Source organism: Ictidomys tridecemlineatus, chromosome 12 (genome assembly GCF_052094955.1).
Source record: "Ictidomys tridecemlineatus isolate mIctTri1 chromosome 12, mIctTri1.hap1, whole genome shotgun sequence".
Taxonomy (NCBI): domain Eukaryota; kingdom Metazoa; phylum Chordata; class Mammalia; order Rodentia; family Sciuridae; genus Ictidomys; species Ictidomys tridecemlineatus.
Window position 1 is genome coordinate 22523735 of NC_135488.1, and position 72089 is coordinate 22595823.

Here is a 72089-nt window from a genome sequence, read left to right on the forward strand (position 1 = left end):
CTTTTTCCCCTTAGGAACATAATTAGATAAGGATTTTTGTATCAACCAACCAATCATGCCAGATCAGTATCTAACTGCTAGCATCGTTCACCTTGTTTAGTGAACTGTTTCTCTCAGAGCAAATGGCAGCTTTTATAGAGAAGAGAAATTATGTTACATTCTCATTCTCACTGTTGTGCTCCCTTTTCTTTCTCTCTTCCTCTCTTCCCACACAGTTTTTGTTTGTTTGTTTGTAATTTTTTTGTGCATGCATTTGTAAGCTAAAGCGTTAAAGCCTGTGGACTGATGAATTTGCCTCAGTGTGTTTCCAGTTGTCAGTTCTAACCTAATGATCCCAGTTTCTCATTTGATACAGTAAGCCAGCTACTGTGGTGCTGAGTTTGTGATGGTTGCAGAAAGAAGGGAATTAAAATTATTCTCCTTTGAGCACTGTGGTAATGAAACTATGACACAGACCCTTGGGATTTGGATGAGGGCCATGTTTCATTCCCTAGGAGTGGTCAAAATGTGATTATACCAAGATTACCCTGGTAATCTCTAATATTTCTATACATGGTGGCATTTCTCAGCTGGCTGATTTTTTGTATACGTTTTGCAAATAAAGTTAAATGTCTGATCCACAAGTCATGTGCGGTGTCTAACTGTAATAATTCTCTTTGACAAAAGTAGAACTTTAGTGCTAAGAGCCACAGCCAAGTAATATGATGCATGGCACTTTTGGTTGTAAGGTGACGCCAGCTAGCCATTGAGATGATATGATTATGTTAAGATTTACATTCATATGGATATTGGACTCCTGTTGTTCACCTCGGCCTGCTAAGGGACTCCTGGAGAGTTCCCATTGGTTGGGGAAGTACAGTAGGAGGGAATTCCGGGGGAGGAACAGGTCCCCGCGTGTGGGGATCGGCTTCTTCCCAGACGTGTACGGGGTATTGGCGGCATTTTCAAAAATAAAGTTTGTTTCTGCTTGAGTGGCTCATGATGCTGTGCCCAGCCAGACTGTGGCACTTTAGGATATAGTGAGTTTCTTGATCATGGAGACAGTTCTATAAAATGGAGATGACAACTGAAATTGTGTAGCAAATATGTATTTATTGTGAAAGTTCAACAAGATTTAATTTTCACAGCCCAAATTTAAGAGTAAACCATGTACTTCAAGAACAAGATGAAAACTCAAATTGACTTCCATGCATATATGAATTTGTTGGGATGAACCCAACTATTATTCATAACTATAAAGCTCTAATAAAAAAGAATACAATGAAGAGTAATGTGAATTGAAACTCTTTTCATTGAGCAGATGTGAGAGAGGAAATTAGTGTGGCACAGTAAAAATTTGATCATAGGGAAATTTTGGTATTAATAACCTTTAAGGTCTCTCTCTTCTATTCCTAACTTTCTATAATTTGAACATGAACTTGTAGATCAAGTCCTGGCACTTGGAATTCCACTGGCAGATTCTAAACTGGATTCTAGTTCAGAACCTCTTCCATCTCTCCCTTCCATTTTATGTTTGGCAAAAATCCTTTAGGATGCAGGTATAAAAATACAAAACAAAACAAAACAAAAAACTAGCTGCTGAGCTAGATCCCATTAGTAAGATCGATGCCAGACAAATCTTGGATCTGTGAAGACTGCTTAAAGAATTGGTAATCAGCTTATTCAGGGCACAGGGAAAGAGGCTGATGTTGAATACAGAAAGTTAAGGCAGGGAATCTGTATCTGCCCATCTGGTGTTCTGATTGAACAGCAGGCAGAGAAGGACAGCACCAAGGACAGCTCTTCAATGATGTGATGTGAATCTGAAAAATCCTGCGAGTTGATGTGGAAAAACTAAGGTTCAGGTCCTGGTTCCACCTCTGCCTAGCTAAAAATGTCTATAACTGGCAAGTAATTTAATTTATGCAATCCTCAGTTTGCATAAGTTTATTCTACATAGTTCTTGGGGAACACATTAAATGGTAAATTACAAATGAAAGTATGTGTCAGTGATACAACTTAAAGATATTAATATTGTTTTCATTAACCTTTCAGTTTGAATCATAGACCTTTACCTAACCTAAGATTGAATTGTGTTGGAGAAGAAACTAGCACTTTTCCTTAAGTGTGAAATGACAGTTAAATAAACTGATAGAAAAACCAAAATACCACAAACAACTACAAGCTTTATTGGTGAGAGACGAGAGCTACGATTTGCTCTATACATTGTGGGTTCAGATATAGGTTCTTTTGGTTATTATGCCACATAATTTTCATAACAACTCCATGTACGTAGCAGAGTAGAGGAGTCAGTTCCCGTGCTCAGCCCCTACACTTTATTCCTTCTGTTATTATTAGGGGTAAGGGAGGGGAAGGGATGGCATCTGATATTCAGAGTGATAGAAATCCAAGTCTCAGCTTTCCCAAAAGTAGTTTATTCTGAAGGTTTTCCTATGGCAGAAAGAAGGTAAGAAGGGTAGAGAGAAAGTGAGGGTAAGAAAGACACCTCCAGCTCCAAAAATCATTTATCAGAGCTTCCTTGGCAGGAGCTGGAGCTAGATATCAGAGGCCTCTTTAGAAAGAGATGAGCCAAGCTTACTAGGATAACCCAAGTTGCTGCTGACATTACTGTTCCTTAGTCATGGTGGGGATCCTCCACAGTGACTCTCAGCCCAACAGCCAGTGAAGGAAATTAAGAACATAATTGGTTATCAGTGTGAGATAGCTATGTAATATAATGACATCTTAGGGAAATACTTCTAACTACCTTTACACTTAGGGTATTTTAAGGGAAAATGAAGTCCTGTGTAATCAGTATTCAACTTTCTTTCCTATCTTCAGTGAAATCAGAGTATTTTTTATTATCCTTAATTTGAATAATTATTTCAGAAAATATCAGCTTATTTTTTGTGAACATAAATTACACGTGGAAAATGATAATGTGCATGTGTTAATTTATAAATATAAAATGTATGATAATAGGAAGTGATTGGTTGCAAAGAAATACCTTTACTATCTTTCCATATAGTTTGCCTTCTGGATGTGTAGAGAGCTACAGGGAGCTGTGAAAGATAGGTATTCAAGTCCTTTTATCTGAAGATCAAGTAGACTGATTTCTTTTTTTTGTTGTTTAATAGTTTGATAAATACTTGTGATTATCTGTTCAATAGCCCACTGAGGAATAAGTTGAAGGAGTAGCAATTTTCTACCTAGATAGCATTTAAGAGCCATTATTGGAGGGAAATGACTATTATACGATACTGCTCCTTAGAACTTCCATAAGGAAAATGTTAGTGATTAGGTATATTTGTATGATGATTTATGTAGCAGAAAGAGCACCAGCATTGAAATAGGAAGATAGAAGTTTAAAAACTTGCTTCAATACCCACAGAAGGTTGTTTTTAAACCCTCTGAACCACAGTTTCTTACTATGAAAATGGGACTATCCACCTAATTCTGAAAATGATTGTGAGAGTGCATTAAATGATGTTTCTTTATTTTTAAAAATTTTTTGAACCTTTGATGACAAAATGATGTTTCTGAAAGTGCTTAATTACATCTTTGTAAAAGAAACTATATTAATTTTCTTGTTTTTTTTCCCCCTGCAGAAAGTAAGTGAGAAGGTTGGAGGAGCTGAAGGAACCAAGCTAGAAGATGACTTCAAAGAGATGGAGAGGGTAAGTCCCCACCACCATGAGTTTCCTTTGCCATAAGTTTTCCACCATTAGATGGCCAGGGGGAGCTTCTCTCTACTGATATCTGAGAACAAATTTCATTGTTTTCAAAGATATTGTCCTTTTGAAGTGTATTCCAAAATAGGAGATTTTAAGTATCCTATCATCCCTCAGTGCTGTGCTCAGTGAAAAGTAGAGTGTCATAATGCTCTACTCCTAGTAGGTCCTATCATCTCTTTTCTACATAAGGATTATGTGGAGCTGATGGTTGAATGAGGGTAAGGTGGGAAGAAAAGTGGAGAAGTTGGAGAAAGATGTCCCAAATGTTTTTGGGAGAAGCTGAAGGCTGAGTCACTTTCTGACTGTAGAGGACTTTCTGACAGGATGGTGCCATCCAGATCCAGCAGGGTAGTATGGACAGAATGCAGTTTTGGAGCATATCTGCCTTGGCTCCAACTCCATTTCCACCGCTTGTTGCAAAGTACATTTATTGCTCAGAGTGTGTAAATATATAACATGAGAATACTTATACCCACTTGGAAAATTTTTATTAAGGATTAAGACTAATATAATTAATTTAAGGTTCTGCCTAAAAGATCACAGGTTCTCAATAAATAAAGGTAGAGGTAATGAATAAAATGTCTCATTTCATTTTTCCTGGGGTATAAGCTGTATTTTCTCTTTCACTTTGAGGCTATTCATAGCAAGTGGTATTTAGGCTTATGATGAAGAGTGTGTATTGAATTGTGCAAATATCTTGGGTTTTCAATTGTTGATGGTGATGGATCTGGGAGTACAAATCCTGTACTTGATAAAGGTTATCCCAAGCCTGTATAATACCTGGAAAATACATTTAAGCATAATTAAGAATTTTGTTTCTGTACATTTTTATAAAAAAGCATTTTTTCTTTATATTCTGATTTGCCTATATCAGAAATATTTTAGAGGCCTGAGAGATAGATTTAACTTTTTTTCATTTTGTCCACATCATTTCCAGTGACTGTCTCAGTTTTGATATTTTTTGTTTGTAAAGTCTTTTTTAATATTTAATTGATTTTATTTTTTAAATACATGACAGTGGAATACATTACAATTCTTATTACACATATAGAACACAATTTTTCATGTCTCTGTTTGTATATAAAGTATATTCACACCAATTCATGTCTCTGTACCTGTACTTTGGATAATGGTGTCCATCACATTCCACCATCATTGCTAACCCCCGCCCCCTCCCTTCCCCTCCCACCCCTCTGCCCTATCTAGATTTTGTCTATTTCTCCCATGCTCCACCTCCCTACCCCAGTATGGGTCAGTCACCTTATATCAGAGAAAACATTTGGCATTTGTTTTTTTGGAATTGGTTAACTTTACTTAGCATTATTTTCTCCAACGCCATCCATTTACCTGCAAATGCCATGATTTTATTCTCTTTTATTGCTGAATAATATTCCATTGTGTATATATACCACATTTTAAAATCTATTCATCTATTGAAGGGCATCTTGGTTGGTTCCACAGTTAAGCTATTGTAAATTGTGCTGCTATAAACGTTGATGTGGCTGTGTCCCTGTAGTATGCTGTTGTTGTTTTTTCAAATTCTATTAAGAGGTTAACTCATTGTTTTTATTTGGTATCAGAAGAACATACAAGTCATTATTCATTACTAGATGCTGGGAGAAAATTTTACATTGAAGGACTATCAGGCTTATTGGTACAATAAAGATTTACAATAAACACATCTTTAAATTTTTTTCTCATTTAATCTCTATTGTAAGAAGCCTCATTTTTTTTATTAGTTGCTCAAGACAATACAATGATCTTGACATATCATACATTTGATTCAAATGGGTTATGCTGTTTTTAAGTCCTTTGGGTATAGACTAAGGAGTGGGTTAGTTGAGTTAAATGGTGGCTCCATTCCCAGTTTTCCAAGGAATACTGGAAAATACTGCTTTCCATATTGGCTATACTAATTTGCAGTCCCACCAGCAATGTATGAGTATGCCTTTTTCCCCACATCCTCACCAACATTTATTGTTTGTTTTCATAATAGCTGCTATTCTGACTTTAGTGATATCTTAGAGTAATTTTGATTTGCATTTCTCTAATTGCTAGAAATGATGAACATTTTTCCATATATTTGTTAATTGATTGTATATCCTCTTTTGAGAAGTGTCTGTTCAGGTCCTTGGTCCCATTTATGGATTGAGTTATTTGTGTTTTTTTTTTTGTTTTGTTTTGTTTTGTTTTGTTTATTAATCAGCAGGGACTAAAATGTCTGTGTTGGTCCCTTTTTTTCATCTTATTAATACCACCTATCTTCAGGCAAAGCTGTCAACCACTGATATTTATAGTTCTGGGAATAGTATTCTGCCCATCCTTCTACAGCATCTAAGTCTCTAAACACTGACACACATTCCCAGAATGTCTTGACTTCTCCACTCCTAATAGTGGAGTTCTTACCCCTTCTAGGAACAGCCACAGGGCTGTGTTAGGCTCAGCCTCACTCTGTGCCCAGTCTTGCTTAGTCCTCCTTTTATCCTTTGATTCTCTTCCTGAGTACCACATGGCCAGGGCTGTGCCATTATGACAGATTAGGCAGGGATTTAGAAGTTTGAAACTAAGTACCAAGTGTTGGAAGTTGGTCTTGATTTCAGCATCTTGCAGGACTAAAGCAAATAAGTCACATAGCTCACTGACTATGTGAAGACAAAATTTTTGTTTCTTCAGTGAGTCTAAAAAGAAAAGCAAATCTGAAGAATAGAGTTTATCAACAAGCAATTCATTAGACCTTTTTGGAGACTTATTTTGCTATGAAACCTATGTGAGTCTTACAAGCTAATTAAAATAAAAGAGAATCTTACAAGTATTTTATTTAGGCAAGTACAGGTGTCCCTAGAGGATGAAGATGAAATGTAGGATTCATTTCTCTTATTAAGGAAGTTGGGGCCTAATCCCACATGATCGATTATATAAAGTTTCTGAAGGTTTTATTTTTAAAATCCAGAGTTCCTGCAACAAAATAAACCTCTAATTATTTAAAGGACCTACTAATGATTTTGCATTTAGGGTTTTATCTAAGTAAATTCAGAGATTTAGATTTCAGTTCAGTGTCGAAATTATTTTATTTCATCTTATTTCATGCATCCTTTGTCTCATCTGTGACTCTTTCAAATTTTGGACTCTACACATAATTGATTTACTTAAGCTATAAGATTTGCACTAATTGAAAAGTACTTGCTTTGGATTTAGAATCTCAAATCTTTTCTTTCCGGTTAATTTGTATATTATAATATTTTAGCTCAACGTTCCCAGGTCTTCAGAAGAATTGTCTACCCTCAATTGGTTTTCTGATCATCAAACAGTTGAGGTAGAGAGCCCTTTGTTCAGCTGTATTCTCAGATGTGCAATTAGACAACAAAACAAAATAAATTAGAGGTCTGCATTAGGCATCGCTGCTACTGGGAGAGAGAGGTAGATATTCCTGGAGGTTGCTTCTTTAATTGCTGCCCCACACTTTCCTGCTAAGATGCAGTCAGATCCCCTCATGTCTCCCAGCCTTCCAGCCTAACCCTCCCTGAGCTAATTTGGGGGAGCCTATGGCTATGTTGCTCTGCAGGAACCCTTTCCATAATGATCTGTCTCCTCCTCTTAAGTACCTTGAATGAAATTGGTTCTGTTTTAGGCTTAAATGTTATCTGTTGCTTACAAGCTTCATTAAACACAGGCAAAATTCATTACTATGGTACAGACACTGGGTGGGTTTGTTCCTTGAAAAGCTATAGATTTTTTAAAAATGAAACTTCTAGAATTTGAGGGCTCTCTGATTCCTTCTCAGATTTTATTAGTTACTGTAATGATTCTGTGTTTTTTTGTTGTGTTATTATGTTTATTAATTCACTTGGAAAATCTGTAAATGATAATGTGTCAGGCATTATACTGGGTACCAAGTACAGAGATAAATGAGGCTCAGTTACTGCTTGAAAGAGGCTGCCAATTTGGAGGGGAAAAAAAGACACATAAATTTGTAGCAAATAGGACATAGTTCTTAGTGCCATGGGGAAAACCTCTGTAGATCTAGGATAGATGCCTAACTCAATTGGATAGATCAGTGGAAGCTTCCTAGAGGAGAGACTACTTGAATTTTTCTCTTGTCTCTGAAAGTATGGATAATGCAGAATTCCTAGCCAAGGGATTTATTGTTATTTATTGTTATTTTTTTGTAATGGAAATTCTCTATGTTTTAACTAGAAGAGGTTCTATGGTTAGAAACATGTTTCTAGGCCCTTTGGTAAACAGAATTCTTCTTAAGGGGCAGCCTCAAGTTTTAATAAAAGCAGGATGTTGAGAAAGAACAAGAAGACTGTCCTTGCAAGTGAGAGTGAGAAGGTGATGATTGCTGGTAGAGTGGGATGAGGGGAAAGGCTGATAGGACAGTGTCTTTGAGTTGGAGAGGGGTTGAACCCCAAGTGGGAAAACTGGGATTAATGGGTAGAAACCATGGGTAGACAGATTCTGGCTCAATATAGAAAGAACTTTTGGCTATCAGAGGTGTTAAAAAAAAAAAAGACCCAGAAACTACTGAATTCCCTATCACGCCCACATTGAAACAGGCTAAACCCATAGTTCCTAGCTGTATTGTGAAGAATGCTAGTCATCTCTTGAGTTTCATAGCAAGTAATGCATTACTAACAAGATCTCTTTTTAATGATGTCACTCTTACTTAGATTCCAGAGATGTCTCTCGAATGGGAGCAAAGGAATAAAAGTGCAGCCAACATGTTTAGAGTAGCACACATCTCTGAGTGGGCAAATGGGTGCCCACCATGCCAATTGTGTATCCTTCATGGAGTGTGGTGACAAAGATGTGGCTCATGGGACTGAGATACTCAACTGCTTGTATAAAGCTGTGAGAGGGATGGGAGTCCCACAGATGATGATCTTCAATGGCATCTTTCTGCCTGGCCTAAAATTTCATGAAGACAAGCTTCCTTTTGACTATGTGTTTATAGTATATTTCCAGACTATTTGTATTAAAGGCAGTGCTCAAGTAGATTAGCAAAATAATGGTAAGAATGATAATGGTCAATGATAGAATAATCTCAACCTAATACTTTCTTTTCTTTTTTTTTCACCATCCTTCTAGTAACCACACCTTTGCTAATATTATATTTTGAAAACACTACCAAACTTTCTGAATACATGGGGTATCTTCCTTTAAGCAAGGAAGTTGGGGGACAGGCACAACTACTTCTTGCCTTGTAGGAAATGATTAAAAGCCTCACTGTTGGATCAGCCTGGATCTTCCTGCCAACCTTTCCCAGGTGCTGTTTTATTCATGTCTCTGTGACCTGCTTATTCAATTATTCTCATTCCATGGTTCTCAAGTAAGTGTGTATACATTCCTAATAGTTGCATTTTCTTAACTTTGGTGATAGAAAACTTAAGAATTTGAAAATATTTTAATGTTCCATGTGACATTTTAACTTCTTTCATGTAACCACCATTCATTACCCCATATCCAAGTGGGTGCTTAATTTACCTATTTATTATCAATTGCCAAACCCACAAACTACCTGTGCTCCATTTAAGATGTCTAACATTCTCTTAAACTCTGATTTGCTTCCCTGTGGCAGCATCTGTCATAACAGATGAAGGTATAGAAGTCCAAGCCAAAGGAATGAGCAATCTATTCAATGAAATAATATGAGAAAACTTCCCAGACTTGAAGAATGAGACAGAATCCCAAATCCTAGAAGCCTACAGGACGCCGAATGTGCAAAATCATAAGAGATCCACACCTAGATGCCCAATGTACAGAATAAGGAGAGAATTTTAAAAGCTACAAGAGAAAGGAAACATATTACATTTAGGGGTAAACCAATCAGGATAACAGCTGATCTTTCAACACAGACTCTGAAAGCTAGAAGATCCTGGAATAACATATTTCAAACACTGAAAAAAAATGGGTTCCAACCAAGAATCGTGTATCCAGCAAAATTAAGCTTCAGGATGAAAGATGAAATTAAAACCTTCCACGATAAACAAAAGTTAAAAGAATTTGCAGCTAGAAAACCATCTGTTCAAAACATCCTCGGCAAAACATTACAGGAAAAGGAAATGGAAAATAACAATGAAAACCAACAGTGGGAGGTAGGACAGTAAAGGGGGGAAAAATAATCAAAGAGAAAAACAAACCATGTTTAGTAACATAAATAAACAAATATGGCTGGAAGAACAACCCATATCTCAATAATAACCCTAAATGTTAATGGCTTAAACTCACCAATTAAGAGACACAGGCTAGTAGAATGGATCACAAAACAAGACCCAACAATATTCTGCCTACAGGAGACGCATTTGATAGGAAAAGACATACACAGACTGAAGGTGAAAGGTTGGGAAAAGTCATATCACTCATATGGACTTCGGAAACAAGCAGTAGTGTCATATCAAATAAAATAGATTTCAAGCCAAAGTTAATCAAAAGGGATAAAGAGGGACACTACATACTGCTAAAGGGAACCATACACCAACAAGACATAACAATCATAAATATATATGCCCCAAACAATGGTGCAGCTATTTTCATCAAGCAAACTCTTCTCAAGTTCAAGAGTCTAATAGACCACCATACAATAATCATGGGAGACTTCAACACACCTCTCTCACCACTGGACATATCTTCCAAACAAAAGTTGAATAAGGAAACTATAGAACTCAATAACACAATTAATAACCTAGACTTAATTGACATATATAGAATATACCACCCAACATCAAGCAGTTACACTTTTTTCTCAGCAGCACATGGATCCTTCTCAAAAACAGATCATATATTATGTCACATGGCAACTCTTAGACAATATAAAGGAGTAGAGATAATACCATGCATCTTATCTGATCATAATGGAATGAAACTGAAAATCAATGATAAAAGAAGGAAGGAAAAATCATGCATCACTTGGAAAATGAACAATAGGTTACTGAATGATCAATAGGTTATAGAAGACATCAAGGAGGAAATTTAAAAATTCTTAGAGATAAATGAAAACACAGACACAACATATCGGAATCTATGGGACACATTGAAAGCAGTTCTAAGGAAAATTCATTGCTTGGAGTTCATTCCTTAAAAAAAGAAAAAACCAACAAATAAATGATCTCATACTTCATCTCAAAATCCTAGAAAAAGAAGAGCAAAACAACATCAAAAGAAGTAGAAGGCAAGAAATAATTAAAATCAGAGCTGAAATTAATGAAATTGAAACAAAAGAAACAGTTGAAAAAATTGACAAAACTAAAAGTTAGTTCTTTGAAAAAATAAATAAAATCAACAGACCCTTAGCCATGCTAACGAAGAGAAGAAGAGAGAGAACTCAAATTACTAGCATACAGGATGAAAAAAGGCAATATCACAACAGACACTTCAGAAATACAGAAAATAATTAGAAATTATTTTGAATCCTTATACTCCAATAAAATAGAAGACAGTGAAGACATCGATAAATTTCTTAAGTCATATGATCTGCCCAGATTGAGTCAGGAGGATATAGACAACCTAAACAGACCAATATCAATTGAGGAAATAGAAGAAACCTTCAAAAGACTGCCAACTAAGAAAATCCCAGGACCGGATGGGTATACAGCAGAGTTTTACAAAACCTTTAGAATTATGAGCAATGTAGTAGTCTTATTTTAATTTCTTTTTCCATTTAAAAAATGTAAGACTAAATAGTGACCAGCCTCATCTGATTCATTGACTACAGTTTGCCAAACTCTGACTTAGCATGAAGACAAAACTATTATAGTAAGTAAAGAAAGTTGACAGCTATTTTTGTCCCTCTCTGAAGTTGTAAATTATAAGACTGGATAGTAGAGAAAGGACCTCCTAACTCTAAAATATTCGAAGTTGCTAAAATCTTGGCATTGAGAAAATTGAAGGAAAATACCCAGAATGTATGCCCATGATTTTACCTTTAGGAAAAAACCTTATTTCACTCAAAGGTTTTTATTTCCTAAAAGCATGCCTATATTTACAGATATTTATGTTTTCACCTCCTTTAAAGAGCCTTACCCTACCATCCTCCTTACTAGTCCCAGGCAAGAATAGTTAGCTCAGGAGCTCACAAAAATGGAAGTTGCTGTAATTTAGGATGATCAAAGCTTATTTTTAAGTAATTGGAAAATTGGGGAATTGAAGAAATAAAGAACTATATGTCATAATTTCAAAGTTACACTGTGTTTTTCTTAAGTGAAAATAAACTCTTGCTTATAATAAATGATGTAAGGGTACATCTTCTTCATGTTCATTTTATCAGTTCTGATAATAAGAGAATATGTTCTTGCCAGTTAAGGTATAGCTTTCCTAGCCAGTACCTTGCAAGGCACGTTTAGGATTGTGATCCATGGCTTGTCTGTGGCCAATACAGTATAACCTAGCAAAAATCCTGAACGTTATTATTGAGGACAGAGATGGAGAGAGATGAGAAGTTAGTCAGCCTCCTCCTGGCAGATGACTCTGGAATAGCAAATGGTCATGAGACAATTCAGCTCTAGTACTCTTTCTTAGAAACCTAATCCATGACCTTGAGTTTGCTTCCCATAATAACACTAGCTATGTGACCCTAGGGAGCTCCTTCCCTTTTCTAGGCCTTAAGACTCTCACTTTTGAAAAATCAAGGCTTTGGACTAATTGTGCTTCTGGTCTCTTCTTCTTATGGTTATTAACTTAATCGAGTGATTATCTGTCAGAGTACATAAAGATCAAGGGCCCATGAATGGATTTGCTAAAAGCTGTTCCCTGTTGGTGTATGTTGTGAAAAGAAAATACACAAATAATTCTACTGGATAAAGTTTTTTTTCCCCAAAGATGGACTTACAAAGAAGCCCATTTTATGCTCAGATCAACAGTGCTTGGATAGAGCTGGTTCTGTATGATGCCTGGATTAGGTAACCAGAGAGGTTGAAGGAGTCAGCCTCAGTGGACAACAGGACCTGTAATGGTCCTGGGAGACTTTGGTCAAGTCATCAGTAACACTGGAATACTTTCTATTCCCAAGTCTTTTAAAGGTTGAATCCACTCTAGGTACCCAAAATGGTACTCTAATATTGATATCTCCAAGATCCCTGTGCCTCTGGGACTACTGGCTTTAACCAAGTGAATGGCCTCTCTGTAGAGAGCCTTAGTAGTTAAGCCCTATATTTACAAAGCTTGGTAGGGCTAGGGGTTCCCCCACTTGAATGACAACTACATTTCACAGCCTTCCTTGCTGAATCTCCTGTGGACAATGTGAGGTGTGTGCTGTTGGCACCAGCTTCTGCAGAGGCACCTTTGGAACTGAGAATTTGTGGCTCAGCAGCTCAGCATGGGAGAGTCCTCCTTCTGTAGGGCTCAGGGTGGAATAATTTTTGTGATTGGAGCTTTATAGAATTTGAGGACGTTCAAAATGAAACAGAAGATGGGATGACAGCTGCTTTCCTCCTGACCTTTTTGGTTGACTGCTGTCAGGTTCTTTGTCCATGTGGGGGAGGGTACAAACTCCTTCTCAACTCTGACTTGGTATCTCTCCTCAGGCTGGGGCCTTCCCCTGCTGCCTGTCCTCTAAGGAAGATATAGGGTAGTGTTTAGGAACACAGTCTCTGAAGCAGGTGTCCTAGGCTCTATTTCCTCATCCATGTAACAATATTTAAATCCCTTAGACTGGTTTTTGACAAATAGAAAACATCTTGTGATAGTAATGGTTATTATTATTATTAAGGACAGAGAAGGAAGAAAGTTAGAAATAATTGGTCTTCTAGCAGCAGAAGACATCAGGGTCATCTGACAGTTCCAGTCTTCTGGCACTCCTTCTTAGAAATCTTGATTTTTGGAACTGTTTTCCTTCCTATCATAGCCAGAGGATTTCTGGATATATCCAACATCTTCTTCCTTAATGCCTGATATATAGTTAGCAGGTGATCTGCATTTGTCTTCCTACCACTCATGTTCTCTGAAGCTTCTGCATGTTTGTTCTGCATATACCCTTTGGATTCATTGTCCTGACCCTAAACCATTCCATGACTTGAGGACATAGATACTGACGTTTTACTAATACTACCAGGACCTCCATGTGTGGTAGCAGAAGGCATGCAGTGCATAACTCCAAGGGCTACTGTTCTTTTTAGAACTAATCTCCGAACTATATGTTCCATTCCAAAACTTCTTAAAAATTTGAGTCAATCACTCAGAATAGCCAAAGAAATCCATAGCAAGAAAAGTAAAGCAAGAGGTATCACAACACCAGACCTTAAATTTTACTGCAGATTGTTCAGGTCCTTGGCCCATTTGTTGATTGGGTGGGAGGGAATGGGAGGGAGAAGGGGAATTGCATGGAAGATGGAAGGAGACCCTCATCGTTATACAAAATACATGTATGATGATGTGAGAGGAAAAAAAAAAGAAATGTGTCACATTAGATTGGGTAGAAAAAAGTGATGGGAGGGGAGGGGTGGGGAAGGGGTGTTAAAAAGGGCAGCAGAATAAAATAAACACTAGTATTGCTGTATGCATATATGTGTCTGTATAACCAAAGTGATTCTGCAACCTGTACACTCTGAAAAATGAGAAATTATACCCCATTTGATTCAAATGTACGATATGTCAAGATCATTGTACTGTCACGTGCAACTAATAAAAAATAAATAAACAAATAAAAAATAAAAATACACGGTAGACTAGTAGAGTGCAACTGAGATGGACCTTAAGTCCTTCTTGTCAATGAATATTCACAATTATCTGTAAAGCCTAATAAGTTATTTTCCCTTTTTTCTACTATATATCTGTATGATGCTGGATTTCCTTGATATATTTCAGCACAAACCAGTACATTGCAACAGACTGAATGTGGAAGCTGCTAGAAGATTCCAGCTGACTCCCATTAAGGAAGACATTTAAAAGATTTGTAAAACTGCCACTTTTTTATTCACAATATCTTTTCTGAAAATATAGATTTTTTTTAAAAAAGTGTTACTTATGCTTACATTCACTGTCTATATTATTGTTATTTCAAAATAAATTAACAAAAAAAATTCAAAGAAAGTAGAGATTATCATGCTAGTGAAATAAGCCAATCGCCCCAAAACAGAGGCTGAATATTCTCTCTGATATGTGGATGATAACTCACAATAGGGGTGGGAGTTAGGGAATAATTGAAATACTTTGGATTAGACAAAGGGGAATTAAGAGAAGAGAGAGGGAATGGGAATAGGAAAGATAGTAGAATGAGTCAGACATTACTTTCCTATATGCGTATGTGATTACATGACCTATGTACTTCTACAAGTACAAACAGAAGAAAGAGAAATTATATTCCATGTATGTATAATATTTCAAAGTACATTCTATTGTCATGTATAACTAATGAGAATAAATTTTAAAGAAGTTGAGTCAATCAAAAGGACTTGGTACAAGACTCATTTGCAAGCCGGTAAATCTGAAATAGTATGCTTTTAAAGATAGTTTTATACCATAATTCCTTGACAAAAGAAATTTATTTCCTCTGTTTATCCCTGTAACAGTGCATACAAAGAGTTATGTTACTGTCATGGAATGGGAGATTATTAAGCATTGAAAACTGAACTGCAAGATGAAATCTTTTAATAGGTAGATTATGGAATACAAGGAGATTTACACCATGCAAGGCTGATTTTATATGTGTATACAATAAACTATGGAAGCTTTTTAGATTTGAGGGAGGAGCCCTTGATCTCCAATAAACAGATGAAAAAATTTTCATGCACTTGATATCCAAATTTCACTATTAAAATTGCCTCCTATGCCTGATACGTATGCCATATAGTACATGCATGTACCTGGAACACATGGATGCATTTATTTCCATCAGTCATTTTCCCTATAGTGTGAATGAATGTACCATACATGTTGACAAGAAAGGATTTGGTGGAGCAAGGTGGAGGGGATCTGGTTGCATTGAGTAGTTTCCATCATCTCTTCCCATGGGAAGATGGGCCTGACAGGGAGGGCTTAGTGAACAGCAAGTGCTGACCACGCAGAATTTTTTTGAGATAGACTCTAACATCACAGTTTTTATTTAGAGTTTACCTTATGTTCAAGGATTGGTCAAATATGTTAACTGAAGATTTTTGTATCCTTAGGATGTTCTCAGAAGTTAAATACAATCTTTCCTTCTCACACTTGAGTAAGCAGAGTCGATACTGCATTCTTTTCTCTTTTTCTGTCATTTATTTATTTATTTAGTTGGTAGCCGCAGTTGAAACCAGGGACACTTAACCATAGAGCCATATCCCAGGCTTTTTAATTTTAATTTTTTATTTTAAAACAGGGTCTTGTTAAGTTGCTTAGGGCCTCACTAAATTGCTAAGGCTGACTTTGAACTTGTGATCCTCCTGCCTCAGCCTCCCAAGCCCCTAGGATTACAGGCAGGCCCCATCACACCTGGCACATTATTTTTTCTTTTGAGCAGTGAAATCTGCCACCATACGTGGCTCTTCATAGACATCCATTAAATGCCTCTGGAAAAAAAGTATGATTCACTGTCTCGATCTTATTTTTGCCAGAAGATAATGAAGCATATTTTGAAACAAATTTTAGGCAATTACTAGCTTCCTCCTTGAATAAATATGTTTTTCAGATCTTGATAGACAGTCATTATTCCTTTTAGCATTTCCCCACAGTCCCTCACCTTCTACTGCTGGACTTGATATTACTCTATTATCCCAATAGTGGTTTTCTATAGACTTAACAAAAACACTAATGATTTCTGTCATTCAGGATGTGTATTTTCTCGTTTCAGAAAGTGGATGTCACCAGCAGGGCTGTGATGGAAATAATGACTAAAACAATTGAATACCTTCAACCTAATCCAGGTAAGGGATTGTCTTACCTGTATTTAGCATGCCTCCCAATTAATCTTTAGCTTCTCTTTGATAAACATTTTCAGTTTGGTGGGCTTCTTCATCAGTCTGCTTTTCTGGAGGTTCAGTGACATCACATATAGCACTTCAACTGGGGGAGGGTGACATTTTTTATTTTTATTTTTATTTTTTAGAGAGAGAGAGAGAGAGAGAATTTTTTAATATTTATTTTTTAGTTTTTGGCAGACACAACATCTTTGTTTGTATGTGGTGCTGAGGATTGAACCCAGGGCCGCGCGCATGACAGGCGAGCGCACTACTGCTTGAGCCACATTCCCAGCCCAGGAGGGTGATTTTTTAAAGCTCACTTTGCAGTAACCAGAGGATCTGTGATATTTTATCCAACCATGGTGTATTTAACAAATGGTGTGCATGGACAGCTTGATTGACATATAATGTCATGTCTCATGCTCTTATCACTTGACCTTTAATTTGCAAGAGATGGTAAGGAATAAAATGTATGTATTTTTAAAATAAGATATAATCCCAGAAGATGTGAAAAAAGTCGGAAGGTGAATACTTTGGTGAAATACAAAGGGTTTTTGTTCTTCTGGCATCAGAGGGTTGTCTTTGATTCTGATTCTTCTAACCTTAGAGGAAAGAATTGTAATAGAAATAATGCAGCTATACTTTGAAAAGAGAACCAGATAGAACTGGCTCTTTAAATAGGCTTAATGTGTAGCAAAGTAGAACAACCTATATCATAAGCCTCCTCATTATACTTTCTCTATATCTGTTCCTGACCACAGGGTGTAAAACTCAAAGCAGGGCTAAATATATGGATATTTGGAAGCATTTGTTTTTGAGACTAGTTTCTTTGGGAGTTTTAGGTTGGACTGCCATGTCCCTGGTGGTTCTTGGAAAGATAGTGCAGGAGACTGTCTCAGCCCTGGTGGGTCTGGATACAGAGCCTAAGTGGGCAAGAAACAAGGAAAGTGGAGTGTTTGAGATCAAATGACGTCGCAGTGCTCCTAGTAGGGCTACTCTCTCCTGCCACCACCCCCCGCCAGCCCCCGTGTTGCAGCTTTCAATCACATTTTGTTTACCTATGGCAGCACAGCTGCTATTTTGAAGATGAACAAACTATGTGGGAATAACATTCTGTTTTCTTTTTTTTTTAAAAAAACATGCTAGAGATGAGATAATGTGAGGGTGGAAAATATAGAAAAAAATATGGGAAAGGATGGGAACCAGGAATTTAATTGATAGCAGACCAAAGAAATTTTCAAATGGTTATTGGCAAGTTACATAAAAAATAACAAAATACAAGCCCCTAATTTTTACCCAAAGCCTTCTTCATAACCTTTTTATTCCACAGAAATACAAAGATACCTTAGCTGTATGCTTAGGCCATAATATTTAGACAACAGTAATTGGTCAGATTTTGAAAAGAGAACTACTTATCCTGGTTCACCCCAGGAAATAATTGTTTTGGGCAAGAAACTTTTCTCTTTATTTTTGCATAGGATATTAAAGTACCCTATGATTTCCTGAGATTCACACATGAATTATGCTAGTAATTCACAGTTTGGGGCTAAATATAGGGGACAGGGAGAGAAATATGTTTATTGAGCAATAATGCATTTTCAGCACAGTGCTAGTTACAGTCACTGTCTCATCTTTTAAAGTGAACATTTTCTTAATATAAAAATGAAATATAACTGAACAATTTATAGTGTAAAGAATGGACTAAAAATTCACTGTGTTAACAAATCCTCTTTGGGAACCTGTCTTTTTCCTGAGTGTAATAGAATTATACTGTGTCATGGGTAGGTGTAGGGAGTTGAATAGTATGTTCTCCTGCAAACACCCCTACCCCATTCAGGTCTACTCAGAACTTCAGAAAGTGACCTAATTTGGAAATAGTATCTTTGAAAATATAATTAGTTAAGAATCTTTATATGAACTTCCTCTGAATTTACAGTGGACCCTAAATCTAAGAACTGGTGCCTTTGTAAGAGAAGGAGAGAGAGGACACACAGACACTCAGAAGACAACTATGGGAGGAATGAGAGCAGAGGTGGGAGTTGTGACACCTTGGCATAAGCCACAGAATGTCAGGAGCCACCACAGGTGGGAAGAGGCAAGGAAGGATTTCTCCCACAGAGCATCTGCAAGAAACCAACCTTGCTGATACTTTAGTTTCAGATTTCCTGACCTGTGAGAGAATAAAGTCTGTTGTCTAAGCCATCCAGATTGTAGTAATATGAAATAGCAGCCTGATAAAGCAAATGCTATGGACAGCTTCATTCTATGCACAGAAATATCAAGGGCCAGAGAAATTAAGAAACTGTTGCAGTCACATATCCAAGAAGGGAGGAAGCTGGGCCTCTTAAGTCCACATGATTTCTGTTAACGCCCTCCTGCCCCTTAGAAGAATGAGTTCCATTTCATTTATATTTAAAGGGTTCTTTACTTTCCGAGTAGATATACTGAAAATTCAGAAGGGAAACATTGTGAGATTGAGGCTTATTTTTTATTTTGATTAAAAATGGTTAAAGGAGGATGTAATTGAGGGAGATATGTATTTTTAGAAATGAACATGCTAATTAATTGCCAATATATTGTTTTATGTCTCTTTGAGAATTGAATGGTTATCTACTGTCCAGAAGAACAATTAAGACCATCACCAAACAGTCTCAGTTTGGTTTCAGAAAAGCATTTATGGGAAAGTCACATATACAAATAAATAAGTGTCACTCCTAAACATTCAGAAGCAAATGAAATTTCATATAGTCATTCCTCAGAATTTGAACAATCTGTGTTTAATGGTTTATGAGATAGAAATAAAGTTTATCCATGTTTGGGGTTTAGATTCTCCTTGAATTCTTGCCTTGGGAGCAGACACAGCATAGAACTCCTGGAAGGTACACTGGCTATTCAGAACCCAGGTGTCCTTTTGGAGCTGGCACAGGAGTCTGGCCAACATTTGGAGGCACTCAGTCTTTGGGTACAGTAGAACATAAATAATATTCCAGATTCATGCCTTGTTCTAAGTATTTTAACTGCCTTGCTCTTAGGTACCAGAGCTGGGTCAGTAAGTCTGGATAGCTGGATTCTGGTTCTGAATAAGCAAGACCGGACTTGGTTCAGGACTGGAGCTGATGCCAAGTGACAAATTGACATGGGTAGCCAGTACAAGCAGTAGAAATTAATGCTTTGAGGGTACTTTGAGAGTGCCCTGAAATAGAGGTACTCTCAAAGGTGCTTTCTGGGTTTCAGATCTTGTGGTTGTGGAGCTTACACAACTTTTATGTTCTCAAAACTTAAGTTCTGTTGAAATGATGACCAAGGAGGTGCTGATTAATTTTTAGGAATTCATGGATATGCTCTGTGAAAGTCCCACATTTGTACTTGCCCACCTCAACAGTGACATTTTAAAAAGGCAAATCTGATCATATGACTATCTTTCATAAAACCCTCAATGGCTTTTCGTGCTTTTAGGATTAAGTTTCAAATTTTCACCATGGCTTAAAGGGTCCTGCCTTCCTCCTCATCAGCCCTTTCCCTTCCACCTTGCTAAGCTAACAGCTCTTTCAGGTCCAGGTATACAAGGCATGCAGAAGCCTTCCTTTGCCGTGTCATTGTTCTGTTCCTCTTGTAAGTTCAGCTGCTTTTCAGCAGTGGCACATGTCATCCTTATTGAAATTATGTAACATGTTTGTTTGTTTTTTCCCTCTCTGTGAGGTCAATATCATGCCTGTCTGATTCACCGCTATATTCCAAGCCCCCAGTCCAGTTCAGGCAGCCAGCAAGCTCATGGCTATTTGAATAAATGAATTAGGAAGCACAGTTAACAGTCAGTAGCTAATACAATACAACTGCTCTACAAAGGAGAGGAGGTAAAAGCTTTTCTCTTCCCAAACCATTGGAACCACACATACAACAGGCATTTATCACATGCATATTCTTCTAATGGGCCAATTCTAGATGTTTCTGGGTTAAAATAAGACCCATATCAGGTCCATCTCTCTGGTACTTGACAGTGTAACAGTGTAGTTGACACACACACTCTGAGGAGGGTGGAACACGGGGGGGCTTCACAGCTAATTCCTTGTGGAAATTCCAGCTGATTAATGAGGCAAGGAAAAGTGGGACACAGGCACTCAATAGGCCAGCAGTTCTTCCCTGTGAAGCAGAGCTTTCAAGGGTGTGAAACAGATCTGTAAGGTCTTCCAGCTGGGTCTGTGACATTCAGACAGGAGTAGCATAACCAGTGCCAATTTCTAAGCTGACTGGATAAGGTATTTTTAGAAAATATTTTTAAAATTTATTTTTGACTGATGCATAGAAATAAAATTTATCCATGTTCGGGGGCACCATGTAATGTTTCTATATATGTATACATTGCATAGTGTTTCATACTTATCTCTTCAAACATTGGCCATTTCTTTATGGCAACAATATTCAAAATCCTCTAGTTTTATGAACTATACAATACTACTTGTTATGTGTAGCCATCCCACTGTGCAGTAGCACTCCAGAACGTCTTACTCCTGTCTCATTGTAGCTTTGCACCCATTGATCCACCGCTCCCCATCCATACTCCACCTGACTGTACCCTTCTTCTGGTAACCACCATTCTATTCTCAACTTCTGTGAGGTCAACTTTTGCAGATTGTACATATGAGTGAGACCATGTGGATCTCCAGTTCCATTCATGTTGTTGCAAATGTCAGGACTTTATTCATTTTATGACTGAGTAGTTCCATTGTGTATCTGTACCACATTTTTTTTATTCATCCATCCCTTGATAGATACTTATTTAGTTGTTCCCATCTCCTGGCTCTTGTGAGTAGTGCTGCAGTGAGCGTGGGAGTGCCAGTGTCTCTCTGACAGGGACTGATTTCATTTCCCTTGAGTATATAGCTATAGTATAATGGGATTGCTGGGTGATAGGGTACTTCTGTTTTTAATTTTTTGAGACTTTGAGAAACCTCTATACTGGTTCACATAATGGTTGTACCAGTTAACTTTATCTTCACCAGTGTGCAAGAGCCCCCTTTGTAGATAAGAAGTAATTTGAACATGAAAAGTACTAGTACAAATTCTTGCTCTAAGAGAAAATATCATTGCATAAAATATAAATCAGTTTTTTATTTAAGTGTTCTGATGCCTTGTGGGGAAGAAAAAGGCACTAAATAGGCATTGTCAGTTTATATAATGCAGACCACGTATGTAATTACAAATTTTCTAAGAGCTACATCAAGAGAGTTAAATGAAAGGTGAAATTAATGACATTTTATTTAACCAAACATGTAAAATACTGATATAGACAATTATAAAGGCATTTTACATTCTTTTTTTTTCCTGTCATACTAAGTCTTTGAAATTCAGTGTGTATTTTATACTTCCTGCACATCTCAGTTTGGACTAGCCACATTTTAAGTGCTCCAAAGCTCTGTGTGGATAGTGGTTTCTGTAACAGATAGCGTAGTGTCAGAGAATTCTATATTCAACCAGTTTAAAATTTGAAATATACACTACATAGTTTCATAAATGTTTAATGTGTACGTAGTTAATAAATGTTTAATGTTTGCCACCTTGGTTTATGCATTAATATATTTTATTTTCAATAGAAAAATGAAGTGTTTAGGATCAAGCTGAAGACCATTAAGTTATTGTACTTTAAACATCCGAAAATTCATTTCATGGTAATGTTGTGGAGATTCTCCCTCAAACAGAATCACAGATTGGAGTATGAATCCTTTCCTGCTGTAGCATAATTTGTTAAGGTAGAGACTTTTTCACTTAACACTGAGAAATTATTCTGACCCTAATGTCATAAACCAATACAGATTTCTAGGCTGCTGAGAAAAAATGTAGTTTGAACATAAAAATATTATGGGTAGTAGAGATTTTCTCTACATAAATTCTAGTCCCTTAAATGCCTTAGAGGTCTTTTTCCAGTGTATCCAAGATTCAAGTATTAAATTTGGGTCATTTGATTTCTATTCAGTATTTTTAAATAATAATTTCAAATCTCATTTGTGGAATGTTGCCTTTGGGGGAAAAAAGTTAGCTGCATTAGATCTAAAACATCTCATTAGTCCCTGGAAAGATATTACATCAAAATTACACTTCTTTCCCACAGGCTGTCCTTTTAATCATCTTCTTCCAAACATGAATAAATATAATGATTATAAGATATTTTGGTGTTGGCGGAACTGAAAGGTAATGCACAGATCACCTGGCTTTTGTTTACTGAATCTTTGTTCCCACAGCACTGTATTTTCTTTATTTCCTGGATGACAGGCCTGACATTTTCATCCAGTGTCTTTAAGAGCTCTTAGGATTGTACTTGACACGTAGTTTGCCCTCGGTATGTCTGCCACATAGGTGTCTGATGAATCTGCAGCATTCACCCCTCATTTGAAGAATGAGGAATGTACTGTCTGGTAGCCAGTACCTTTTACCTTTCCAAATCCTGACACTGAAAAATTTCCAAATGAATAAAGGACTGGTTACAAAAGCAATTGTGAGGAAAATGTTAAACTTCAAAGGAATAGGGTCTCACAAGGATAACATATTAAAGAGGAAAATGTAAGTAAAGCAATAGGCAGTATAATCCATATACTGTATGTATTGAAAAGGCTGGCATGGTTTCCTATTTTTACTACATCTTTGGGAAAAATATGGAAAGTTAGTAGGTTCCTAATATACTTGAGACTTTAAGTAATTCATAATTTTAAGTCGGCTGGAACTGATGGTGGATTAATGATACTCATTCCCTATGTCTCTAAAGAATACTAAAGCCAGACATTATTTAAAATAGGGTTGCTATTGTCATCATTATTACACTGGTGCTGGGATTGAGCCCAGGCCTCAGGAATGCTCAGCATGTGCCCAGCGCTGTGCCACAGCTGAGGAGCCCTGCACCTTCTGCCTCTCCAGGCTCCTTCTCCCTCCTGTTCACCCTGGTTTCTTCATTGCCTCAAGCTCTTTCCTGGACCAGGAATTTGTGGTAGCAGTTCCCGCTTCCTGGAGTGCCCCACATGCTCCTTTTTGACCTCTGTCATCTTACTCATCCTTCCTCAGTTCAAATTATCCTCTCCACTGAGAGGCATCTGCTGCACTTTCATTCTGCACAGCCCCTGCAGCTTTGCCTCCTCACCACACATTTCTATCACATAAGCCCCTTCCACACATCTCTCAAGTGATTTCACATAGAGTAAAACTGAAAGCACTTACTGTTGGTGACAGGGCCTTGGTGGTCCCACCTTGTTTTCTGCATTTCAAACAATCTTCATCATGCTCCCTCTTCGCCACCTTTGCCAGGTTTCTCAAATGCAGGCACATTCTCACTTATGTGGGCCTCGTCAGTCCTTTGGCCTGAGTCCTCCCTCTCCATGTCTTCTCAGACTCTAGACTCATGTCTCTGCTCAAATGTTACCTTGCATGGCTTTCTTGTACAACTCTTTTAAAATATCAATCCTTTCACTCCCTAAGCCCTTTTCTTGTTTTATTTTTCTTTGTAGCACTTATCTTTAGTACATTTACTGTGTGTTTCATTGTTAAAATACTGCAAGTGGTATAGAATCCTGAGAGTAGGATTGTTGTTGTACACTGAAAGGATCCTGATTTTTTTTCATAACTGTACTTGGAATGTTTACTTTGTATGTCATTTTATTTGTTCAATATACTACCATATTCCTTTACTCTCCTAGCCATTTCCATACATTCAAGATGTAAATCATATCTTGTCACTCTTGCTTACAACTCTCAAGTGTTTTCTACCGAAGGAAGAATAGACTGAGAATTGACACCCAATCTTGTACCTGTCTCAGGTATACTCTTGCACAGGGTTAGGGCTAGGGTTAGCTCTCAAGATAGCTTCTGCTTCTCATCACTCAACCTGCAGTCAGATGCCTTCTCCTGGTGTGGTCCTTTCCTGGCCATCCTATTTAAAATAACCTGTTTCTACTTCTTTCATTATTTATCCCTTTTGTTATTTTCTATCACAATTGAATTTATACTCCAGCTTATCTTTTTGTTTATTGTTTGTCCATCACCCCCATTTCCCATCCAGAATATAATCTCCACAAAGGTAGGAACTTGTCTGTCTTGTTTGTTAAAAAGATATATCCCTCATATATACACAATGCCCTCCATAAATATTTTGTGAATGAACCTCTCTTTATGTCATAACTCAACAAAGGACTATGTCTGTTTTGCTTATTTTATATACTGTTTCTAGCACAGTCCTTATTGTTTAGCAATTAGATAATTTGATGAATAGCTGATTCAGATCACATTAAGTCTATTTAAACTCCACCCTGTAGGAGCCGCAAACCTTTCTGGTAAAATCTTGGTCTGCAGGCTTCTGCAGGCCAGAATCAGCTTTTAGTTTGTCTTTATAATATCTCCTTCATGTCACAATTGATATGTTTCACAAGTAATTGCTTTGGGAAAATGCATATGTGCACACTATCATGGGTGAGATTATTGGATCGAAGCTAGTGACAAAACATTTGTTTTTGTAGACCTAGATAATAGTTGTTCTTGTTTGAAATGAAAAAACTAAAGTTGCAAAATAGATTAATTTTCCCAAAATCATTCAATAGAAAAACCAGAATTCTTAGATATAGTTGTCTTTAAATTTCATTTTGTTTTCACTGTCTTTTTTTTAAGAGAGAGTGAGAGAGGAGAAGAGAAAAAATTTTAATATTTATTTTTCAGTGGACACAACATCTTTATTTTTATTTTTATGTGATGCTGAGGATCAAACCCAGCGCCCCGTGCATGCCAGGCATGCGCATTACCGCTTGAGCCACATCTCCAGCCCTTCACTGTCTTTTATGTTGCAAAATATGAAGATAACTTCAGTCTTGGTACGTGGCAGATACACTCTTAGGTTGACCCCTAATACCTCACACCCATGTAACCCATATCCTTTGAGTGGATGGAGCCTGTGATTTGCTTTTAACCCTAAGTATGGCAGAAGTCAAGGGACCAACCATTCATCACTCCCTTGATTAGCTAACATTATATGGCAGAGTAGATGGGCTGTTTCTTCCATGATTATCTTCCATTGTGAGTCTGTTTTAGCCCACTAGAGCGAGAGAGATTCTCCTTTACTGACCTAGAAGAAGCAACCACCATATTATGACTGCCTAAGGAGAGAGAACCAACTGAGGTGGTCCCTTGAACCACAAGATGGCCACTACCTGGCAGCAAATAAGAAGCTAGGGACCTGTCACACAGACACAAGGAAGCATATTCAGGCAACAAGTTGAAGGAGCCCAGACGCAGCTTCTAACCCACTCAGGCTTTCAGATGACAGCCTGGCTGACACCTTATTTGCCCTACTGTGAGAGCTTAAGCAGAAGACTTCCAATTTATAGAAACTGAGATAAACTGTTGTTTGAAGCTAAACCAATACAGTGTGGCTATAGTGCATTTGTTTCCCAAGCAGAGCATGGGAAACCGAGTTGTTTTCCATGTGAGGCATATCTGCTCCTGTTAATTTTGGCTCACTGGATACAATGCAGTGAAGTAGGAGATAGATTGGGAGTGCTTATCATTGTCTCTTCAGCTCAGGAGGAAGTCTCCTGAACATGTTAAGGAGTGGCTGGGTAATCCATTCCATGTTGAAACTAAAGTTATCTTCTTGTTTTGAACTATGATAGTAAACAACACTTCTCATAGTGCCTGTCACTTTGTAGGAACTCAAGAAATGTTACTCTCCTACCCTTCCCAGAGACCTTCAGCTCTACCTGAGAGCGTCTCAGATGTGTCCTTAGCCATTTCTCAGGCAAGACGTCTAGGGAAAAGTCCTCTGTGCACCCTTTCTCATGACAATGTCATAAGTCCTTACTCTAAAAACTTGAAGAATCAAAGGCTCATCATGTTAGTATACTGATGCTTGTGTATTTTTCAAATTACACAAACTTTTTTGTGCTCCTGGGGTGCCGTTGTCTGTTCTCCCAGGGCTTGCTGTGAGATCTGCGCTGGCACCTTGTAATACCCTGTCCTGAGATGGGAGATATTTGCTGTCCAATGTCATGAGTTTTTACAGCTGCTGACTACCACAGCACAGTGTCTTAAAAATACCTCCCTGCTGCTTCCCCCTCAGGGGCATAAAAGAACTCTATCACCTCAAAGAGAGCCCTTACGTAAATGCCATTATTTGGGTTGCAAGCATAATGATCCAGTGCTGGAGTTACCTGTTTGTGAAAGACAACAGCAGATCTTCCTCTTCCCTTTCCTCAATCCCTTAAAATACTTAATTTCAAACACAACTGAATTACCACCTAAATTTTGTGGGTTCTTTAGTAATTGTTAGTGTGCAAGATAGAGAATTACATTGCTCACAGTGCCTGGAGCATCAGAAGGCCACATTTCAGACTTACAGATGTTCTGAGGTTTCATTCAGGAAAATTAGGCTGTTATACACAATCATCACATTGCCAGCATGAAAAGATGCCGAGCTCCTTGCTACATACATTTTACTGCAAATACTAAGCCCACAATTTAATGTAGCATGATTTTGGGATTTATACTCACTCTAATATTATGTTCTCTATTACACTTTACAAATTTACAATAATTGAGAATTAATTTTTAAATTTTTTATTGTAGTAAAATACATAAAATTTATTGTCTTAACCATTTTAAGTGAACAATTCAGTGATAAGAAATACATTCATAATGCCATACAATCATATCACCAACCATATCCTTATCCAAGCTCTTTTCATGTGTAAAAGTGAAATACTATTGTCATTAAATAATATCTCCCTGTTTCCTCCTTTGTCCCAGACCCTAGCACCTGCCATTCCATTTTCTGTCACCAATTTTGACTACTCTAAATATTCAAGTGAAATCATACAGTACTTGTCCTTTTGTGACCAGCTCATTTCACTTGGCACAATATACTTATGGTTTATTCATATCATAGCATATGTCAGATTTCCCTTCCTTTTCTCTTCCTTTCAAAGGCTGAATAATATTCCATCAGATATTTGTACATGCTGCGTTTTGTGTATCTGCTCATCTTTTAGATGAACACTTGGATTTCTTCCCCGTCTTAGCTGTTGTGAACAATGCGGCTGTGAACACATGCACAAGTATCTCTTGAGACCTTGCTTTCCATTCTTTTAGATATATACCAAGAAACAGAATTGCTGGATCATGGCAACTTTATTTTAATGTTTTGAGGAGCATGGCACTGTTTGGCATGGTGGTCCTACCATCTCCTGTCTTAACAGTGTGTAAGGACTGTAGTTACTCTGTATCCTTATGGACACTTTTTCTCTATTTTTGGCAGTAATCATTCAAATGGAGTGTAAGATGGTATGTCACTGAGGTTTGACTAGCAGTATCCCGATGATGTTGAGCAGTTTTTCATATGCTTATTGGCCATTTTAAAGTTTTCTTTGGAAAAATGGCTGTTCAAGTCCTTGACCCATTTTTAAATTGGGTTGTTGGGTTTTTATTGAATTTTAGGAAACATCTGTATATTCTTAATATTAATCCCTATCAGATAATATTTCCAAATGTTATCTCCATTTCCTTGGGTTATTGTTTTAGTGTTTGTAATGGGTTCTGACGCACAAAATTTAAAAAATTTTCATGAAATCCAGTTTTTTTCTTTCTTGTGCCTTTGGTATCATATCCAATAAATCATTGTCAAGTCTAATGTTATAAAGCTTTTGCTATGTTTTTTTCCCTAAAGGTTTTATAATTTTAGGTGTTGCATTTGGGTTTTTGATCCATTTGGATTTAATTTGTTAGTACCTACCTTGCTTAAATACGTCATCTCATTCACAATCACAACATTTTTTCTCCTTTGTTGCTCTTTTTTTAAATTTCTCTTTTACTTTTTATATATATATGACAGTGGAATGCATTACAATTCTTATTACACATATACAGCACAATTTTTCATATCTCCGGTTGTATACACAGTATATTCACACCAATTCATGTCTTCATTCCTGTTCTTTGGATAATAATGATCCTCACATTCCACCATCATTAATAACCCCTTGCCCCCTCCCTTCCCCTCTCACCCTTCTGCCTTATCTAGAGTTCCTCTATTCCTCCCATGCTCCCTCTCCCTATCTCACTATGAATCAGCCTCCTTATATCAAAGAAAACATTCGGCATTTGTTTTTTGGGGGATTGTCTAACTTCAGTTAGCATTATCTTCTCTAACTCTATCCATTTACCTGCAAATGCCATGATTTTATTCTCTTTTATTGATGAGTAATATTACATTGTGTATATATGCCACAATTTTTTAATCCATTCATCTATTGAAGGGCATCTAGGTTGGTTACACAGTTTAGCTATTGTAAATTGTGTTGTGTCCCTGTAGTATGCTGTTTTTAAGTCCTTTGTATATAGACTGAGGAGAGGGATAGCTCGGTCAAATGGTGGTTCCATTCCCAATTTTCCAAGAAATCTCCATACTGCTTTCCATAATGGCTTCACCAATTTGTAATCCTACCAGCAATGAATGAGTGTACCTTTTTTCCCACATCCTCACCAACACTTATTGTTGTTTGTCTTCATAATAGCTGCCATTCTGACTAGAGATCATCATAACATTTGAACCTAGTCCTATATTATTTCCTTGATATAATGTATACTTACATTATTTAGCAGAAAATGATTATAGATTGTGTCACTGGAGAAAGCAGTTCTAATTTTATTTTAATCTTCAAAGGAGGCTCTATTTCAAAATTTATATGTCACTTTTGGTCCTCTACATTTTAACAATGCTTGTTCACAATGCTATTTGTCTTTAGGAATTAATTATCTCTAATGAAATCTGACAGTTTCTAGAAGGAAGAATAAGCTACCTTATTGTTTTCTTTGACATATCCACTGGGGCTTTAAAAAAATTCTTTCTTTTGCTCAGACCTGTACAAAGAAACTATATCATTAGAAAATGGTCTGGCTGTGGTATACATTGATGTGGGGAAAAAAATTAAAGACAGATTTAAAAAAATAGTTCATTGGAGTTTTAAAGTGATAACTGTTTCACTCTAGGTAACGGTTTTATAAAGGATTGTGGTTTTGGGGTTTTGAAATTTTACATTTAAATTCTGTGCATCGAGATAGATACATCTATTCATTTGAAAATAATGTAGTCCACTTGTCCTGGAAGATTTTCATGGAAAGAATCAGAAATTTGGGGATCTGAAAGGCACTGTAATGTGTGGGGTAAGGTAGTCTTGTGTTGAGTGAAGAAACAGAGGTATGAGGTTAGGCAGGTCACCAAAGGTCTGAGGTTAGGCAGGTCACCAGAGGTCATAAAGGTTTCAGAAAGACCTCCAACCTCTTAATGCATGCCCACTTCCTGAATGATCATACTTCCTCACCTCTGTATTTTAAAACATTTAATGCATGTAAGTAGAGCTAAAGCTTTGCATTCTGCTACTGCTCCTTCCTAATTTGACCTAGTTTAGAGAAGGTCTAATAAAGCAGTGAGAGCCAGTGCAGCATTCTGGGAAGACCTAACTATGATTCAAGGTCTGGCTCTGAGGCTTTGTTGCTGCATTTCCTTGGGCAATGACATTATTTTTATGTGCTTCATTTTCCTTTCCTGTAAAAGGGAGAAACAAAACTTGTTGTTTCATTGCTAAAATTAAAGAGATGATGTGGGAACTATAGAGAGTAGATACTTCTGAATTGATAGCTGTAAATGAAATGTGGTCATGATCTTCAGTTTCTTCAAGATATTTGGGGGGATTTTTCCAAGTTTTTAGACCAGATGGTAGCATTTATGAATATTAGAATAAAATCATTCAGCATTTTTCCTGCTAAGGAACTCTGCTCTTGGAGCAATGAAGCTTGGCTTCATTTCTGTAATGTAAATAAAGGTGACAAAAGAATTAAGTCCCTTTAAGCAATAAAAGGCTCCACAAAACTTGTTCCAGGTCTCTGGTGCTTCTGTGGTAAGTGCTAAATCCATCAGGTTTCCTCACAGACCACGAAGATGTGACTCAGTACTGTGGCCACCTGCTCTGCCTGAATGTGTCTGCTGTGTTCATCAACATGAGCCAAAGGTGGGGGTGGATTTTCTTCTCCCTGTTGTGATGCACAGATATCCTTTCAATATATTTTCTTCTTTGAAATTTCACAGTTGAAGAGGGAAGAAAACCGTACTTGAGAGCATAACAGCAGTATAAAGTAGGTTGTATTTTTTTCTTAAATTTATAAATGGTCTCTCTCCAAACACTTCTGTCGTAATCATTTGTGGTGGGAAGGAAGATGGGGTGCAGAAGGGCAGACTCACCCTATTCCCTGCTCCTTCAAGCATTAGCACTCATTTGCACAACCCCGTCCCCTCCCCCCTCCACACTCCACCCTGGCCTTGGATTTGTGCTGGACTTCTCTATTCAGTCTTCTTATTCCATGGAGACTGCTGGTACAGAACTTCCATCCATTATAAACTTTGATTTTGAATTATTTGTAAATGAAACTTAAAATCAAAAAGGTGTCATTAGAACCCCCTATTTTTTCCTTAGGAATAGGAGCAATTCAACTCTGGCATTATTGCCCTTGGGACCAAACCCCCTTAGAAAACATCATTTGTGCTTGGTCCTCTGAGGCTTTTTTAAAAAAAGCAAATATCAATGTGTTTCCAACAAATTATATAAAACTTCAACACTGACTTATTTATGAGTGTGCTGTACCCTATTTTAGAGACACAATAGATAGAACCACTAGCAAGAAGTACCTGTTCAGAGATAATGAGGAACATGGTATTAAACAAAGAACATCTCAATAGTGTATGTATATGAGTGTTATGTTATTTTTGATACTTCTTTCATGTGTTTGAACTATTTCATTTTTTAAGCAAATAGTATAGCCAGCACAGATGAGAATTGGAGAACATTAAAATTCTCCTCTAGCTGGAAGGTTAATCACTGCTCAGTGCTTTAATGGTGCTAATAGTTTAACAATCTCTCTAGAAGAAAAACTTTAGTTTGTGGCAGTTGCCAGTATCTGTGTTGCAAAGTCTCCTATGGCCATTTTTAAATTGCCAACAAGGTATCACTAAAGGTAGACATGGAAAAACACACTGTCATTTGTCTCTCTAAAGCACTGCTGGATGAATCCAGAAATACCATAGCCACAGAAAAGTAGTCCCCACAGGGAAGTAGGCAGCAGATGCCCAGAGAATACCTTGAGATTGAGGCAAGGAGACCTTCAGAGCAGGGAGGATGTTAGGGACTTGTCTCTTTTGTATCTGTGAAAACCTTAGATCACACATTCATTCATTGATCACATTCTTGTGTTTTCTTATGGAAATAAAGCTTCCATAAAAAATTTATTATCCAAGAAATAAATAAATCACTTAGAAATCAATATATTTTTTTATTTTTATAAGGCTTCTTTCAAAGTTAATTTTTTTAGTGGCTGAATCCAAGAATAGCAACCCCAGATGGAATCTTTAAGAGATAGAACTTTAGAAATCCATGTGAAGTGAAAATTATAATAAATGGTTTTATCATAAATGTAGCAATTCAGCAAGTTCATAAAAATTACTTTTATATCAAGTTTGCTAAAATAATCATATAAAGACAGTATAGTAGCTTGAATAGTATTCCTCCTAAATTCATGTCCCAGAACCTCAGACTGTAACCTTTGTTCCCTTGTGTTGTCATAGATGGCTGGCTTAAACAATAGAAAAAAATGTTTTCTCATAGTCTTGAGGCTGAGCAGTCCAAGTTGAAAGTGTGGCCATTTGTTTTTTGATGGGGGCTTTCCTCCTGGCCTGCAGCACATTCACCTTCTCACCAAGCTCCCATGTAGCCTTCTTACAAGTCTTCTTATAAGGAATCTCTTCATAGTTTTCTCATACGTTTTACAAGGAATAAATCCTAAAATCTACTTTATACGTAATTTTCTATATTCTTTTTATTTGAAACACAGAAATTAAAGTTGGTGCATGTTGCTGTTTAAGAACTCATGTGTTTTGATCCTGTTTCTAGAGTTCGTCTTTCTCCTTTGTGTTTACTGAACAAACTCCGTTCTTTAAAATATCCAGAATAGAGTACACATAACTGAATTATAATAGCTATTAGATGAGGATCTCAACCTTATGGCTTCATTTAATCTTAGTTAACTTCTAAAACTCCTGTTTCCAAATACATGAATTTTGAGGGAACACAATCCAACCCTTAGCAGCCTTCTTACCTTTTTTACATTAGTCACTTACCAGCTTCATTCTATTGTCCCAGATTGAGCTCTCTTGTCCCTCTCCTCAGTGTTACACCACAGGCAACATCAGATGTTTACACCTAAAGCCATGTTTATTCTGCTGTGTAAACTTTCCTCTTGTCAATGGAAATCTTGGGGTACCACATCTGTTCATCTCAGTATCCTCATTGTTCACCTAATTCCATACCACACTGACTTTGTTGTGATGGTTGTAACTTGTTTTAATGAGTATTTCTGTTAAGTGCCAAGCTCAGCCAGGACAGACATCATTTCTGGTCTTCACATTAAGGAAGCTTTGACTTTTTCCACTTGGGGATAAATAAAGTCTTCAGATTTTCAATTATTTGCCAAATTTACCTTAAGGCAGTGTTCTAAGCCATGGGCATACATTAGCAAATGAAACAAAGCCCCTTCCCCAGTGGAGTGAGGTTGATACAGAATAAAAATTTAGTGTTAGGTGGTTCTCAGTGCAATGAAGAAAAGTGAAGAGTAAGGAAAATAGAAAGTAACAGTCTAGGAAGATGGTATTCTTGGTGTGTTCAGGAAGTAGTAAAGAGCTATAGCAGGAGGGGATGTCCATGGGGTCAGAGCCCATAGGACTTCAGAATCATTGTTAGGACTGGGCCTTCTACCCTGAATGACCTGAGAACACATTAAAAGGTTTGGGAAAGAGTGACACCTGAATGACATGAGAATACATTAAAGGGTTTGTGGAAGAGTGACATGATTTACACTGAATGGGAGCACCCTGACTCTCATATGGAGGATAGGTTCTAGGGGGCAAGAATAGAAGCAGGGGACATATGTTAATGATCAAGGCTGAAGATGACATGGCTTGGACCAGTGTTAGCAGAGCAGTACACAGATCAAAAGTATGTTACTCAGTTGCATAGTATAAACTGATGATCTGTACAAAGGCAACCAGCTCAGGCTGAATACTCAGGATCCCAGAAGCTCTTCCTGATGCCAGCTTCCCGGCTTCCAACACCAGACACTTTTGTCTGTCTTATAAATTCACTTAAATAGAACCCTAAGCACATCAGGTGCTCCTGTGATTTACCTTTTTCTGTTTGACTTTGTACTTGCTATTGTGTGTAGTTATCATTTCCTTTCTCATCTCTGAATGTTCCCTCATGGGAAAACGGACTGTTTATTGTCCATTTTGTCACCAGCAAAATAAAGGTGTTTTCATCCTCTGGCTACTTTAAATAGTCCCTTTTTTGTACTATGTGTACACACCTCTGGTGGACGTATACCTAGAGGTGGAACTATAGCTTGTAGTTCAGGTCAAATCATGCTGCTAAGTGATTGTCCAAAATATTCTACCAGTTTGTCTTCCTACCTGCTGTTCTTGAGAGTTTTGGTGGCTCTGCACCCTCTGAACACTTGATGTCTTTTTCTGGTGCCTTGTTTCTTTTCTCCAGATGCTGAGAATGGCCTTTCCCAACTCTGCCTGTATAGTGGACTCTTTCAGAAAACACAGATCAGATCAGTGTCACCTGCTTTATTAGCTTTCCCCACCCTTACTCTTCTAGGGGAGCTGGTTATGTCTTCTCTGTGTGAATTTATAACCTCCCCTAAAGCATGGCCCTACCTTTTACCTGGTGCTGGGGAATGAGTTTTCTGGGTCTCCAATGGATGACGGTTCCTTGGGGTCAGAGGCAGGGCCCTTCTTGCAGCAGTCTCCAGAGCAATCTTCTTCACATAGCAGGTGTTATTAAATACTAATTTTATTATATTCCATGAAAAATCCTTTAAAAACATATTTTTGGTAAATAACAATTCAACCAGGCACTGAAGTTTTAGAATTTTCTTTTTTGTATAAAGGGTAGTAATTTAGTTTCCAGTGTAACATACTCCCCCACCCCCCGCCCCGTGGACACAACATCTTTTTTTTTTTAATTTTTATGTGGTGCTGAGGATCAAACCCAGCGCCCCGAGCATGCCAGGCGAGCATGCTACTGCTTGAGGCACATCCCCAGCCCCAACTTATTATTTTTTAATTGGATCTTTTAAAAAATTATTTTAGCTAGAGCCCTTCATTTAGCTTAGGAACCCTCTCTGGTTAGGGGAAACGAGAGTCTGTTCCCTAATTCAAGGAGATTGTGAGATCAATTTTTGTCATTCTCACATAAAGCAGAACTTCATGGTATGATTTAAAGATGAAGTGTTTCAAAAATCCAGGTTGCTCAGGGAAGAGTAGTGTGGTTAATGCCAAGTCGTGGCTCTTAGACCACCTGAGATATAGGACTCCACCCTTCTGTACCAATGGAGAAATGGAGAGGCCTGGCCATCTTGGGACTCATACTGTTTAATGCATGTAAGGGAAGACAGGCAGGCCAGTTTCCCAAAGCCTGACCCATACTCCAGCCAGCCCATCAGACAGAGTTGGAGTGATAAGACTTGACCAGCAGCCACTAGCTCCATTTCAGAGCACAGAGGAAGGTCAGGGTGCTTTTGAATAGGGAGGGAGGCGTTCTTTAATGATTAGAAAAATTGATGTGTACAGAAGAATTTTATGAGAAGATTAATATTTTTAAATGAAATTACTTGGCTCACAATGGGAAACATCATGGACAAATTGTAATCCATTCTCTCCTCTGCATCTGTCTCTGGCTCTTTCTTCCAATGACAGCCTTCAAAGTGTCATAGTTGCCACGTTACTTTTGCCTCCCAGCCCTTGCACAACCTCCCTTTGGTCCATGGAAATAGGAACTCTCAGAAATGAGGTTCCCTGCACGACCAAGATATCCATGGAACATTGCAACACATGCTGCCTGAGGAGAGCCTGGTTCTCTGTTTATTCTTGAGTAGTGGTGACAGCTTTATGAATGAGATAATTTTCAGGGATACATAGCTAACAACAGGATTTATAGGCTGAATTTCTACCTATGTCTGCATGTGTTCAAAACTAATGCTTAATTTAACACACTCTGCTTCTGTCCATGAAAGACAAGACCTAATAGTGATTTATTCCCCTATTCATTAATTTAGATGAAGAAATAAAAATCTTAAAAACTAAGAGTTAGCAGAGATACTGGATGTTCAGCATTTCCGGCTAGTTGCTGCATTGGACAGGTAGCTTTAGTCCACTGACTCACGTGGACACTGCTTTTAGGTCAGAGGAAAATAGCTTAGGCAAGGCATGTGGAGCTGCTGTCTAACTCCCAGAAGAGCCTTGACTTCCCTTTGGCTGTTCCCAGAATTAGAAAGATGGCCAGGGTGCTGCAGATTATGCTTCAGAGTTGGGTGTTAATGAAGATTGAGGCTTAGGTGCCCTCATTTGTCTTCCTTAAAAGATAGCATAGATTTTGAGCATAGTTTCAAAATAGAAACTGTCCTGTTTATCTAAGTAGAGCCCTTTTTGGTTATCCCATTTTCACTTCCTGCTGTTTCAATCCAATCCAAAAATTTCCTTCCAGAATTCACTGTAGACATCAAACCCTCTCTCCTGATGGTGCTTCCTGATAAGATTCTACCTGTCAATCCTTATTAACTTTTCTCTTCCCAGACAATTGTCTTTATACCAGTGAGTATATGTTTTCATCAAACCTTTTGATTGAAAGGTCCCTGAGGTTGGGGCAGTGGCCACAAGGCAGAACACTGTTTATCTACTTCAATCACTAGATGAGGATTTGTTTCATTTGTCTGTCTGACTGTCTATCAATTCAACTATCTGTCAGTACCCAGGGAAACTCATGGACCACTGAGCTGCATCACTAGCCATTTTTATTTTTTATTTTGAGAGAGTATCTTACTGAGTTGCAAGGCTGGCCTCAAAGTTGGAATCTTCCTGCCTCAGCCTCCCAGTTGGCTGGGATTACAGGTGTGTGCTATCATGGCCAACTGAGACTTGACTTTTCTTTTTTTTCTTTTTTTTAGCTTAGTTCTGACAACTATCCCCCCAACCCTCTTTAACTGAGGACTTGTTTTAAACATCCTTTTTCCCTATGGGAAAAATATATGGAAATATTTTAAATTTAGTTCTTTAGAATAGAAGTAATACACAAACATTAAAAAGCAAGTAGTTTACAAACATTTTATAAAACATAGTAGTCCCCCCAGGATTACAGCCCTTCTCCATTTCTGTTTCACAAAGCAACAGTTTGAAGGCTCTTTTGGCCATTTCTTTGTTTGTTTGGGTTTTTTTTGCTTGTTTGTTTGTTTGTTTCCAATCCTAAAACAATATATTTATGTTGATCCTGCTTAGTTTTCCAGTTTTAGATGTTTTCCATTTGATTCCCAATTTGGAAGATTGGAATCACTTGTTTTTTTCCTACCTCCCTATTTTTCACATACCTCTGTTCTCTCATTTTTCTGGTATGTTTGTAGCATAATTTTTGTTACATCAGTATTTAATTTTTTTGTCCTTATAAACTTTATACAAAGCTGAGGCATGTAGAATAATATAATAGTATTTTCTTTCTCATGTATTTTTTTTGGTTTTCATGGAGCTAATCTTTGTCTTATTTTTAAATTTTCAGAACATTTTGTGTACCTTTCACTGATTCTTTCCCAAGCTGTGCCTCACATATGAATTTCCTCACAAAATATGGTGAAACCCATCAGGTGTTCATCATCTTTGAAACATCTGATGCTGTACTCTGGATTGACTACTCCCTCAGTTTGAGTTCCTCAGAAGCAAGCCACAAGACAAAGATTTAGCACAAGTACTGGTTTTCAAGGTGATTTCAGCAAACCCTGTGAGGGGAACAGGGAAGAAGAGGAACCCAGTAAAGGGGACATTATAAATCATGGTATGACGGCAGGCAACTGCAGCATGATGATCCCAGTGGGAGCATAGGAGCAAAGAAAACTTCAGAATTAAGCCTGTGGATCCACAGAGATTGTTGCACCTTCGCAGCTCATGGCTCTCAGGGCTGCACACATTTGGTTATGTTGGTCTAGTTGCCTGTGGTGCCTGAAATATTGGGACTATCTTTTTCTTAATCTTTTTTTTTTTCCCCTGTGGGGATGGGTGTACTGGGGATTGAACTCAATCACTCAGCCACATCCCCAACCCCATTTTGTATTTTATTTAGAAACACAGTCTCACTGAGTTGCTTAGTGCCTCACCGTTGCTGAGGCTGGCTTTGATCTTGTGATCCTCCTGCCTCAGACTCCTGAATGCCTGGAATTACAGCCATGTGCCACCGCACCTGCTCTAGGACTGTCTTTATCTCCCTTTGCAGTCATGTTGGGATTCCCTCTGTCTGCTTCTTTACATTGGGTTCCTGTTTATTTTCTAGGTCTCATACCTATCCCTTTTCATGATTTATAATTTCATTTTAGTGGAACTCTTCCATTAGTCTGGGAAGGGGAAAAATTTGTGACCTTCCTTTTGTGTGTTTGAAAATGTCACTGTTTGATCTTTATTTGTCGTTAATAATTCAAATATAGACTAGTATAATTTTCCTTATTTTCTCTAAGAAATTTGGAGGTATTGTTTCATTGTTTTCTAAGAAAACTTCTGTTGCTCATGCTGGTGTGGTCTCTGGTGAGGGCAGTAGATTAGAGCACATCATCTTGGGAGCATGTGTAGAAAGAAATGGTTACCTCTCAAGTCAGAGCAGGAGACATGTACACATACACTCCCAGTGACCAAGAATCTTCCACTAGACCCCCCTCCCAAAGGTTCCAACACCTCCACATAATGCCAGCCTGGGGACCAAGCCCTTAATATATGGACATTGAGGGATACTACCCACACTCTGAACACATCAATTGGTGAGTCCTACAGTGCACATAGTGACTGCCACAGAATCCTAGCTCACAGGGTCAGGGGTTTTCTTTAAAAAAAAAATCTGTTGAATTGCCGTACCTTTTATTTGTCAACCAAAGAAACAAGGTTCTAATTTCCATTGTTGTGCTTCAGGGGGTGGTCAGCACGTGAGCGGTCCATTTATGCAAACCACTACTCAGCTCTGTCTTTTCTAGGATGGTCTTCTCATTCATTTCTTCATGCCTTCAGCAGATGTGTTGAACATCTCCAGTGTGCACAGCTTTGTGTTGACCCTAACTGGGAGATACACAGACCAATATGCCAGGGTCCTACTCTCATGGCCCAGGGGAGAGATTGCTATTAGGATAGGAAACCACTTTTTCAGTAAACCCAAATGAACTAAGATAGTGATGGTGGGAAAGTAAAGGTTTGGCATATTCAGAGAGAATATAACCATTTGTAAGAAAACCAAGTGATGAAGCAGGGGAAGATATTTTGGAGAATAGTCAGGCCCCTTTGGAGAAAAGGGATTTAGGTCTCCAGGGTCACAATACAACTTGGACAAACAATCCAGGCTGAGGTCCCATTACAGGAATTTTAATGTCTTATATTTGTATTTTCCAGGCTCATACTCAGCTTCCTTTAGAAAATCATTTGAAATGATTGTTAACATATATATATATATATATATATATATATATATATATATACATACATACATATATGGTAATTTCAAGATCTGATGTTATTTTTCAAGAACAGAGAGTTTTTACCAAACCAAGGTTCTTAATAAAAATTTAATGAGTTTGTGAATGAACTTAAAAGCCAACCTCTTCAAATGTGGGCTAATAGTTTTTTTTTTAGATCATTTGAATAAATAGATAAAATAATAAAATATGGCTTTATTCTTCCTTGTTGTAAAGATGTGGAATGTATCAAAGATGTTTTTAAGTAATTAGTAAGAGAACAGGGCTATTCATAATTCAGCAACAGTCAAAATGAGGAATTTTAAAATCAGCTACAATATATTAAACTGTTTAAAATTGCTTACCAAAGACAGTTTTTAACAGAAGAAGGTATAACACTAACCAATACCCAGCTTTCATAAACAGAATATATCTGTGGAATGTAAAATGTTCAAAACAGGATTTGAAGGCTTACCTTACCCACCAGGGGTGGTTTTACTACTCTCTGTCTTTGGTCTGTGTTCCATGTGTTCATTCTGTGTGCCTTATTATCAGGTGTTGGCTTCTTTCTTTTATTTGTACGGATGTTACTACTTCTTCATTTTCCCCATCCCCTTGTGTGTATCAGCCAGTATAATATTTATCCTATCAGACTACTGCCTGTCTGCCCAACTCCTCAGTGTTCAGTGAACACCGTGAGGGCAGGGATTGTGATTTTCCTGGGTCTCAGCCGGGGCTGATTACAGAAACAGCTCTGCAATTCCACTTTAATGACAGTTTCCTCTAGTAAACGGGTGATTATGAGACCGTTTTAATTTTAAAAATTCAATATATCTGATACACTTTTCTTTGGAAAGTGGAGGTAAATAAAAGGTGAATTTTACATTTTTACAGTCACCTCCAGCTTTGCGTGTGTCGTTGGTCAGCCTGTACTCTCTATGGTTCTATGCTCAGTGAGTTGTTGTTTTCAGAATCCTTTGCAGTGTCCCACCCCACAAGTTGGACAGTGCCATGTTCCTATAACTCATAGAAGTCCCCCATCATGGCACTTAGTATGTACATGTCACACTAATTACTTTTAAAATAGACTTTACCCTCAGGTCCTTATAAACTGTGACAGCTGTGGCCTTAATTATCTCACTCATTATAACGTCCCTGGGCAGGGTTGGGAAATCCTCCCCTGATAACTCTCTTATCTCCAGTTTGTATCATTGAGGCCCAGAGTTTAAATAAGAGTCTATTTGAACTAGATCAGCCACTGAATGCCAGAAGTACCTTTAGATGTGGTTCTGACAGGGGTTTCCCTGCAACTGGGATCTTAGGCACAATCCTGGGTTAATGTACAATCCAAGCTCTAACAATGAGCCTAAGGAACCCAGGCATTCTAGAATAAATTAAACCATAGCTTTAATATCTTGGTAATAAAGCCTTTTCTTCTACTAAGATTGAAACTGCTTTCCAGGCATCTTCTTTTATAAAAATAAAAGCCAAATAAATAATTGAAATGCTATCTTTGAGGCATTAAACTAATTTTCAGATGTAACTATGTGCAAAAGAAGTAATTAATTCTTAATGAGCACACTATGTTTCTTCTTCATGAATCTGTTTGTGGTCATAATCTTAATTAAGAGACTATTTTGAACATACTTCTATTTTATAGATGATGTCATTGAAACACGGCATAAAGGCTCACCCTTCAATAATTTACCATTGATTTGGGACTTTATTCCATAGACTTCTAGAATTGAGATATAAAACTGGAATAAAGTTAGAGATCATCACATAATTCAGGATTTTCCAAAATGGTCTCTGTGGAGCCACCAAGTGCCACAGACTCTCAGCTGGAGCCACCAGAATGAAGAGGGGACAGGGACAGATGGGGATAGGATCTGAGCCTCTACTATTGCTTCTTTGAGAATAGCTTTGCCTTTTCTTTATAATTCCTCATAGGACTTTAAGGGAAAAGAGAGAGCTTAGCGATTATATATCAACACAGTCTATATTTATTTGCATATATATGTTATATTGATATCTTTCTATCTCTATTTATCTATGTCTCTATCCATATGTACATCTATGTCTATCTATACATCAACACCCACATATTTCAAGTAAAGCCCAAACCATGAAGGATAAAGGTACGGTTTTTAATCATTAAGCCGATTATAGGCTGGTCTGAGGTCTGCTTCCTCATCTGTCCCTGTTTCTACTGTGCCACATTGCTGACTTCAAAAGCCTGTTCTCTCTTTGCCTTCAGCATCCAGAGCTAAGCTCAGCATGATCAACACCATGTCAAAAATTCGTGGCCAGGAGAAGGGGCCAGGATATCCTCAGGCAGAGGCGCTACTTGCAGAGGCCATGCTCAAGTTTGGAAGGGAACTTGGAGATGATTGCAACTTTGGTAAGGAGTGCCATGCTTTTTCACAGTGTACTTACTCTGGTTAGCCCTGGGGGCTGTATTTCTGGTAAGAAACTCTGTAGGCAGTTAGTCAAGCTATTTTTTGTTTTAGATCTTACATATATGAAACAATTTTTTTTAAATTTTCACCTTTTTTTTAAAGGTGATTTGTCTTTTTTTGGTTAGTTTGTTTTTCTTTTCTATGATTGGATCCAGTGCTTACAACAGACTTCTAGAATTGAATATTTTCCTTTGGTTGACATACCCAGGTGCCTCTGTACTTTCTATTTGGTGTGTCTGGGAGGAACTGAGAATTGAGATAGAGGAAACAGTCACAGCACAAAGCAACATCTTGCCATTTGGGCTTTCTCTTAGATCTTAGCTCCTTTGTATATGTACCTAATCCCACTTCTCCAAGTGAGACAGGGTTTATTCCTTCACTACCCACATTTTCCGGCACTCAGCGATGACACTAAATACCTCTTGTCTTCCTTCACCCCCTTGTGATGTGGGACATGTCCTTCTTGACATGATGATTGTTCTTCCTGATTGAACCTGCTTTTCATTCCTAGTGAATGAGCTTCTTCTAAATACATTGGTCTGAAACTGGTCCTCTATCAACAAGAGCTGGTACTTCCAGCAGAGGGCAGAGAGCCTCACAAATTACTTTTTAAAAGTAAAGTAAAATGTTACATTCTTGATGATAAGGGTTATTCCCCATTGGCATGGGGCTTTGAGTCTGGTTCTCAAAATGAACATCCTAAGTGGAAAAGACATTACACATTCCTTCTGGTCTTCGTCATCTTTAGGATGTGTAATCCTGAATTTTCATCTGTGAATGCCCTATTTTTGCAAGTGTAGCTCATCTTTGTTCTTTGAGTTAGAAGAATTTCCTTCTCTCCTTCCAGGTCCAGCACTTGGTGACGTAGGGGAGGCCATGCGGGAACTTTCAGAAGTGAAAGACTCTTTGGACATGGAAGTGAAGCAGAACTTCATTGACCCCCTTCAGAATCTTCATGACAAAGATTTAAGGGAAATTCAGGTATGTGCAACTAGTCCTGTAGAAGTTGTCCAGATGCTCATTTCCTTTAGAAAACATTTTTGAAGTTAATATTTATGTTGACAGAACTGGGCACATGAAATTTAAAACAACAGGGCAAGACAAGAGAAATTAGAAGTATAATACCTTTCTGCCTACTGTTGTGATGTGCCACTCTTGTGTATTACATGTGACTTCTTTATGTTCAATTTCCACATTCGTTTTTTCAAACATTTTTCCCTCTGGAAGCATAATGGACTCAACCTGAGAAAACATAATTTTATCAGTTGGAATGATTTGCCAGACTGATGTCACTCCCCAAATGTAGTTGGACTATATGTTAGTTTAAGTAAATATTCTTTCACTTTTAAATGTATTTTTTAAAATTTTTATAAAAAATATGATTGGGATTGATCAGGAGTAGCCAATAATCCTCTTTCTGAAACTTACAGAACCATTGAGCTATTTCTAATAAATTCAATGGGCTTTGTCTCTGACTGGATATATGATGTTTGCTCATTCAATCACTGAACCTAAAACTGAACAATTAATATTTGTTGAACCTGATGTAGCTTAAATTTTGTTGACTGTCAAGTGGACTTCAATAGCTTGAACTCGGGTTCTCTGGTTCTCCCTGTTCTAGTGTAAGTCTCCTTCAGCCCTACTACTCATTCAGGGTCACCCAGTAAATGGTGGACTGGCACTCTGCATCCAAACTGTAACTGATCCCATGCTCTACCCCACAGCTGGCTGAAAGTTCAGATGTTTTAAAATAACAGAGGAACAGATATCATTTAGTTTGGATCAGCCATGGACTGGGGGCAGGTTATGAAGTGGGAGGGAAGGATATTTTTCATCCTCCTTTTTTTCTCAGTTCTTTGTCACTCCAAGCTCTGTTTTCTTTTCTTTTCCTTCCACTGCAGACATATCCAGAAAAAAGGGAAAGTCCAGCATTTTCTTCCAGTCATTAGTAATAGAAGACTGCAGCTCTCAGGGTGGGGAAAGTACCTTTTGACTTTGGAAAGCAACTTGCCCACCTGGCCACTAACAGTGCTGGGCAGAGGCTGGGCAGCCTGACTGGGGTAGTACAAGGAAGAATTGAAGCTCATTGTGGAGCATTAGATGAAATCCTTCCGGGTGAGGCTTTCTGATTGAGTTGTATCACCTGTCAGGAGGAGGCTTAGGCTAAATCAGGACATTTCCAAAACCTGCCACAATCAACTGGAACACGGTTAAGATAGAGATTCCCAGGCCCAGCCCTGGATGTTTTGATTTAGGTGATTAGGAATTATTTATTTTATTGATGAACAATTTAGGTGATTCTAACAGACTGAATGATTACAAAATCAAGAATTCCATTCCTTTTCACATTATTTCAGGGAAAGTGTTTTTGCCCTGCCTTTTCCTGAGATACAGTTTCTCTTGAAGATGGAGACTTGTGGGCTGAGTATATCCTTTTAGTATGTGTAGGATATGCACACATATTCCCTTATCATTGTGAGGGAAAGGCAAAGTCCAGCTTGACTTTGGCCTGGCAAAGGCAGAAAATAAAGGACAATGTCATTTCCCACAACGTCTTTCTCATTCTTAATTAGTTTTGAAGATATTTCTCCACATTTGGAAATATTTGCCTCCTTAATGTGTATTTTTTTTTGTTTCTCTGGCAGTGTGCCATTTTGAAATGTAGCCTGTCTTATTTTGGAGGCTGATAGGCATGACGTATAAGTGAGCTGCAAGTGGACCTTTTCTGTAAGTCCTTTCATAGAATATTCATGCCCTTGACTTTTTCAGCATCATTTAAAGAAGTTGGAAGGTCGACGCCTGGACTTTGATTATAAGAAGAAACGACAAGGCAAGATTCCAGATGAAGAGCTCCGTCAAGCTCTGGAGAAATTTGATGAGTCTAAAGAAATTGCTGAGTCAAGCATGTTCAATCTTTTGGAGATGGATGTAAGTGACTCTTCTGTGGTTTTTAATTTAATCTTATCATTGAGGCTGTAGATTAATGTGTTAAAGAGTCTGATATTAAAAATGTTAAGATTGGATTATACTATGTGGTGAGAACACATAGATGCTTATTTCTTTTAAATAATTTTAAGTGATAAAGTATACAGAGAAGTAGTATTTTCCTGCACTGTTATAGTTTGATTTACCTAGATTTTTATTTCTGATGAGGAATCTTAAAACATTACTAGTAGTCAAAGAGAAAAAGAATGTTGGTAATGATTCATGAATAAGTCCAATATTTGAAAAAATACTTTGTTAATACAAAGTATATTGATTTGAGATTATGAAATACATTTATAATTGAGCATCTAACATAGATTAAGACATTCTACATTTTGAAGTAAAGTTGACATTGTCTTTGAAAAGGTAATTTTTATTGAGAATGATGATTGTAGTATAGGTATTACACTTGGGATATAGATGAGATGGTTTAAAAGCATACCCAGGGTGCTAAATTATTGTTTATTGCTATAGACATTCTGTTAAATTCTTTTAGCTTTGAAATTACAACGAAAGATCCTCCTTCCTCATTTCACTTATGCAATAAGACCTGTTATACCAGCTTTCCTGTCCTTGTTCATCTCCACCTCCTACCCTATAAGCTGCTCAGCAACTTTTGCCAAAATGTTCATAGATATTATGTATTTATTACTTAGGTTAGGGTCTCCAGAGAAATAAAACCAATATGATATAGGTAAAGATACAGAAGAGGGAATTTATCAGGGAAATTGGCACATGAAATTATAGTCTCAGAAGTCCCACAATAAGCCATCCAAAAGCTGGAGAACCAGGGAAGCCAGTAACATGGCTCAGTCAAGCCTGAAGTTGTGAGAACCAGTGGAGTTAATGTGTAATTCTCAGTCTGAGGGTAGAGTCCTAGAACCAGACAGAGGTGGAGAGCTAGTGGTGCAAGTCTTGGAAACCAAGTCTGAAGGCTGAAGAACTGGGAGCTCTGATGTCCAAGGGCAGGAACAGATGCCTAGTTTCAGGAGCTAGTAAATATTTTCCTTTCTTATGCAGTGTTACTCTGTTTGGACACTTAGCCAAGTTGATGGTGCCTGTCCACATTGGATAAGGGCACATCTTCCTTACACATTCTTCTGATTCAAATGCTAATCTCTTCTGGAAATACCTTGACAAATATACCCAGAAATAGTGCTTTGCTTGCTATCTGGGTCTCCTTTAATCTAGTTGAGTTGACACTTAAAATTAACCATTACATCACTTAACTGCCTTCCTCCTGTGGCAGGGAAGGCATATTGAACAAATCTGGTCTTTTTCACCATCCGGAAGTGGTATAGGTTTGTGTTCATGTGAAATAACTTTTGTCTACCTAAATACTCAGGAGGAATCACATAGGAAACCTGAATCTCAGGGATCTTTCCCTATACCTCAAATTCAGGGTAACATCACCTCTGTTCACTAGGAGGCTACTGCTCATGTCAGAACACAACAGGAGATTCAAAATGAAGAATAACTAAGGGGCTGGGGATGTGGTTCAAGCTGTAGCGCGCTCGCCTGGCGTGCGTGCAGCCCGGCTTCGATCCTCAGCACCACATACAAACAAAGATGTTGTGTCTGCCGAAAACTAAAATAAATAAATATTAAAAAATTCTCTCTCCCTCCCTCCCTCCCTCCCTCCCTCCCCCCCCTCTCTCTAAAAATATATTTTTTAAAAAAAGAATAACTAAGGATGCTAAGAATATTAGAGCTAGAAAGAACTCAAGATGTCACATAATCAAACCCCTTTGCACTACAAATGAAGCTCTGAGAGGATCAAAGGTTTTCCATCAGACTATATTACCTCCATGGTGCCTATGTGAGCAGTCAATATTCACATTTTTATTACAACACTGATATTAACTTAGCATAAAAAGTATAGGGAACAAAGAGTCCTTTAGTCAGTGGATCTTTTTCCTTTAAGAAATCCATAAAGGAAGCCACATCATCATCAGAAGGTGGTAACTAGACATCAGACTGTTTAATAGAGTGATGTCATCTTCACGGGGTTTCTTACTTATACTGCTCTTCCTGGTACTGATATATGTGGTTCTGAGAACAAGGATGCTTTCTTATCTGTAAGGAATTTGGAGCCTGCAGAACATCTGTCTTAGCCTGGCCTGCCACACAGTCATCAGCATTGCCAGGCACAGTCATATGTGTGGGGCAGTAAGTAGTAGGAGCTTCAGGACAGTAACCTAGTAACTGAGGCATGATTTCCCCTCTATCTGAAGATTGAACAGGTGAGCCAGCTCTCTGCGCTTGTGCAAGCCCAGCTGGAGTACCACAAGCAGGCAGTGCAGATCCTGCAGCAGGTCACAGTCAGACTGGAGGAAAGGTGGGTAACACTTCCTTGCATTTCTCATTCACATTTCCTTGATATAAAATGATGTAAAGAAACCAAAATAATAGAATACATTTGGAGACAAAACTTTTGCCAAAATTTTTGTTGATCCTACATAGACATCTTGTGGATTAGTTGTCTGTGCTTCATTTTACTTTGTTCTTTTGGATCTAGGCTTGGGTTTATGATAGGTTGGATTCTATACTGACTATCACAGATGGACACCTGGATACTGTTGATGATGATGGATGCAGTTTGTGAGCAGATGTTCAGCAAGAGACTTAATGCATATAATTATTCTAAAAACATCCTTGTAGTCTAAGTAACAGTTGATCAAACTGAGGTTTAGGGAGCCCATGGCCACACTCAGTGGTGGATCTGGGGCTCACTGGCAAGTACAAACTATTTGAATACCTGCATCTTTTCATATCAGGTTTCTTTGAATGATAATAAAGTCCTAACAGAATAATAAAGTCCTCTCTCACTAACAGAGAAAGCCATTTTCATATACCTGTTCTACTTCCATAGATACACTTCAAAGAGACGTATAGTAGTTCTCTGTGCAAATGGGCTTTCTGGATTTGGGGACACAGCCTGCAGAGCTACATGCAGTGACTCTACACTATCCTACAGATGCTGCTTATCTGACTTACATTGGGATTATAGTCAATAAACCCAAAGTATAAAAAGCATTTAATATACCTAAGTTATGGAACAACATAGCTTAACGCACAGTGCACTTTAGAATAGGGATTGTTTATATTTGTGATTATATAGCTCACTGGGATTTGTGGCTCCCCTCCCCCGACTCCTGCCCTCAGCATTGTGAGAAAATATTGTATTGCATGTTGCTAACCCAGAAAAGATCAAAATTTGAAGTGTGGTTTCTATTCCATCTGCATCCTTTTGGCACCTTCAAAAATCAAAAAATTATTGAGTCAAACCATTGTAGGCTGGCAACTATATACATGTGTTATTTTACTTAGCCAGATGAAGCAGGATAATCTTGCTTAAAAAAAATATATATATATATATATATATATATATATATATATATATATATATATATATATACCTTAAAAGATCATCCAGCAGCCTTTACTCTCAGATTATGGCCAGATTAGACTCACATAGCTGAACAGATAGATGGCTTAGTGCACAGTAAATACACCATTGGTATTGTGCTGCACTGTTGGAAATGTCACTTGTTTGCATCTGGCTAGGCTCTTCCTCTCCTCAGTATCTTCTTCGGTGCTTTGATCATGCAGCTTCCTTTGGTACACTGTGCCTTGTGGGAATGTATGTATCGCTGAAGCCTCTAGAAAGAGTTAAAACTATACATGTCAGACTAGTAAAGAAGTATGTGCCTTTGTGATACCTGTTGAACATAAAGGGACCAGTTTCCTTTCTTTCCTCTGAAATATGTTGAAAGTCAGTATCATTCTACAGTGACCATACCCTTAGCCCCTTCCATGCTTGCATATCTCTGGTGTTCTTTGCTTATCGAGTATCTAAAGCTGTGGAAAATACTTAGTGGTATGCAGAATGTGTTATCAGCCACACCTTTCCATTTTTCTCCTGCTTTCCCTTATTCCCTTTCCCCCACTATCTTAGACTGCTCACTCCTCTCAGTATTTCCTTCTTCCTTCCCTTTAAACCTGCTCTTGTTCTAGAGTAGCTTTCTTCCACAGTGTTCTTTTGGAAATAACTCCTAGGGATCTTTTGCATCTTTCCTGAAACTTCTCTACCTTTCCCAGGTGAGGAGGACTGCTCCCTACCCCCAGTCTCACCCCAAATTCCACAGCACTTTGTAGATATCTCCTTGACAGCACTATTATAATTTGATAATCTGTTGTGCTGTTCCCTACAGAACATAAATTGCTTGAGGGCAAGAATTGTATCCTAATCACCTCTCTGTTCCTGGCACTTCACACAGTGCATAGTGGAATAAATCACTGAATAAAGGAGGGAGGAAGTGAGGGACTGATAGATGAATAAAGACAGTGAGGATAACACTGAAGGAGGACATCACCAAGAGCACAGGTGCACACACAGAAGGAAACTACGGCTCCTTTGATTTTCCACATTCTGTCATAGTAGACTGGCAAGTGGCCCAACATCTCCTTGATTTTGTTGCTTTCTGTTTTTGCTCCTGAATCAACCCAGCCTTTTTTTTCCTCTCCTCTCTCTCTTCTGTGCAGAATAAGACAAGCTTCATCTCAGCCTAGAAGAGAATATCAGCCTAAACCTCGAATGAGCCTGGAGTTTTCAACTGGAGACAGCACGCAGCCCAATGGAGGCCTCTCCCACACAGGCACTCCTAAGCCTGCAGGTAAGGAGCACACATCACTGACCTCACTACCTAGGCTTTGGACACATGGCTAATATTTTTCCAGGATTTCAATCTGCATGAGAAATGTACGGTAACACAAGTCTCATGGAGTGGCTTGCTGGGTAGAAACTGTTAAAGGAATCTTTTTTCCTTTTCTTTTCCTCCACCACTTTTCTGCAAAACTTCCTTTGCATGACCCTTTTCTCTTACTCAGCAGTACACACAGACTTCCTAGGAGACACATTTGATTGTGGGCCTCGTTTTGTGGTGGTCAAGTACCACAGGAAGGTGCTAGGCATGTCTTCTTTTTTTCCCTGCCTTTTCCCTCCTGTGCATCCAACACATGAAAATGAAGCCCCTGGGCAGTGTGCACCCACATATACCCTACATCACCCAGCGACAGCAGCTCCAGGAACGTGTGGAGCTGGATTTCTTGAGTCACAGGAACATATGGTTCAATATATTTGCAGATGGATGTATTTTGAACCTCAGCACCTGCTAGGTTTTTTTTTCTACTCCCACCCTCTACCAGTTCGTGGTGGGGTGGTAACTGAGGTTGGTCTTACGAAAGCTAAGTTTTGTTTTCTCCAAGTAATATTGATGCACACCCAGTAACACATTCTCTCAGTTATCACGATCACTCTCCACCCCCTATCCATAGGACAGACAAAGCCTGTGCTTGAAGCATTGCTAACTCCATGACACGGCTTGGTTAAAACATGGGAACTGTCTTTTACTAGATACAGAATTTTCGATATATGCAGCTTTATCCTATTTTCTATGAATCTTCATTGCTTGATGTTCTTTAGGAGAAAACTTTGGATAGATGTTCTTAGGGAGCTGAAAAGGAAAGGAGACAGAAACCCGCAGATGAATCTCAGCTCTGTCCTTGCTTTCACCTCTGCAACTCTGAGCTGAGTTCCCTGTGTCAACAGCAGTGGCTTCTGGCTACCAGGACTATTCATATAAATTATCTGTAACAGTGCTTCTATCCAGAAACCAGTAGTATATTTTGCTTTTCATTTGAATTTGGGGCTTTCTCTAAATAAAATATTAATTACCTTGTTTCTCTGCCAAGACAGCTAGTTTGTATGGGAGCTATATGTACTTGGGTCCATATTCATAAGTATATGTGGGCTATATTAAAATATTTGGTCATTTCGTGTATACACACACACACATACAGACATATACACACTGTGTGTGTGTTGCCAGGGCATTGTGCATGTGAAGCAAGCACTCTGCCAACTGACTTATATCCCCAGCCCCAGAGAGATATATTTTAAGATATGATTCCAACCCTTATTATTCTACTTAAAGTGAAATACATTATTTTTATCTACCATCATAGCTCTGAGCTTCAACATTTTACCAAGAATGAATTATATTTCTTTTAACATCATCTCATTTAGTAGACATAATCATATGAAGTAAATTCTATTGTTAATTACAATTTGGAAAAAAATGAAACCAAGGGTGACCTTGTGCAAGGTCACACAGAGTAAGAACTTGAACCCAGTGTATTTTATTATTGTGCTTTCATTACATTACAGCAGTTTTCCAGAGGTGAGGTTTTTTTTTGTTTTTTTGTTTTTTTTTGACGAATGGTAACTTAACTGTTATTCTGAGGATGCAAAGCATTGTACATGGAGTTAATTGTCCTATTTTGAATATGCAGGGATTTTAAAGTGCTAATATAACAGGATTCTGGCCATGCTGTGTTACTAACCTAGATCTCATTATAAGCTCCCCAAGTCATAGGGTCTCCCATCTCTGGGTATTGTCGAGAAGGCAAACCTTAATGAATGCTGCTGTATGTATCACAAGAATAGATGTGGCCATTTTTTCATATTGAGAATAGAAACAGGAATATCCAACAACTTCCAAAGATTGAAGTAAGCGTCTGAAAACTGTTAGGGTCAAGATGGCCCTAGAGCGATGCTGGAGTCTAGTAGCAAGAGGGAGCATTGGCAGGGAGAGGTATATGGGAAGGAAGAAGGGGAACAAGAAGCCAGTTGGATGTAGCAGGCAGTAGATACTGCAAGTTAAATATCCTTTGTGTTCTTCTCTCCTGTTCCTACTCCCAGGTGTCCCAATGGATCAGCCCTGCTGCCGAGCTCTGTATGACTTTGAACCTGAAAATGAAGGGGAATTGGGTTTTAAAGAGGGTGACATCATCACACTCACCAACCAAATTGATGAGAACTGGTATGAGGGGATGCTTCATGGCCAGTCAGGCTTCTTCCCCATCAATTATGTAGAAATTCTGGTTTCCCTGCCCCATTAGAAAGTTATGCTGGCTGGCTCACCTTTTCTTGACCCAGATAGTTAAGTTTAACCACTGCTTTGATAATGCTGCTTTACAACACATCTTGAGTGCAGGCTGCAGTGGACCAAGTCATCATGCCCCACAAGTATTTTGGGTTGACTTGTGTGCTCCCACAGGAGCCTTGGTGACGGATGGTATCTTCCAAGCCTAGTGGGCATGGCATGTGCTTTTAAACACCATCTGAGACTAGCTGGTAGTCACAGAACTACTGTTTACCCAGTTTTCAGGAGGCTGTGGTTTCTTAGAATATGACTATGAGCCACATCACAAAAAAAATCCTATTGAAGATATTGTCTATCACCTAGGGGCCATTCAGGCCTCAACTTCTTCATTCAAAGAGGAGAAAGTTCTTTCTTTTTCACTTTGTCCCTTCCTAAATATGTGAGGCATGGAATTGTCAAAAAAGCCTCCCTCACCAGCAAATTGTCTTCTGGTCTGAATGAATAAGTTTCCTGATGCCAGCAGTAGAAAAGTATTAATGGTGGGCTAAGAGCATTCCTCTGGAAACAGTCACCTTTTTCTTCCCATTGATGCCTATTTCTGAGATACAGCCTGTTTTCTTTACTCCCTGTTATTAAATCCAGTGGGCCAGGGGAGAGAGATACTCATTTATTTTGAAGTGAGACAGCAATCGGCATATTGTAGAAAGGGCTGAAAAGATGAAGTTCTCTATTATGAGGAATTGGGAAAAGGTCTGGTTTTCAAGCTCAAATTTCTTGCTGTACAGAAGCCATGTACATAGTTAGACCATATCTGGAGGGTACAGGGAAGGGGGAACAGTTATCTTCCCTTCAGTTTTATTCATGAAATATATGTTTCATCACATAAATTCATTAGGCACAGAGATACAAGGAGAAAAATACTAGTAACCATTTCCCACAACTTCATAGACCAAGAAACAGTAAATGTCTTTCCTTTACACTTTTACCTTGTGTTCCTTGAACATCATTTGTGTGAATTTGCCCTCAATGAGGACCAAATAAAATGATTTTTGTGCTTAGCGGTTTAAGGTTTGTGACTGCATATGCAAAACCTCTCCCAATTCAGTCATCACATCTACATCTGTCCCTTCTATCCCATCTCCATCTGGTGTGTACAGTGCTGTGTGTAAACTTACCAGTGTTGTTTTTTTTCCCCCTATATCAGTCATGAAAGTCCTGTTAGGTATCCAGAGTTCTATTTATCTAGCTGTACAGACTATTTCAGAGATTTAATGTGTTGCTTCCGATGTGCCACCTGCAGTAGTGGATCATGTGGAGTGAAAGGCAAATCTTACTTACTGCTTAACGTATAAACTCTCACCCGGGAAGCATTGCTGTTTCCAATAAATATTGCTGAAAACAAACACAGAGGCTCTGCTTCTTCATTTTGTGTCCATTTTGAGGGTCTGACGGTGGGTAGAAGAGGACTCACTTCAGTCTCCTTTATCTCCTGTTGCACCCAGACCTGACTCCAGCCACCTTTCTATCTCACTGTAAGTAGGAAGGTTCCGGCAGCAAGAAGCCAGCTGGACATTGGTAACTTCCATTAACTCCAGGAAGGAGAAGAACTTGAGAGATGAGACAAGTGAAGAGGGGAGGTCTCAAGATCCCATAAGATGCACCAGTGGCAACAGCAAGATAATAATACAACAAAGGGCAAATGAAATATATCACATCAACCAGTCTTTTTATTTCCTCTCATACATGAAGAGAAACAAATATATATTGAAAAACAATTGGGTCAAAGTCCAGCATTATAAATTAAATTAAATTAAATTAAATTAAATTAAAAAATCCAGCATTCTTTTTCTCTTGTTGTGTTGTGTGTAGCAGCACTGGGCAGGTGGCAACAGGGGAAGTTGCACACAGAATAGGTATTTCCAAAGCTTCCAAGAAAATAAACATGCTCTTCGTATATTAGGCACCCTTTAAATTATTTTATGCTCAGACTAGTAATCCAGATTTTCGAAACTAATATGAAGAGTTTTAAAAACTTACATATGTGAACTAACCTAACAAAAACAATGTTTTCGGAAGCTACATGAGTTCTAGATTATTAAAGATTAATTCAGTTTTAAAAAACTACTAATGACATTGTTGTGAATGTAGAAATCCAGAAGGATCTCAAGATAAAATGTTAATAAATGATTTTTATAGGATTACTCTGTATAAGATGAAAATTTCAATTAAAAAAATTTACAGAAGCATCAAAAGGTCAAACCTATAGATAGAAATCTAGCAAGATCTCTGCATATGAAATTATGGAATATGTTTTAGGAAAAATAGTGAAGAGGTATTTTTCTGGATTGGAAAAGTCGGTTCAGTAAAGGTAAGATATTTCTCCAAATATACCTGTTGAAATATTCAATGTGGTCTCTACAGAAATCTAAGAATGTTTGTTTCTTTGTATTCAGCTTCAAGCCTTATAAAATTTACATGTAAAAGCAAAGGGATATTTTTTCTTGAAGGACAAACTTGGAGGACTTACCCTATATAAATCTAAAACATCATAAAGTTTTAGTAATTAAGGTAGTATACTGTTAATGCAACAGTAGAAGCATAGTCTATACAGAATAGTGAATCCAGAAAGAGACATTCAATCATATTTGAACCAATAAAGCATTCCATTATCTTTAATGTGATATAGTCATATCAGCTGTATCTGTCTAATGTTATTTTTGTGACCTAAAGGATAACGAACATCAAAACCTGACGAAATAGAGTAATATCATTATGAGTCAATATGAATTGAAATAAAAGTGCCCTGACCATAGATTCCAGGATTCAAAAAACCTTTTTTTTCAGGGAGTCTTCTGGAGATTATTACTAATACACTTAGCAGATTCATAACTGTTTGAATTTCTTATTTTTATTTAACTATGTAGTAAATAGTTTGTAATGAAATCATAAATATAGAAAAGAATAGACAACTCTGTGGACTATCAGTGGAAGTTAAACTTCTCCAAAATTCTTGCCCTTCAAAGTAATCACAGAACAAACTTTCAGAAATGGAAGTGGAACTGAATTAAACTGAACCTAAAATGGTAAACAAGTTCAGTGGGACGATTGTTTCTCTATTTTTCAAATAGGTTTAATAGGTCTTAAAGAGAAAACTCTGGAAACATAGTCCTCCCTCCCACACTCAATTTATCTTCTTTGTAAATAAGTACACAATAAGAATATGACCAGAAATGGAAACTTCTGTGGGACTATGTATATGTGGTATATAACCTGGACCATCACTGCATATATTGCTTAGGAAATCGGTGTTTTCTCAGGCTGTTACTTCCAGGATAGCATCTAACATACTGGATGAAACCATGTGGACACATTTTAAAACCCATTGTTTCACCAGCCAGGTTAACAACTGCTTAACATGCCCACTGCCCTTCATCTTCTGTGGATGGAGTGGAAGGACAGACTTTAAGATGAAGAAAGAGGCGTGACACCTGCGCTAAGAACTCTGGGTGGTGGCTGGGAGAGAAGACATGCAATACAACAAGGCCAATACCAGCTTTTTCTGGGCGCCACTGTTGAGACCTGTTCTGACTCCAGGTTAAAGGAGCTGTCAAATTGACCAGCAAAGCTGTTTTTAAGGGCTCATTGAGTGCTAGCTACTTAAAGTTCAGGCCCTTGAATGTCACTCAGTGCAAATGAGTAGATGATGGTGGCCTTTCACTTAGAGAAGGCTACAATGCTTGACAAGTGAAATTGTCCACATTAAAAGCAAAAGCAAAGAGCTTCTCAAAACCATTTGCTTAGAACAGAAGGTGGATTCGCTGGAGTTTGGAAAACGTGAGAATCTATTTTTAAAAAGCTCTACCAGTGATTCTAATGTATATTTCTTATCCAAGCATCTGCCTTCATCAGAACTCAGGTAGATAAGAGATTAGGAAGGGACCTAGAGTACCTCAACCTTCCTAAAAGTCGCACCTGGGGTTAATTGTACAAACTGAATTTCAAGGTTTTTGTTCCAGATGCTCTGAATCAGAGTTGCCCACAGAGGGGCCTAGGAAATTATATTTACCATCAGAAAGGTTTAGGAAAAATCTGCAGTGCTGATGTGAATCAGTATTCTAAATAAGCAGAATCATGGGTCTTGTTAAAGCAGATGTCTGAGCCCCACCTCCAGAAACCAGTCCTAAGTCTGGAGCCAGAACCTGAGAATTCACATTTCTACCAAGCTCCATAGTGTTATTGCCCATCTCTGGACAACACTTGGAGTATCACTGTTCTACTAGATCAGCTTCTTGTTTCCTGGTTTTTAATCCCTGCCTGTGGTGTTGAACATGATAAGGAAACATTGACACACTATTCACTATTATTATTTTCCCCAAATAATTGTTCATTGTGCTCTCACACACAATAGAATTTTCTATGTAGAATGACGAGTGGGGAAAATCCAGGCATATTCTGCAGACCTGAGAGGTGGCACTTCAGGCATGCTTTGGTGGCTGCTTCAACATGCTCTGGAGAGTCCCAGTCTACTTCCCAAATGACTCAGATTCCCACAAGTTTGGGAAGTACTCCTCTAGATACAAATGTTCTAAATAAGCAGGACACTGCTCACTGACTTTTTCTTGTTAATTTTTTGCTTTAAGGTATTCATGTTTATTGATTCAATAATATTTGATATATGCTTTTCTACCCTTACTCAAGAGTGATTTTGCAAATTCAGGAACTCCAGTGATTTTTCTTTTATTTTTTTTTAAATTGAGGACAAAAGGCATCCTGATCTGAGTCTGTGCTGACTTGGAGTCTCTATCTTCTCTCTTCCCTGCCATTCCTTGATGCCTCACTGCTAACTTCCTGTATCCTGAGGGGTCAGGAGAAAGGGTTGTCTATGGTAGTCTCAAAAGCCCCACATGGGGCCACTGCCAGAGTTCTTGCTTTTCTTGTTTAGATCAGTGGGTCACATGCTTCAGTGCATATCAGAATCACGAAGGACGCATGTTAAAATGCAGATTCTTGGGTCCTGAGCACACCAGGAATAAGGCCAGGGTTCTCATGTTTTACAGCTCCTGTCCCACCCTATGGTTTGTTTGCAGGTCCTGACAAAGCCACACTCTGAGAAACCCTGGTTCATTCTTGGGAATATTGATTTGTGAGTATGTTGGAGAAGGATCAATTAATGGACATGGGCTGGCAATTGAGGAGAAAGAAGGAACCAGCTTCCTCTCACCTTGTAGTGCAAGTGATTTCCATGACAAGACAGTGAAAAGCACTGCAGAATGCACAAGTAAGCTCCGGATGCTGACAGCAACATAGCCTCTTCTCTTGGTTTTTCGGTTTAAGAACATCAAGGACTGTCAAGGTGGCACAGGCCTATAATCCCAGCGGCTTGGGAGGCTGAGGCAGGAGGATCGTGAATTCAAAGCCAGCCTCAGCAAAGGCAAGGCACTAAGTAACTCAGTGAGACCCTGCCAATAAAATTAAAATAGGGCTGGGGATGTGGCTCAGTTCATATTAGGGATATCCCTAATACCGCCCCCACCCCCAAAAAAATCAAGGATTTGAAATTGTTGCGTAGGAAATAGCAATTGGGCGGAGGAAGATAGTTCATGAGTCTGCGGAAACCTGGATTGACTGACATAATGTATCCAAACACCAACATTTTAGTGTCATCTGATGATTATATATTTTATATCCTCCCCGCCTTTCTCTTATTTTTCCTGTAAGTAGTTTCATGGAGCCTAGATTGCCCTCTGCTGGCAAAAAAAAAAAAAAAAAAAAGTAAAAACTGACAAATTCCCCTGGTGGTTTTAAAATCCTCAAATGTAGGCAGTACTTAAGATCTCCCTTTTCCCTGTCATATGCTGCTGAAGCCCTTGATCCTTTAACAAGCCAATTTTATCAGGTCTGCCAATAAATCTTTCCCAGTTCAGCCTTGTATTCCTAACTCCCATCCCCAGTTCACTCTCCAGAAATCCACTCCCACATGTATAACTCGTACCTATTGGTGTGCATCAGTCTCTTCTTTCTTCATGGTGTGGATTATTTCTTGCAGGGAAGACACTGCATCTCTCTGCTGTGGGTGACTAATCTGTGACAATATTGGCCCAGAGGCAGAGAGAGGCAGCAAGGGCTGAGATTTTAAAACAGCAGCCTGAGGGTGGAGGAGGATGGAACCTGAGGGGCTTCAAGCAAGGGGAGGGCTGGTCTTCCCTAGAGAAGTAGAGGGAGAATTTGTCAGGTGGGATAATTCAGAAAAACCCAAGTTCAAGATTCTGGGCCTCATGCACTTAGCCAGTTCCATTGCTGTTTTCTGGGTTCCATGTTCCCTGACTTCAATGTAAGATACTATTAAAATAGCATATTCCATTTTCTTTACAGTTTTATCTCAACAGATTCTGATTTAGATTTCTATTAGAGTCTGCTTTGCTGCAGAAGGTAGAGACCTCCCAAAGGCTTCCTTAGAGATTCTCTGGCTTTTATAGCTCATGGTTGGCTGACCTGTAGCCATCTTTTTTTTTCAGGATATTCAAAGCAATTACCAAAATAGTGCTACAGTCTTTATAATTACAGTTGCCCTATACCCTTCAAGTCCCATGTGTAACTTCACCTTCCCTCTGTACCTAATCCTAACCCCCAAAGGAAAATGTTGATAATTGTGATTATTTGTCCATCAATGACCACTACAAATGGTGTCCTTAATGCCACCTGATTGGTGGGTAATCATCTCCAAAATTCCATTCTGAGTACATGCATTCTGGGACCATTTCTGGTACTGCCTTTCTCAGGTTGGTCCCCCAAGCTGTTCTAGAGGTGTCATGTTTTGGCATCTAGTACTAGATCCCACTGGAAAATGCTGAGGAGGAATATTTTCTTGGGGAGTGAAATGGGAAACAATTGTCTTTTGGCTCCTATCCCTGACACTTCTGGGTATCTCATGGCTGAATACAAGAGTAGGTTTCCAAGAATCAAGTAGGCAGCCCTAATATAGAGCAAGGCACTAGCTGAATCTGTACAAATCAGTGAAACTTGCATGCAAGTGTATGCTGCAGCTTGGCAGGAGTAAGAAGTAGGGCCAAGAGGATTTTGAAGTGATGCACAATATATACCCTACCTCCTACTGCAGGCAGCTCATCCTCAATCCAATTCTACCCTTCTCCACAGATTTTGCAACTCTTGTTATATCAAGGATATTTATCTGTCACATCAAGGGAAGCTGCTTACCTAGAGGAAGTATATTCTTGCTGGCACCTTGTGAGCCCCTGAGACAGCTCACTAAGCATTACCCCTGCAGAACTTCTTCCTATGACATTTTTGCACCTGCTTGGCTACTTTGGACCATCCCTAGATGCCTTTTGAGCCTGAGGATTATATCTCTTTTCTAGCTGTGCTCAAAATGGCATTGCCCCCACCAATTTTATTTCCATTCATCTTGTTGTCCTGGAAGAGGACTAGAAAATTTCTGTTTCACTGCTGTCTTTATACCAGAATTCCTATTCTAATTCTTTAAATCACAAGGAGATGGAAATGTCAGGTCCATGAGTGGGGGATGAATCCTAAGCCTCACTCTCATCTGGGTTACTCTCTATCCAGGGCCAGATACTGTCCCATAGCTAAGTTTGCTGATTTTAACCCCCTGCTGAAGAGAGGATGTTTCAGTCGTCTTCATGGTCCTGACCCAAGCTGGCATGATTCTCTTGGTGGGCTGTGGATAGAAAAGGCTTCTGTCTGCACACACAGCTGAACTTCTGCATTGGCCACTGGTAAGTATTCTCTGAGAGAGAGATACCTGTCTGGACACATTATTTTTCTTCAAGGTAGAAATCATAAGCCTGGGGTGGCATCTAATTTCAACTCTCTTTCTTCATTTGTGGCAGATATTTCCTTGTCCTAAGAAAGTCGCAAATGCCCCTGTATCTTGCCTAAAAATATATAGGGCATAGTTCATTTGCTTCACAGAGGTGGCAGGGGAGGGGATTTTCTTGAGCATTTCCATAGATGCTTGTGTAATTTATGCAACAAACCCAAGAGAAAGGTGTCAATTTTACATATGAAGAAACCGTGGCTGAGCATTATAGCACCAATTTTTTCTGACTCCAAAGTTCAGGCTTTTCTTGTACAACAGCAGTTATCTAGTAACTCATATTTTGTAGATGAGGAACACAAGTCCTCAAATTCAAAACACAGAACCTCTCACTCCTATTCAAGAGCTCTGTTATACTGAGTAAATGAGACTCTCTGAGCCCCAGATTCCTTCATGGTAAAAGAAGGGATATAATAGCACCTTCCTAATGGTTATGGTCATTTGTTGAGGATTCAGTGATTTCATACATGTGAAGTATTTAAAATACTGGAATACACAGTATAGGCATGCCATGTGGTTTAGTGAAACAAAGCCCAAACAAGGCTCACAGATTCTGGGGCTAGAATCAGTTCTTCTAATCTCCACTCTAAAGTCCTCCTTTATGATACATATCTAAAATGGTAATTTAATCTATGGGAAAATGAATTTCACTTTCCAAAATACTCTTTTCAGCCAACATGATATTAAACAGTGACAATTCATGGTTTTGATTATTTGTAGACTGCAACTAGTATAGACTTATTAAAATTCATTCCCTTGGGCTGGGGCTGGGGCTCAGCAGTAGAACGCTTGCCTTGCATGTGCAAGACCCTGGGTTCGATCCTCAGCACCACATAAAAATAAATAAGTGAAATAAAGATATTGTGTCCAATTACAACTAAAAATAAATATTAAAAAAATTCATTCCCTTATTCTTTAGGCAAGGGAAGCAGGAACTCATAAGATTCGAGCCAATCAGACTTTAAAGATGGGAGGTATCAAACTGGAGAGACCAAATAAATGGATGTTGATCAAGCAGGAAAAGTCATGCCTTGTGAATCTTTGGGCTGAATATAGCTCATACCTCTCCTATTCATTACAACAGTGAAGATCTTGATTGCAAGTGACAATTACCAACATACACTAAAACAAAACTGAACAAAAAAGGAATGAGTTGGTAAATGCAATCGGTAGACTTTAGGGTAGAATTCACTTTTGGACAAGACTAGAAGTAGCTGGGTGTGGTGGGTACACACCTATAATCCCAGCTCCTAGTGAGGCTGAGGCAAGAGGATTACAAGTTTAAGGCTAGACTAGGCAAATTAGCAAGATATTTATATCAAAATAAAAAATCAGGACTGGAAATGTAGCTCTGTGGTAGAGCACTCCTGGGTTCAAAGCCCAGTGTCACAAACAAACAAACAAAAGCAATTCTAGGAACTAAGAAATGCCATTGGCGCTTATTGTTCTCTTAAAAAAAAATTGCCAGGGGGCTACGGGGATTGAACCCAGGGGTGCTTAAACACTGAATCATATCCCCAGCCCTTTTTAATATTTTATTTAGAGACAGGGTCTCACTGAGTTGCTTAGGGCCTCGATAAATTGCTGAGGCTCGTTTTGAACTGGAAATCCTCCTGCCTTAGCCTCCCAAGCTGCTGGGATTTCAGATGTGTGCTGCTGCACCTGGAATTTAATTTTTAGGAATTTTTTTTTAAAAAATTTCTCATCTGTGCATGTTTCCACTCTTTTTTAATGTGTTGGCTTAATTCTCATCTGCTGTAGACATCTTTTGCATGTCACGAGAAAGATAATTGCTGACAGGTACAAATCTTCATCCTTATAGGAAGAGAGTCCCTTTTTCTTCCAAATAGAAACATCTCATGGAAGAACTCTGATTGGCCCCACTTGGGTCTGTGTTCATCATTGGGCCAGTTTTCTGGTTCAATCTCTCTTGTTAGGTGGATGTGGCCCTATGGTAGTCCCGTAATTGTCATTGCTCTCCCTTGTGGAATAGGAGGTTTATGGTTTGGGGATGGAGAAGCAGCAGCTCCCAAAGTGAAAGCAAGAAGCCATACAAGCAAAAATCAACTAGTGTCCACCCTGCCACCTCAATCTCAAACATTCTCAATTATTCCCTTCCTCTTTCCCCTCCAGTCTAGGTCCCAACCAATTTCTGGCTCTTGGTTTTTTTGCCATTTGTAATTTCATTTACTTTTAAGTTTAATATTTACATTTGATGCCCTGATGCTTGTCTCCTGGCTGTACCTGTGGGATTATGGTTCAGATGTGCTCCATTACTCTCCCTGCACTGGCCAACCATTACAGACCCAGCTTCTAGCACTAGTTTTACCTTCCCAGCCCCTTGAGCTTCCCAGAACCAGACCTCTTGGTGATATCCGAGTTGCAGCATCTTAGGGCTCATGTGGCTGATAGTAAGCAGTTTATACAGAGCACTAAAGGGAATGGGGGAGGGTTGGTATCTCAATGTTAGGGAAGGATGAGAAATATTAGGGTAGGAGATAGGACTGGAGACTATCAATGTATCGGAGTGGAGCATTGCTTCAGTTCAGATCCTGGGAAAAAGGGAACTCTGAGGGATTACTCCAGGGTCAATGAAAAACATGGATGTCCTACTTTCTTTTATTTGTGGGAGGGTTGATAGTCTCTTAAGACTCAATCTGTTCTCACTTCATATAGTTTTCTTGCCATTTGATAAAGGCATGAAATCATTCACTGCAGAGCACCCCACAGTTTTTAGTTTTCTTTTGCATCCCCGTGGTGGTGGTATGCATGTTCCTGACATCCTCTTTGTTTCTAGTAATTAGGAAGTTAGATCTAGAGAAGGACCTTGAGTTTTTTGCAAGACAGGACAGGCCCTTAGTGAATTCTTTCATTGAGTGACATTTAATCTTTGATAATTTATTTTTCTGTGATTTTGGCAGTCTCTTTGGACACATTACTTCATCAGGAATTGCAAAGTAATATCCTAACTTATTTATTTTTCATTTATTTACTAGAATACTTCTATAAAAAGAAACTTCCTTTTATCTACTACTTGTTTCTCAGTGGTACAGACTATATCAAAAAGTAGCATAAAATCTGGAATTTTTTCCTTCTGTTTTCCTGTTTTGAAAACAGAGTTCATTCACTAGCATCTCTAACAGTGACCAGTAAGTACCACTGTGAACTCATGGATCTAGCATATTTGATATGCTTCAGTTATTCTTACTGATACTCAAATTGCTACTGTTTGGGCCAATGTGAAGTGTGACTCCATTTGAGTTGAATTCTGAGGTTTTTCCATACAACCCTAGGTTTCCCACCTATATCTTCCTTGCTTTCTGGTGAGGTGAAAGGTGACACATCTGGTAGATTTATTGCCCTGGAACTACAATTGAATATTTATTCAAGGAATCCTGTTTCCTTTGAGCAGGAGATAGAGTCTTAAGACCTCAGACTAGGTGCCAGAGGGTCATTTTGTTTTCTGCATTAATGAGAATGCCATATTATTCAATTATAATTTATATAAGCAATATATAAGCTCTGACTGTTGCCAATTCCATGACAAGGCTTTATAGATTTTAGAAAATTTTCAAGTTATGTTTGACAGTATGTTTATGTTTAAATGGTTTTGTGCAATCCGCACCTCCTCCCCCATTATCCTTGGGGGCTTCTCAAAGATATCAGCTGTTATCCTCCCAAGGAGCTGAACTTGAGGCCTGATGAGAGGCCTGTGGGACTGCTGACCACGTGAGATATGCTTAATGAACAGAGAAATCAAGCTGTGCTTTCAAATATAAGTCTAAAATTGAAGTCACTAGGCCAGATGCTTTGAATTTCAGGCACTGATTTGTGTAAGCAAGCTGCTTCTCACATGGGCAGTCCTGTGTAATAGGCCTCAGGAGGACTGGCGGCAAGGATTTATTTATTTAACGATGGTTCAACATTCATTCAAGCAATGTGGGATGCCAGCTGGTGGGGAAATGCTCGCAGAGGCTGGAAAGGCCAGATCATCCGATCCGAGTGTTGTTTGTATAGCTGAGCTGTGCAAAAAGCTAAATTTTAACCTCATTGTGCTTAATCTGATTTCAGATAGTCATTAATCATAAGGTTCAGCTTTTCTGATGGCCTGATGCAATTATTTCCACCTTGGGGGCATTCCTACAGGAGAGCGGGAATGCACCTTTCCATCTACCAAGCTCCCCTTTCCCTGCATATTGCTGGAGACTGTTGTGTAAAAAGCAAGACTCCTCTTTGTACATCAGTTACCACCAATACCTCCCCTTTTCTCTTAAAAATATTGCATTTTATGATGCATCTTAACTAATGGGTTCTGGAATCTTTATTCAGAGAAGTTCTGGGCTTTATAGACAGCACTACTTTGGTCCTTATCCAAATATCTAAAGAGGATTGTTGCCTTTACTTTTCAAAATAAAGTTGCTTTCTTCTTCTGAACTGAAAATGTGTAGTTCAGTCTTCAGAAGGAACATCTGATTCACAGAGCTAGCTGATTTTTAGGTAAGAATGACAAATTACCTTTTTAGGTTTGGGACTATCAGACTAAGGGTAGGGAGTGATTAAATCCTAATCTGTTAGTGAGACCCTGAGATATTATGACATTGTATCATTTGCCAGCCAATATTAAAGCAATACAACTCCTAAGCTGTACCCTTGCCATGTTTTGAAGTCTCTCTAGATCATGACATGAATATTCCTATGATACTTGTATTAGGGAGGCTGGCTGCATGCTTCCCCCCCCCCTCTGGAGAATCACACAACTTTCACTTTCATCTCATCTACTCCTTTCATTTTCTCCCCCTTTATGAGGAGAGGCAGCTTATTTAGGTAAAAACAACAACAACAACAGCAACAACAAAAACCAACACAATGAAGGTACCATATGTAGGAGCGGAATGATTTTCTGAGTACTAGGAGGAGACTGGAGGTGGACAAGACATGGGAATTCCAATCATTAATGGAACCCTCTGGTGGTTCCCTGGGGAATGTGGAGTTGTCTATGTGATAAATCTAATAATGCTGACTTCCCAGTTCTATGGGCTATCAGTATCACCCAAAGAAGATCAGGTCCTGCAGGCTTGAAGAATTAGCATCTTTGTGATAACCACTGTGGTCAGCAATAGGAGTGTCCATCCAGATGTTTTGATGCTGTGCTGGGACCCTTGCACGATCCTAGGGAAATGGGTAGCTCCAGTATAGATTGACTGAACTTTCCTTTAGAGAGTTGGATTTAAGTTTCTTTAGAGGGAACTGCAATCTGAAATTGTTCTCAAGGCTCATGCCTCCAACTCCCCCCTGAATCTTCAGGGACCTCACTCCATCAGTTGCCACCTGTATTCCTCTCAAACCTGCTCCACCCCTTCCAGTGCTTCTTTCTCCTCAATATATAAACACATTCAATCCTCCCAATCTTGAATAGATGCCTTTTCCTGGACCCCATGCACTCCCTGTCTTCAATCTTCCTCCTTCCTTTCATAGAAATCTTCTTAAAAGAAAAACTAGAATGGCAATTATCAAGAATACAAACAACAATAAGTGTTGGCAACGATGTGGGGAAAAAGGTACACTCATAAATTGCTGATGGCACTGCAAATTGGTGCAACCACTGTGAAAACAGTATGGAGATTCCTTAAAAAACTTGGAATGGAACCTCCATTTGACCCAGCTATTCTACTCCTTAGTCTATACTCAAAGGACTTAAAATAGCAAACTATAGTGACATAGACACATCAATGTTTATAGCTGCTCAATTCACAATAGCTAAACTGTGGAAGCAACCTAGATGCCCTTCAATAGATGAATGAATAAGAAAACTGTGGTATATATACACAATGGAATATTACTCAGCATTAAATGAGAATAAAATTATGGCATTTGCAGATAAATGGATGGAGTTAGAGAATATCATGCTAAACAAAGTAAACCAATCCCCCCAAAACAATGCTGAATGTTCTCCCTGATAAGTGGATGCTAATACATAATGTGGAGTGGGAAGAATGGAGGAACTTTGGGCAAATGGGAGAGAGGGGAGGAAGGGGACACAAGAGTAGGAAAGATGGTGGAATGAGACAGACATCATTACCCTGGGTACATGTATGACTGCACATATGGTGCAGTTCTATGTCATATACTACCAGATAAATGAAAACCTGTGCTCCATTTGTGTAAAATGAACAGAAATGCTGCATGTTTAACTAATTAGAACACAAAAAATAAAAAATAATAAACTTAGGTCAGATTCACTTCATCTTTTTTGCTTAACTCACTCTGACTTCTGCACTTAGCACTCCACAGAACCACTCTGGTGAAGGTCACCATGGTGTCCTTTTCTGACCCTATTTCATTTACATCTTCTGAAGTAGACGTTTCCTTGTGGAAACTGTATTTACCATTGGAGGCATTTTTTTCTCTTTGCTTCCTTCCTTTGTGGTTTCATAGTCTGTATGAGACTTTCCTTCTGTCTGAGAATGTTGGTCACCATGAAGTCTCCTTTCCAACTCAGTCCTCTTGTCTCCCTCTCTATACATATGCTCTAAAAAGACTGAACTTTTTTCAGGGATCCATTTACCATGTACATGTTGATAACGTTGAAACTCTTTACCTCAAGTCCAGATTTTCTGAGCTCTAGATATAAGATTAAGCTGCCCACTGGACATTTCTTCTGGGTTCTTCGAACTCAGTATGTCCCAAACAGAATTAATCATTTCTATCCCATCCTTGATCTGGTTCTTCTTCAAAAATCTAAATCACCAGGATATGACTCATCCACCTATGTAATTACCTAACCTCTTAATTCTTTCATTTATCTTACCTACTAGTTCTCCCACCAATGACCACATCTTGTCCATTTTACCTCTAAAATTGTGTGTATGTGTACATCAGTTCAAAAGGCCCTAATTTTTGCCTTCTTCTCTCCATCTCCATGTACACCATCATAAGCATCCTAGTTGGTCTTCTTGCCTTTTGTCCCATTTTGTTTAATAAATTTTTCTGGGTCTGGGGATGTGGCTCAAGCAGTAGTGCGCTTGCCTGGCATGCATGCAGCCTGGGTTCGATCCTCAGCACCACGTACCAACAAAGATGTTGTGTCTGCCAAGAACTAGAAAATAAATGTTAAAAATTCTCTCTCTCTCTCTCTCTCTCTCTCTCTCTCTCTCTCTCTCTTTAAAAAAATAAATAAATTTTTCTGCTTGTTTTAACCTGGACTCTCTGAAATACAAATTTCATTATATTACAACCTTTTAAAATCAATCGTTGGTTCCTCATGTTATGGAATGTGAGCATGGCAATGGATATGTCTTGGCTACAAATAATAGAATATCTGATCAAGAGGCTACTTTATTTTTCCCCTTCATAATAAAATATCCAGAGATAGGTGGTATCAGGGTGATTCAGTATCTCCATGAGGCCACCAAAGATTGCCATCTCCAGAGTGTTGGTAATGTCTCCATTCATGGTCACCAGATGGCAGCAATAGCAACACCTTCATGTAACAGCAATAGCTTCCTGTGACATCAACAAGTAGATTGAAAGTGGAGGGTGCCCCTCATGGGTTTCTCCTGTTTTGATATGGAAGAAATTATATCTCATCCATCCCTCCAGCAATGTCCCCTGATATCTCATTGAGCAGAATTGGGTCAGATGTATATCTTTAATCATAAAAGCAACTAGGAAAATTATTATCTCAGATGCCAAGAAGAAGCAAATCAGCAAGGAAAGATGGGTGGGAGAATGACTGGTAGATAGGCAGCCAAAAGTAATTATCCTAACTTTCTACACCTGGAGTCCCTAACCACATTTCTTTCACCTCCATGCCTCCGCATCTGTGGTTTCATCACTGGAATGTAAATCCCCGTGTGTACAACACTCTCTGCACCTGGCCACCTCCTAGTTTCTTTTGAAACCTCAGCTCAGGCATCATCTCACACTTCTTACACCTCTACCTGCTGGATTAAATGTCTATCTCATTCTAATTCCAAATTTCTGTTCCTTGTAGTAATCTTTAACCTGCTTGATAATACAGACTGAATATCTTCCTCTATTATAGCTATAGCTCATTTTGTTTGAAGGCACTGAAATGTTTTCTAATAATCCCATGAATGGATCTGAATATACAAACAGTGGCTTCCTCTTTGTGGTTGCCCACATCTTTGTTAGCTACCAATGGCCAGTAGAGGGCACTATGGCTTTGGCTAGAGTGCCTTTCAGCCCTCCCTGATTCCTGCAGCAGAAAGCTTGCTTTGTTTTTATTTTCCCTCAAAGAAGTGGCCGTTTCTGAGTTACTCAATAAAAAGATTGAAATCATGCATTGTTTATTTAAAGTTATATCTTGCTTGGGTAATGCATCCCTGGACTCCATTGAGGTCATTTAGAGTTATGGCATACCTCCATTGAGTTTTCTGAGGTTTATTGCTAATATGATGCACACTTTAAATTCCCCTTCGTAGGCAGAATGTGTGCAGCTGTTGAGTTCCTGAGAAGTTATCTGAAGAGCTGAAGTGGCCTGAAGAGCATAGTCTGGTGTCATCTGCTTTAAAGCCTATTCTATGCCTTCACCTCATGGAAAATCACTTAGACCAGGTTGGCCAAGGATGTTGTGCAGGTAAAGGTAAGTGTTATTTCAGAACTGAAGAGCAGTGGTTGTGGGGTTAGGAAATAAAGATAGTATATTGTTCATCCAGTTGTTCATGCCTTTAATACATGTTTGAGAACCTATTGTGTACCTGGCATTATTCTAGGAATAGGGACAAAACAGTTAAATGAAACAGAATGAACCCCTGACTTCATGAAATTTACTTTCCAGGGAGGGAGACCAACAAATAAACATGTATAATACAGTATCAGGAAAAAATCCTATGGGGGACAGAAAGGGGCATAGTAAAGGGCTGGAGGAAGGTGTATTAGAAGTAGGTGCCATAGAGGGCATAATAACACTCTGGACAGTTAAGAAGTTGCAGAAAATCCTAAAATCAGAAGGGTGCCTGGCATGTTTCTGTGGCCAGGAGCCAACAGGAGTTGCAGCAAGGGAGTAAGGGTGGGGGTAGATGAGGTCTGAGAGGTAGCAAGGGTGGATAAGGGAGGACCTGGTAGGTTTGGTAAGGAATGAAATTTTTACCTCAAAGTCAGTGGAGTGAGTTGATCTGTTTTACTCTTCAGAAAGAAAATCCCGACTGACCATGGGAAGGGTGATCTGCAGCTGAAGCAAGCAAGGAGGCTAGCCAAGAGGTTATTGCAGAGAGCAAGGAACAGTCAAGAGGTGCTAGAGGCAGGATAGTGGTGGCAGTAGTGAGGTGACCCACAGTGGTCAAATTAGGCTGTACTTGAAAGATTTTAATGATGGAATTGGTTTGGAGTTTTGATGGATGGTTTTATAAAGGGTATTACAAAATGGCCAAAGCCAGAGGACTCATTATTTTTCTTTCATTTTTGAAGGTGTTATTTAAACAAAGTCTAAACGAATCATCTATTTTAAGTTCTTTTGTACCCTAATGCCAAACCTAGAACCAAACAACTATGGTTAACAACAAGGATCTCTGATTTCAAATAACAGGGGTCTTCCTACATCATTCTTCCTATAACGTCCAGCAGTCCATTAGTCAGGCTTGGATGATGTGTAAGATTGGACTATTTTCTCTTGGTGTCCTCTGCTCCTGCCCTCCACCCCTTTCTGCTGTCTCATGTGGAATGGCAGCATTTCATTTCATTAGCTGCAGCAAGAACCTTTATAATGTTTATTCTTAGAGCCGCCCCCCTCCCAAATCATTTCCTATCCTGAGAAAGTAATGAAACCTCAGCATGACGGTTGTCATTACTTCCCAATAGGTTGGCAAAAACACCTTGGTTATACAGTCTCTGGGGTCCTATGCCTGTAATTCCAGCAGCTGCCACCAAGTGGTGCCTGCAAAATTTAACAGGTTACCTCCCTAGGCTCTGGGGAAAGGAGTGAGGAAGAACAGATTGTAAAAATCCAGTTGTTCCTTTCATTAAAAAAGATTTGCAGTTAATAGAAATGAATCTCATTAAAAACTGTACCCAATAACTTGGAAAGACCGTTTTAACAGTAATTCATAACAAGAAAAGCCTGCCTTTTCACTCTTTCCTAAGTCAACTTCTCTGCTATTCAGTGCCTATTTTGGTCTCCTCATTTTATCTCCTCTTGTTTTACAAGAACCTCCTGATTGTAGTTTCCAGAATTATAGATTTGAACACATCAACTCCTCCCCCCCCAAAAAAAAATGTTTGCCCCTGTTGTCTATAAAGTCTGACCTTCAAATGTCCTTCATAATCTGGACCCAACTTGCCTTGATATTTGCATCTGTTCACACCCATCTTTTCAACCCTGCATTTTCTTGACATAGGACACATTCACATTCCTTCAGTCAGGGGGTCAACTCAGGTCTTTGCTTTCCTTATGCTCTTCCTCCTGCCTGGAATGCTCTTTCCTCTTCCTCACTGGAATAGCTCACTGATTTTCCAATGCTCATCTTAGAGCACCCTGCGGGAAGCCATCTGTGAATTACTTGAGGATCTTCTCTCTGCATGGAAGGCAGGGAGATTTAGGCTTGGCCTTGGTATCTATCCATGGCTCTCCTAGGGCAATAGATTACCCAATGCATGTGACCTTTATCTCTGCTCTGCTAGGAAGATCCCTCATAATAGTTCCAGAGATGGGTGTAACTCACTGGGAACTGGAAAGCCCAAGTTTAACCTTTTTTGGTGAAGAACATTCTATGGAAGGCCTTTGATGTTTCCAATATAAATAAAGCAGGCACGGGCTCCATTTTGGCCAGAGTCTAGGAATTCCATCCATCAGAACAGCTTGCCTGTCCTGCCCCTGTTTTTGAAACTGCTTTCTGTGCCCTGTGGTCTTTTTGTTATTCTACTTTTCCTAGCTTTTATTTCTCAACCAGCCCATTCCACTGAGGGGAACCCCATTTCCACTGCCTGCATGGGGCATGAGCGGGACACCCCCTTGGAGGATCTTGCATTATCTTCCTCCACCTTTCTTCCCTGTGCTGCCACAAGATCTTTGGAGACTCTTGTGTCTCCATTGTAGCACAGATGCTAATGACTGAAGGAGCTGTTTGCTAAGTGATCTCTGTGTGCCTGTGACTCCTTTAAGCCTTTTCTATTTATGATAATATGAATAGTTTTCCGTAGGAGACTACGGAAGATCATGTTTTATTTACATTCTGTAATTTTTCAGGGTTTAGTAATGTACCAGAGGCATATTTCATGCTTATAAATTGCCTGTTGAGTAAAGGCCCAAAAATTTTGTTTTTGACTTTGTTGGCTCTCACACACTTCCTGATGATTGAAAGAGTTCCTGTAAGATTCTGTGAGAGTTCCTATAAAAATTCAGAGAAGACCTAAAAAAAAAAAAAAGAAAGAAAAGAAAGAAAAGAAAAAAGAAATGCCCCTTTTCATGGGATGAGGTTTGGGGAATGTTTCACTTTATAAACCTTGGGCTATGTTGCAATTTACAACAGATGGTAAACAAAATCACCCCATCTCCTATCAAGAGTATTTCTGACTTTCTGGCATTCATTGTAGATTTAACATGTTTTGAATAGTAAGATGAAATGTAATTAAATTATTCAATGTGTTATAAAGTTTTATTCATGTATGTGGTAAGTCAATAACTTGGTTTTTGTCTTCCCTTCTCCTTTTCCCTTGTGCAATTTTAACTCTTTAAGGAGTTCCAATATAAAAACAGAGCATGCGAAGCATTTTCCCTGCATTCTGAAGTTCCAAGGGTCACCCAGAGTTTCTGCACTGTGCTGGAACTCAGAGTGTCACAAATGCAGGGAACTGTGTGGGTTTGGCTTGCTTCTCATGCTGCTTTGGACTCAGAAGGACAGAACATCTGCAAATACCTGCAGGTGTATCTGCAGGAAGAAGAGGAAGATGTGAATACTACCAGGGGAGCTTTGGGTGTGAAGGAATATTTTTCCATGAGAGAATGACAAGGCAAAAAAATGTAGGTAGTTAAATGATTAATTGATATATATATATATAAATAAATATATAAATCAATTAATATATATATATCAATTAAACATTTAATTATATATTATTAATATATATATTAATTGATATATATATATTAATTGATATATATATATATATATATATATATATATATATATTAAGACACAAATGGTATTGGGCAGAGGCATCCTGCTGAGTACCAGAGCGGTATGCTCTAGTCCAGGGACAGAGGAAATTGTTTCTTAATGGACCTGAATTCCTTAGGGCAGGACATTCAAATATCATCAGGGGTATATTCCATCTTGGAGCCTATTACAGGGTCATAGATACTGGTATGAAGGGAAGTCTTCCCCTTCGATTCCAGAATAATTGTGATAAAAGAGAATCAGCCTCAAGTCCAAAGGAAACCTCCCTGTGGGCAAGCAAAGAATGGCATCAGTGGTACCAGAGGCACCTCAATGGCTGCTGTGGGGGAAATGAAATATCAGTACCTGAGATGAAGTGGCAGCAGTTACTAATTTTAATGAGTGTCCAAGAGAAGCTAGGATTGGGTTTCTCATTTAAGGACAAAGGAAACAGAAAATGTAGACAAGCACAAAATACCCCCAAACTCATCCAAATGTTGTGATACCAGTCATCTTGCCCAGGCTTGGTTCATAAGGACTGACCTGGGGTGT

The 72089-nt window shown here is 38.6% G+C and overlaps 1 protein-coding gene across 3 annotated transcripts; it reads left to right on the forward strand.

The window, feature by feature from the left end:
- Window positions 1-3501: 3501 nt before the first annotated feature.
- On the forward strand, window positions 3502-52972 carry LOC144369111 (endophilin-A1-like). Of its 3 annotated transcripts, XM_078028177.1 has the most exons (9): window positions 14518-14598; window positions 16471-16543; window positions 30687-30733; window positions 41436-41579; window positions 42485-42618; window positions 44407-44565; window positions 46857-46960; window positions 49168-49298; window positions 51386-52972. In XM_078028177.1, the coding sequence occupies exons 4-9, from the start codon at window positions 41456-41458 to the stop codon at window positions 51583-51585; spliced, it is 852 nt and encodes a 283-aa protein (XP_077884303.1). In that variant the 5' UTR covers window positions 14518-14598; window positions 16471-16543; window positions 30687-30733; window positions 41436-41455; the 3' UTR covers window positions 51586-52972. The 3 variants fall into 3 exon arrangements, with proteins under 3 accessions (XP_077884301.1, XP_077884302.1, XP_077884303.1); XM_078028175.1 differs by lacking the exons at window positions 14518-14598; window positions 30687-30733 and adding an exon at window positions 3502-3656; XM_078028176.1 differs by lacking the exon at window positions 30687-30733 and having other exon boundaries at window positions 14510-14598.
- Window positions 52973-72089: the final 19117 nt, after the last annotated feature.

Coding starts and splice junctions, on each gene's coding strand:
- LOC144369111 (XM_078028175.1), top strand. CDS start 3,510: ATGATGTTTCTGAAAGTGCTTAATTACATCTTTGTAAAAGAAACTATA. Junction 41,580..42,484: donor TGGAGATGATTGCAACTTTG/GTAAGGAGTGCC, acceptor CTCTCCTTCCAG/GTCCAGCACTTGGTGACGTA. Junction 42,619..44,406: donor AAGATTTAAGGGAAATTCAG/GTATGTGCAACT, acceptor TGACTTTTTCAG/CATCATTTAAAGAAGTTGGA.